We start from the raw sequence: 72089 nt of genomic DNA on the forward strand, positions 1-72089 counted from the left end.
AACATGGCCTATCACTCGAGAAGAGTGACCATGCTATATGTTTCTTTTACGAGTAAGAAAGTGATTTTTCCTTCCAAATATGGAATTGTTGATTGGTGGAGCAAGGCAAAAATGTGATCACTTAAGTGGTAAGTATGACGTTCAAGTATGACGTAAATGGCGTAAATTTCAAGAAACAATTTCCGACCACTTAAAATGTTTTTAAGATCATATGGAGAGATCTCCGATATTTATATCAACGGCGGATCAAGGGGGAGGAGGGGGGGGGGGACCGCCCTCCCCCCTTTTAGAGGCACATTTTAAATTTGTGTTGTAAAAATGCGGTTAAAACAGAAGTGTTCATCCCCTTTCGAAATTGAAGACTTTCGAAAAATCCTGGATCCGCCGCTGGTTTATATGACATAGTGTCTATATACAGGGGGGGGGGGTCAGGACATTTTAGAGGGGCAATATGACGTAATAATTAATAGAGCAAACAAAGGTGTTGCAGCATAAGCCTAAAGCTGGGACCGGTGCAATACTTTTATTTCCGCATTTACGTACAAGCATATGATAGCATATTGCTACAACACAAACAAAATCAAAGGAGAAAAAGGAGTAGTATTTACATAAAAATAGTAAAATTAAGGGAGTGGAAGGTACCCAAATAAATATTAATATTGAATTAAAACATGCCTTTTTAAACCATCTGAACACATTGCTATCAATAATGAATAATGCATCAATCATTTTCATTAATTTGATGCAAGCTAAAATGTCTTGGTCAAGGGTCGTGCCAGGAACTGAACCCCAGAATTATGTCATATTCCCCAGTTTGATCATTGAATATTCATGAACACATGCCAAGAACTGTTTCACCGGAATAATGAAAGTCTTTAAAATTTAATAGCTTTGTTATTTGATATCCGATTTTGATGACAATTTCAGCATTTTACTTTGTGAATTTTACTCTATTTATTGATATATGAATATCTCCAGTCTGGAGTATCCCTTTAATTACAATTTGGAATAATGTCACTATCAACACCGATTTTCGGTAATTTTGTAAAATCTTATTTTCAATACATGTGTCTAAATTACAGGCTGTACCATCATTTTTACAGCAGTACTGATTAAGTTAATGCGTACTTTGTGAAAGAGTTCACAATAAGTACTAAATTGAAGCGAAGATTAAATACCTAAGCCTAGAATTAAGTTAATCATTGTCATGAAAATACTAATAGTAGTGTTCATACTGATAATTCCATCAGAGTTATTGTTCATTCATGATTTATGAATATAATTTATTTTGGAGTTCAGGCAGGAATCACTTGATGATGATAGTGTCCATAGACTGATAAAAGCTCAAGTTAACGCTGTAGATTATATTGCGATCCTCTTTTAAAGGTCAAGGCCACCCCAGAAAAAACGTTGATTTGAATGGAGAAAAAAAACATCATCAAAATCAGATGAAAAATAAGAAAGTTATGGCATTCTAAAGCTTCGCATTTATTTCACAAAACAGTTATATGCACAACTCAGTGATATGCAAATGAAAAAGTCGATGATATCCCTCACTCACCATTTATTTTGTCTTTTGTTTATACAATATTTCAATGTAACAATAAGGACCAACTTGACCGAACCATGAAAATGATTAAACAATGGTAATACTACATGAGGAACAAAACTTTGTTTCACAGGACAATGAGGTGAAAATTAGAATGTTTCATATTTCATAAAATAAAAAAGAAATAGTGAGTGAGTGATGTCATCAATCACTCCATTTGCATACCGACAAGGATGGGCATATAACTATTTTGTGAACTTAAGCAAAATTAAGAATATCATAACTTTCTTATTTTACATCCGATTTTGATGAAGTTTCTCGTTTTATGCTTGGATTGTTCTCTTATTCATATCAACTCTTTTGTTGGGGTAGGCTTGTCTTTGAACTATCGCATGCATTTTACAGTATGTAGCATAATAGTTCAGATTTCGCAATCCTCCGCGAAATCACACATTCCATTAAGCTCATCTCAGTGCTGTGGTTTAACTTTACTAAGAGTATTATAAACATTGTCATTATGAAGGCAAATGTCGGCAGAGTTTCGCGGTGATGTCGTCTTCCGATGAGTAAGAACATCATAGGTATCACCATTACAACGGTTGCCATCTTCACTCCTAGATAAGGATATTTGAGAGTTTGAAAGATATCGTAAACTCGGACATGACCTCGTAAAGTCTAATATATTGTATTCTTCTTCGCGACATAACGAGGCTGCACTATTAGCACTAGATGTAGAGTTCCTAATAGACTGTATAGGAATATTAACATCAAGGTATTGATCATCGTTTTTATAGTCTTCAGGTGATTTAGCTTGTAACGAACCTACTGCTCTGGGTTGATCATATCCATTGTCATTATAATTGCCACGGTAAGAATCATATTTATATTGCATTTGAAGAGTTGATGAGGTTTCTCCACTCTCTGTGTCGTTGGTGGCGTCTGTTATATCTACCAAATGTTTAGAAACGTCACCAGTGTTGTTAACAATACATTCTTCGTACCCATCTTCTGTTACTCGACGTGTTGCTGGATCAGCGTGTAGTTTTATACAGGTGATAGGAGCCTGTGATACATCAGGTAAGTCATCCTCTTCAGCATTACTGATTGATGTACGAACCAAAACTGTCGGTGTATAGACATTAACCTCCAGATATTGCCCATCATCAGTAGGTGTATTGCGCTGTACAGGACTCTGTGCGATAGATCGAATGTTTACTTGATTAAAGCCAGTATCACTGTCAGTATAGAACTCACAGTGTGCTTCACGATCTGGTAGCAATTTTCTTTCTAGCATACCCCTGAAGGCGTCTTCTAAGGGAGAAGAATCAATCTTGTTGTTTTCCACGATGCATTTTTCATATCCATCTTCTGTTAGACGTAGTTTCTCAGGAGCAACTTCTGTTATTAGAGTGGTTACAGAATCCCTTGATTTTACTTCGTCATTTGCTGCATCGTTAGGCAAGGCTCCTTCAGCAAACGCCTCGTAAGTATTTTCTGGTAAATCGACCTTGGGAAGAAGGGATGCTGGTTGATCACTCTCTGGTAGATCAGAAATAGAGCAGTAAGTTGAATAAGCGGTGTCTTCCAACTTATTTCGTTTAGAGTCCAGATTGAAATCATCTTCATCAGCCACACCCGCAATTGAAGTCACACTCTGACTGAGCTCAGAAGGCGATAAGTGTAGTTCAAGACTTCTTGAGCAAGGGATACAGTCCTTGGATTCATTATTCGAACTGTAAACTGGATTCCTATACATGTGGTCTGCAGACTCAGTATCAGGCACATGAGAATCCTCAGTTTTTATCCTGGAAATGCAGAAGATAAATCAATTACACATAAAAATATTTCTATAAAAAATGAGAAGTCCTGTAATTTCTGGGAATCAATGAACTATATTGTAAACACCGTTATGGGTCCTTTTTATGAAATCCTTGAAATATTGCATTGTATAAAATTGTATTCTGCTTAAGTATTATAAGTTCTTGAATAAGGTTGAATGAAACTTTTGATCATTATTATTTTACTAAGCTTCCATTAAAACAGTACTATTTTCCATTAAGAATAAGTCTTATACATCACCACGCTTATTAATTCAGACTAAAGTGAAATCATTATATCATCGCAAATATTCATACCTTGATATATATTTAAGAAGAACATTTTAATTTGATATTATGTTATAAATCTTAAGTAGAAGCATCAAATTTCCAAGTAGAGAAATCAGAGACTTAGATGAAGAACAATGAAGAATATATATATATATATATATATATTAGAAGCAACGTATTAGTGAATTAAATAATATATATCATGATAATAACACAGGAGGTGAGTATACCTCTTACGATGACACATAAATAATGTAAAAGGAACCGATCCAACTAGGAGTAGTATGAAAGAAGACACAACTGATGCTATAACTGTAAGGAGAAAATAAAGAAAGAGAAAAATATCAAAACATAGTATCGAGATTCTCCTTTGGACAAGTTGAATTAAAAATCAGTTTTCAGGCTTACTTTGCATTTCTTGAATTTCTTGAAATTCACAAGAACAAAACAATAATATTCTTTGGAAGCAATAATTTGAAGTTTTCTTTATATTTTAATGTTTACGTTGTAGATATAATGTACACAAAACTAATTTCATTATTGCGCCAACGTTTGAACCTGACGGGGGGGGGGGGGGGGAGGGGGTCGCCAAATTATTTACGATGCTTCATGAAAAGAGCAAACAAAGGATCTAAAACAAAGTAAGAATTTTTATTCTCTAAGCCCCTGATTTGGAAATTATTACATGGAATTTTGCATTAAAATGTCATCAAATTTACTTGTTAACGGGGGTGACGAGTACAAACCTATAATATTGGGTTGTAGGTTTGTTAACGGGAGTGACGAATACATACCAATGATATTGGGTTGTAGGTTTGTTAACGGGAGTGATGAATACATACCAATGATATTGGGTTGTAGGTTTGTTAACGGGAGTGATGAATACATACCAATGATATTGGGTTGTAGGTTTGTTAACGGGAGTGATGAATACATACCAATGATATTGGGTATTATGTTTGTTAACGGGAGTGATGAATACATACCAATGATATTGGGTATTATGTTTGTTAACGGGAGTGACGAATACATACCAATGATATTGGGTTGTAGGTTTGTTTCGGATGTCGTCTTTAGAGTAGGTGCTTCTGCATCAGGTGATGATAATAAGGTCGATTGAATTTCACATCCTTATACAGTTCGGGTGTTCGAAGAGAAAAATAAAAATGCATAATTGCGTTTTTGTTGGAATTACATCTCTTATCTGTTCAACTAAAGACATTGATAATAACCAAGAAAACCCCTCCTGTTTGGTTTGAATTCATAGAAGAGACTGTAGATTGATTTCATTGACCGACCATGGTTTTAAGATGATGCTGGTTTATCAAATAATAAGAATTCACATTACTAGCGAGTTTTCAAAATCGCGACGGGGACGTATTCAGACAACAACATAGAGAATCAATTGAATATACCCGTCAAGTCACAATAAATGTCTGAGATGCTATTGTCGAAAATCGGTGAACCTGGGAAGTTGATTATTGTAAGATTCTGAGAAAATTGAAAATATGACGTTTGATGAGAGTCCGGGACAAAACTCTTGTTTTGATTCACCTATTTTTGACCAAAACTGCTTTGGCTTCAAGGGCTTTCAACAATGAATTTCTTATTTTGTATAATCGTTCTATCCTTAAAAAAAAACCCCGCCTGATTCTGCAAGGGAATTACACATAAGCTACTTTTGAAATAGGCCATAATTTTTTTTCATGGTTTTAAACGTGCCAGAACTGTTCCAAATGTACATCATGTGTGTAATTCTTACAAATGCTTTCAATGATGTGTAAAGTGTAGGGTTCACCTTGAATTGCTTGTAACGTCGCCATGAACCCGCTACATGATACGCAACTGTCTATCTCGCTACCGGTTGTAAACCGAAGCCACACGTAGGATCCTGTCGAGGTAATGTCTGGGGAAGACTCTCCAGACAGTCTGAAACCCTGAACAGCGCCCTCAAAATCACCTGTCAGTCCTTCATAGATGGTTAGGAAATCAGAACCTTGTTTGGTATGGAAATCAATGAAGCTGATCACTACCTTACTTCCCGATGGAGCAATCACTCGCCAAATGATATCAGTGTTAGTGTCGTATAATCCAGGATATTTAGGAGATGACAAGTTTACTGCCTTGATTGACGTCAATTGGATATCTTTCAAGTAAAAGAAACAAAGTTTTTTATCTGCACTATCTCATACCGAATACTCCCTGATAATATATAGCACTATAGGCGTGAATTCGTGGAATTTCTTTGTTTTAACATAATTATGCATCTAAACATCAATTTCCTTTTGAGTTTGATAATGGCAGTTTGTTAGATTATGTTCGTTATAAACACTGTTAATACAGTGACTCGACTCGGGGGTTCGACACGAGAGCCGTGCTCAATACAGCAATTTTTTGTTGTGTAAACGCGATCAGTGGGATCCGCGAGTCGCGTCGAACACATTTTTTGTTGTTGTTGTTGTTGATCTGCCGATATCGTAGACTTCAACCCGCGAGCGAGCCGAGTCAGACTATGGACCTATGGTCAGACTCAACTTTTTTTTTTTCATGTGTAAACACATGGAAAGCCGTGTCGAACCACATGACCTAGGTCAAACGCGGCATATCTCTACCCCTGCCTTTACTCGGTTTTTATGAGTAAAATGCTCCTTTAAGGGATCGCAACAATTTTCTTGTTGCTCTTAAGAATTATATATATCTAATTGTTATTATCCTTGCAAAACTCATCCTTTGTCATTTCTCCAAAGTGGATAATGCGGAGAGATCGAACTGTAAGGTCAGTGATATCGATTACCAGTCATCAACAAAAGTGAGTAAACTTGTATTATCAAATTAGATTATATTAAAGAGACATAGATGTAGCCTGCATTTATTATGTGAATCGATTTGTCATTATTTCATATTTTCGTATTCCATAGGCTACTGAACCCTTGCATTTTTTGTTTTAATATTTTTTTTATAAATATTTTGTTGTTGTTGTAAAGATTCTGCCAGTCGTCAGTCAGCCGGGTAAAACAAACGAGGACCCTGTCATATTTAAGTTTCAGTTGACCGCAACTATACTTGTGATTGATATTGTTAGTATAAGTTATTACTGCCAGATAAAACTTACACTTAAAAATTTGTCTTCAGTCCAGCTCTTAAGTAAAGTTTGTCTGGAACGTATAAAAACTTCACCCCACCAAAATTCCTGACATCTACAGCTAAATTCCATAGGCCTAGATTTGTTAAAGCCTTTGTATTGTATAAAAAAAAATACTTCTTCATAATGCAGTTCATGCTGACAATATTCTACACAATGATCCACGGGCCGTATCGAACTCGCCTTTTTTATTTCAATATAAACGCGATCACATTGCCATGTTGAGCACGGCTCGCGTGTCGACCGCCCCCCCCCCCCGAGCCGAGTCACTGTGTAAATACGACATTATTGGTTCAAAATTTAGTGAATATTAACCGGCAACCAATGAAACATGATCCAAGGGAATAAAACAAGGAATTGACATACATTTCCATTATTTGATATAACAACTTATATCTAAGTTTGTGAAAATTCATGTAGATTTTAGTATGGGGATCATCGTTATCACTGTTAAATACTGGAAGTCGATTCTTGACATGCTGAATAAAATGAAAGTGAAATTCTTATCTTTTCGTTGGGCATGTCTCTATTTTTCGTGTGTGTTTGTTAGTAATGCTGATTCGACAGGTTTTCAGATTTGGAATTTCGTCTCTGTTCAAAATATTAAATCTGGGCTCGACCTTGGGTCGTGCAGCATATTTAAACTGTCAAATGAAAATATGGAAAGCAGCATCCTAATTGGTTATTTCTACTGGTCATTTTTCTAAACAAAAGACAAAAAGGTCATTGACCAATGCCATTATGCTATTGATTGCTAAATATAGTAAACCTGTACTTACCAGGTATTGGGATTGGGTAGACCATCAACCGGAAACCATCAGCTCCATCGATATTGTCATTCCTCTCGCTAATAAATCGTATCCAAAGGTAAGATCCGATCGATGTTATATTATGCTGACTACCATGTCCAGAATTTCTGCTTCGCCATGTAGATTCCTCTATATTCGGTCCACGCCCTTCATAAATGGTGACGTTATCTTGGTCTCCTGTGTTGAAGTCTTTGAAATGGAGAAGAACTCGGTAGTTTTCTGGAGCTGTGATTCTCCATAGGATATCATCGTAGCCGGCGTAACTGTCAGGGTAGTTCGGGGATGTAACGTTGTGTATCGTTTCTGAATCTACTAGCAGCACCTCTGAAACTAAAATAATGCATTATTTATTTTATTTTCCTATTTTGGGCGGGGGGGGGATATAGCATTCCTAGCTCATAATTCGTCATCTTTAAAAGATCAAATTGATAGCATGCTCAATTGTTAAGCTTTTCAAGATTATGTAGCGAGTGGATTCGTATTGGTTACTTTTGATAAATCACAACTGTAAGTTTGTGCCATCTCCCAAATAAATGCATAAAGTTTTACATGAAATAGCTAAAATGGCAATGTTTCTCCACGAACATATTGGTTTTATTAAAATAAGGATCAATATGTGATTGAAATGATAATAGGTAACATGTCTAGTAGCTAGGACTGTGTGCACCCATTTGTGTAAGAATCGAAAACTGGGAAGTTTGGATAAAGGCCTATCATAGTGACTCCCACGAGATGACTAGGGAACTGTCCGAGGTGAAAGCCTTGGTTGTTGTAGGCTTACTGAGAATGGTAATTGCACCAAAGCCTGGTCAATTCAAGGTAATGTGAAGGCGCCCATTGCAATCATTAGATTAGATCTACTCTACCATCGTATGACATAGCTCTATTGAGATGCTCAAACATACCTTGTGCCGTAGTGTAAGAGAGCAGCGCCTGAAAGCCCTTTGATGAACTGCTATGCAAGACAGTATTGTCATCACTGGTAAAGCGAATCCACAAATGGGAACCAATAGACTTATATTTACCCAATCGAGGAGTCCCAGAAAGTGTCTTTCTTAATGAAGATTCGTTGAAGAAGGTAGATCGACCTTCAAACAGAGTCACAAAGTCATGATCATTCTCTGTATTGAATGCTGCGAAGGTCAGTACGACCCTGAAACCAGTTGGAGCTGTTACCTTCCAAAGAAGGTCGGTATTGTCGTTGTATTGTTCTGGATAAAACGGCGATGATAAGTTGGAAGACTCAATCAACGACAAATCTACAACTGGTTAAAATATGAATGAAATACAAATATGACTGGTGTTAGTTTAACCTGATACTCCTGCGAAATGTGTCAGAGGGGAAATTAACAAGAATTCATTAGAGAGCGATTTCTCATGAAAAATAATTTCCTTGATTGATATTTGTTACTCCTAATTGTTTTTTATATCACCTTTAGTCAAAACAAAAGAGACAAAGGGAAGTTACAAACAATGAAAAGGTTACTAGTTTTTTAGGACAATCTACAGGACTAATAAAAACCTAACTAAAAGAAATACAGATACACAATGTATACTAATCAAATTTACATAAAACGATTATACATTGGTGATTGCAGAAAAAGAAATTGAAATGGTAGACGGATCAAGCGCACACCCTTACAACTGAAATGGAGAAAGGATAGAGGGGAGATAGAAAGAATGAACTTGATGACGAGATATAGGAAGAAAAAGTGTGACGAACGAAAAGAAGGCGAAAAACAGGAAGAGAAAGAAGAAGAACGAAAAAGAAGAAAAAAGAGGAATAAAAAAAGAATGAGAAGAAGTAAGGGAGTGCAATACAAAGTTTTGTGATTGAGATATATTGGCATATAATTCACCTCTTTACAAATCAGCTAGACCTACTTATACGTCAAAAAGACTAGATGGGCTGACAGGATAGCGTAGAGTATTCTACAGGGATGAGAAGGGAAAAGATGAAGAGAGAGAAAGAGTAGGGGGTAGACTGAGGAGGGGGGGGGGGGAGAAAGAGAGGATGAGAGAGAAAGAGGATAGATAAAAGGGGGTTAAGAGAAAAAAAAGGGGTGGAATAGTGGATGGTAAGTGAAAGATAGAGAAGAAGCCTACCTTTATAATAATGATAGGAAACGTTGATACCAAAGTAGATAAATGATTTCTGAATAAATGAAATGAAATGCAACAATTTACAAAATATGCCTACTTACCAGGGATAGGGATGCATGACAGAAGTGCCCTGAATCCTTCTCGTGTTAATTCGACATCACTTGTGAATCGAAGCCATAGATATGATCCAACAGAGGTTAGATTGTAGCGAGGCGGGGTAGAACCGGATATGTGAAGTCTTTGAACAGCGCCCTCAAATACAGGTGTCCAACCATCGAAGACTGTGACATAGTCATGATTTACCTCGATGACAAGCACCATAAAACGGAGCACTACTCGGTAACCAAGTGGCGCTGTTACCATCCATGTCATGTTGATATTATTATCATAGTTGTCTGGGTAATTGGGCGAGGTGACATAGGTAACGTCACAATGGTCCAAATTGAGGTCTGATATTAAGATACAATAATTACATTGAAGTTAATGATCATGGAGGGTTTTTTCATGAATGCTACTATATACCCACAAAGAATGATAAAACAACTTTATTGGTAATATCTATTACAGTTATAATCGGGTAGTTTAGTGCTATTTTCGCATTCTAAAAATGTACAAAAAAAATCTCGCGCGGTCATGATCTCTATCCCCTTGGTATTAGATCATTTCCCCCACAACCACAAATTTTAGCTCATAATTTGAATGATTTGACGCCCTCCAATATCGGGCTGATTTTGACGCCGTATGAGCTCTCCGATAGTTTTTAAACCAACCTATAATTTGGTCCAAATTAAACATGAACCTACCACATGTCGGTGAAAACAAAATCGCATAAAAATGAATTGGGATTGGTTTAACAAATAGTTCATCCGTTCATATTTTAACCAAATTTGGGGAATTGGGGTTCTCAGAAAAATGTTAGTTGGTTAACATATGAACATACCAACTGTTAGTTATAATGAATTTGTATGTAAAACGACTGTAAACTTTCTTAAACCAACAGTTTGTAAGTTCATATTGATAATCTATCCGATGGGCTGGTCAAAATTGTATAGTGTTCTGATTTGAAAAAGTTACCATATTGCGCATTTTATGCTGCGAGTAAGTGCAAAAAAAATGTTTATTGGCTTCAATATAACTCAAGTCCAGACTTTAGTCTGCCCGTCTTACTATCGTTGTTACTCTCCCTTCTAGATTCAGTGAATTATTTAGATTAGGATCTGTTTTAAAATGTCAATATTTCCTGGTTATAGTGTTATATTCGCACTGACATTAAATGATATTGTAAGTTTAATGCTTCGTGTTCCTCACAAGACCTGCCTTATAGTGAAACCCGTGTAATCTAAAACTAAAAAAGTTGGGTTTGAAACAAGGTAGATGGATGAAATGTCAACATTCAGGAAATACCTAGTAGAATATGCGGAAAGTAAAACCTGAAAGTGAAAGAAACATGTAGTATGATAACATTTTATTGCTATGTTTTACAGCAAGAGGCAGAAATATAGCAACAGGGAAAAACAATGTTAGAAATGACCATACCAGTCATTTTAATCAGATGTAAAATTTGTGGTAATTACCTTCTTATATTATTACTGTACACAGGCCTAATTTTACACGAATATCATTGTATCTATTTAAGTTGTTTTTGCATGTTACATTTTAAATTGTATGTATATATTTGAAGTGTATCTTTTATGGATATTGTCTGTACTCATTGGATTTTTTTAAAGAAATGAATAAATGAACTGAAACTTGAATAACAAGAACAGGCAGTTTGGATATTTGTTATTGGTGCTATTTTCAATCTCTATATAGGGTGCACATTAAAAGACACCACGCTGTAAAAACGGTGGTGTTAAAACTGCACCAGTTTGTGTTAATAGAGGATCACACCCTGACGTGTTAAAATTACACCCTAGAAATTGAACATAACACCAAAGTGTGTCAATATAAAAACCAAAGGTGTTGTAATGACACCTATAGGTGTAAAACTAACACCACCAATTTAACACCGGTGTAAAACAACTGGTGTGGTCCTCTATGTTCACCGGTTAACACCACAGTTCTTGCAGTGTGGAATAACAAGAACGGGTTATTTGGATACTTGTTATTGGTGCTATTAAAAGACCCCACATTTAACTTTAACACCACAGGATGCATTCCTCTTGGTACAACAAATGGCTAGATCTAAATTACACAGTTCAAAGTACATTATATCATACAAGTCAAATAATGATGGATTTATATAGTGCTTTTTCTAGAGGATACAAAGCGCTGTTAAATTGCATAAGACAAGTTAAGGTTTATGGTTATATAAGTATCTTTTGAGATGTTTTTGAAGAGGTTAAGAGAAGAGAAGTTTCGAAGAGATGGAGAGAGTTTGTTCCAAAGAAGGGGGCAAGAGATTGTAAGGAGTTGAAACCGGCCTGTTTTCTGGACTTTGGAATTAATAAATGTATAGGAAGGAGCAGCAGTAGAACTACACTATGTAGTTCATTTAGAAGAGGGGTAGCATTACACCATCTTGGTTTTTGACAGATTATTCGTGCACATTTGTTCTGAAGGCGTTGAAGTCTTCCAAGATCCAAATACAACCTAGAAAGATACATCGAATTACAAACATCACAAATAATAACGATATATAGAAATTAGTAAGACAAGACGTACAAAGATGATGCTTGAAGGTTTGCATGGTGGTATGAGCGGAAGAGGTTTACGTTGGGCAACATACTGTCTACACAACAATTGGTTATTTCTTTAAATCCAACTCTGGTTTTCAATCAGTACTGCGTAGTTTTCAAGCAAAGCACACATCATTGGTTAAAACTACCCAGAAGTCACTGAGAGCCATGTGATCTTAATCAAATTAATAAACCCAAATTATCAAATGTGAATATTTACTTCTTGAGATAAAGATTTGGAAAAACAGAAACATGATATAACAAAGAGCACATTGCTCTGGGAAGTAGTAGTGCTAGGGGCGCTGAAGGACCCCCTTCCTTCCCAGATCGGTATATGAAGATTATTATCTGGGTTCAATCTCTTTATCCAATTTATAATACTCTGGAAAGTGAAATATCGTAATCCTCGGTGCAGAAAACGCATAATATGTCTTGTATGGAATTAAATGTTTTAAAAGTGATAAGATATAATCGTCTAACCATCAGGCCCCTCTTCCCACCGACGGTCTCACTGCTGGCAGGGTTGGGTTTTCTTTTCCAACGTTACGGTCTGCCAGCTCTCAGAGCCTACTGTCTTAGAGGAAGGGGTCGGCTAGTTTAAAACAACAAGACCACAGCGTGAAATAATTACAAGACAAATAAAGTTTCAGTTAATATATAAATCAATCATTGTTTGGCTCTTTTATTAAATATTAATTAGAAGTTGCCAGGGAATTAAAGTTATACTTTCCCTTTTTTATACTATAAGTTCTCCCCCTTTTTTAAAATAAAATAATCAATTAAAATTTAGAATTAAAGGGGTGTTATTTTTTTAGAAGAAACCTGGTTTTTGCTCCAAAGTCCGGACAAGATGAACAAGGCCTTGTCGTTGCAGTGCTTTCAGTTTACCCAAAATCCCTTCAGCAGTAACAGATCTGTTATTATACAATCAGTGTCCTCGATGTATTTACTTAAATTGGAGATCACTATAAAATTCTCATCCTATCCCTAATTTGTCTCGGCAAGAGGTAACAAGTAACCGGGAGCAGGAAGGCCTTCTGAGTCCACGATGTTACCAGAATGACGTTGAAAATGAAGCAGAAAAGATATTCTGCAGATGATTTCTGACGAGGATAAATTCTGAAAATGAGTCCTGCTAGTAAATTCTGAAAATGAACTCTGCCAGTAAATTCTGAAGGTAAATTCTGACAATAAACTCTGAAGATGAATTTTAACAATAAATTCTGAAGATAGATGTCAGAAATGCTTGCTGGAGGTGAATGAGGTAGATTATGTCTCTTCCAAAAGATGCAACCAGTTTTAAACTCGTTGGTAATCTGTCCGAGTGTAAATTGACCAGCCCCTTTCTCCTCAATTAAATAATTATAATCCAATCGAAGCACACGATTTCGCCTGTGCCACACCATTTTTTTTGCACAGCATCAACTATCCAGGGCTCAGATGACCCTCTCAACTTATCGTCCACTTCTGAGTATTTACTAATTATGTTAGAACAATGGCAACTCATCTCACTGTACTATTAATGTCAAACATTAATGTCTAACATCACTGTACTATTAATGTCTAACATTAATGTCTAACATCACTGTACTATTAATGTTAACATTCATGTCTAACATCACTGTACTATTAATGTCTAACATTCATGTCTAACATCACTGTACTATCAATGTCTAACATTCATGTCTAACATCACTGTACTATTAATGTCTAACATCACTGTACTATTAATGTCTAACATTAACTTATGTTATGTATACCTGATTGGGATGGGATTTGTTTCGGTAAACTTTATTATGCCAATTCAATTTTTCTTATTCTTTCTTGTCTGCCTTCTTTGTCAGGTGACAGAGCCTAGTTCACCTTGCCATACACTTTCTCTGTTATTCCTTTATATCATTTTGTATTACCCTAGGAACACATTTTCCAACCCACTCCACCATCATGATTAAACAAATTAATTGGCTATTATGAAACACCTTTATATATTAGTTAAAAACACTGTGAATAAATTATATATAAAATTGAAGCTTCCTAAACCATGAATCGATTGATGTGAATATAATGCTTTATATCGATAAGATTAGATAACTAATTTGTCTCTAAGATAATTTTTAGGCAAACTAAATTTACTGATTACAGTCCATCCTGAAAGAAACTCTATATTGGAAAAAATAGCAGAAAAATAGCAAAGAATATTGGCGAAGGTTTAAGGAAAATCCATCGATGAATAAAAACAATTTTTTAGAAATAGAATTTTAATCATTTGTTTTGTGACGTCATAAATGAGTACCTTTCCGACATATACAAAATAAATGAAATGTCATTTTCTCAGAAAATTGAAAGTGGTTTATATTGTACCTTTGGTATATCAAAAGCTGAATCATTTTAAGCCCGCTCTAAAAAGAAGAAAAAAAAAAACAAATGACATCTCGAACCATTAAAAAAAGAAATTCACGCTTTGTTTATTACATTAAGCTGTTCGTATATGACGCCCCCAAAACTAAGAATTATGACAAATTTCTTCATTTTATCGGATTTTCCTCGAACCCTCACCAATATCCTTTTCTTATTTTTTCTTCTGTCTTTTACAACAAAGTCCTGAACAGGGGAACCTCCCCTTTCAGCGTAGAATATACTTCTTGAAATATTGATTTTGAAATCTACGCTCCGTTTAGTTTTGTCGTTTACATAAGTCAATGTAGGTCTATAAAAGTCAAGGAAAAAATATGGCCCATATTCTGATAACAGGTTTAACTTAAACTCAGGTTTAAAGTTGTGGTTTAAGTATGGATAGCCTATTGTAACATAAATCACTAATAGTAGAGATATCATACTGAAGCTCATTTGGCTCTCAAATCATTCATAATTGTCTAGGAAGTATATATATATGATTGTCTTCACCATCGATGAATCAGGAAAGAGCACAGTAAACATAGGAAACATACAACTTAATAAAAATTTTGATACTTTTGGCTTCTCATACCTAAACCACAACTTTAAACCTGAGTTTAAGTTAAACTAGACTTCAGAATACGGGCACATTTTTTTCTCAAAGCACTTAGATATTATTCAATATGCACAGCAGATCAGGGATTGGATATATGAATATGAAATAAATATAATATATAATCGGGTTCCCGCATTCATAAAATCCTGGATCTACCTCTAGCAGCTGAACGCACCCAGAAGTTAATATGAACAATTCAGAGTGTGTATAATACTAACAGCGGAAATTCAGATATCCGTACTGTAATACCTTTCCGTCATAAGAAATAATGATAATATTATAAGAAGGATTATTATCAAATGTTACCTTGGTTAAGGGTCAAGCAAGAATAATCTAAAATGAAAAGTGAAATATTTAGATACATCCAGTGAATGTTATAGATCCAATTAACACTGTAAAAACTGTGGTGTTAAAACTGACAAAAATTGGTGTTAATAGAGGACCACACCCTTAGGTCTTTAAATAACACCCTAGAGATTGATAATAACACTAAAGAGTGTAAATGTAACAACCATAGGTGTTGTAATAACAACTATAGGTGTAAAACTAGCACCACCAATTTAACACCGGTGTAAAATAACTGGTGTGGTCATGTATGTACACCGGCTAACACCACAGTTTTTGCTGTGAAGAAAAGTAAGAACATTATATGTAATCTTAGTTTGTTTTGAAAATAAAGAAATGCTAAGGAAAGGATGTCTGTTGTACCAAGGTACATGCTGATAAGAAAAACTTGAATTTTACTGCAATAATATTCGTGATGGCTTTTCACTCTAATGTATTGCAGGGATCACTGAAGTGCTTATATAGAGCTATACAGTGCGTATTTAAAAAAAAAATTGGGACGTATTTGAAAAGTCTATAATTTTTTTGTTCCAAATTATGATCTCTATATTTTGGTGTCAATAGGTGCTCTGATATCTTCTCCTTCAAATGCCATTAAAATAATTAAGTTTCGTTCTTGCTCGAGCGATCACGGAATATTTTTGTCTAGGGTTAAAAAGGAGGCTTGTGCCAAAATGGCATAAATTGATAAATCTGATGGTTGGACTTCTTCATATTCTTGCTAATCAGCAGACTTTCTCTTAACCTTTTCACTATCTTTGCCATAATTTTCGAATTATCCGGTCGAAATGCATTTCCATATCTACTTATTTGCTTGAATATTTCTGTTGTTGTTCCTTTTTGGTATGTTCTCTTTTAGCTTGGAATATTCCTTCTTTAGACAAGAACATTTTATTAACCGAAGTAAGGGAGAGCGTATTTTTTTTCAAACCCTTACATTGTGTGCTACAAAGGTTATGGTGCCTTCGAACAGTGGCATACTGAGGGTGGGGGTGGGGGTGATCCCCCACCAAATAAAAAAACACGACTAAGAAAAAAAGTGGAAAGAAAAAAAAACCCAGAAAACATAGAAAGCGAAATATGATATCATTTTCTGAATGTGTCAAAATCACAAAATTTGATACTTCTTGGTTGCTCGCTTCACAACTTTTTAATTCATTTTACCCAATCTGCCATATCTTGCTCCTTCAAAATGGAATCAATACACCATTGAGAGACATGAATTCTTTCCTGTTTGTCCTATCACAGAGCGAATAGTCTGCCATGGGCCGCACGGCGAAGGGGGCTCGATATAAATGACCGCGTGATTCAAGTCATTTTCGGGTAAATTTTATGGGCAGCCGTAAGGACCAAAATTAAATTGCTGGGTTAGTGGAATTTAAGCAAAAATGGGAGGGGATCATTTTGCTTTCAAGTAAGAAGGGGCATTGATAGCGTAGGAATGAAGAAGAACGAATATTTCTAGATTTTAGGTCAAAACCGAGACCTGGAATTCAGTCCGGGGACATCCCGATAGTCCGCGGTATCTAAGGTAAATGATATGACCTTCTAGAATAAATAGCCCTGGGCAATCGCCCCTGAAAACTACCCCAAATGAACGCATGTTATAGTTAGCGGGGCCGATAGATGCATTGTCAGTTGACACACAACAGTACTTCAGGTGCGCATCCAGCCTTCGCCAAAATGGGGGGACAACGGGTTCAGCCACATTTTCCCCGCGAAGTTGATTTTTGTTTGTTTCTTTGAAGGGGTAGTCCTTAATAGTCACTTCTAAGCTTTTTTCTTATATATTATAATCTCAAGCCTTGTTAAAAGGACAAGTCCACCCCAATAAAAACTTGATTTCAATAAAAAAAAAGAAAAATTCAACAAGCATAACACTGAAAATGTCATCAAAATCGGTGGTAAAATGAGAAAGTTATGGCATTTTAAAGTTTCGCGAAGCGCGAACGTAAAAAATCGTAAATCGTGATTTACACTTAAAAAATGGGACACTCTATTCATGTTTTGTAAATCATGATAACGATGAGTACTTTGAAATCTTCCTACATTGATAATGCGAGCTGAAAGTGCGAGCAGAATTCTTTTTGATATTGTGATCTGAAACTGGATAATGATTTGAATAAAAAAAAGCTGTATATTTGAATAAACATGCGCGAGCGTGTTTCAGATTTCGACCCAGAATCTGGGCATTTTAGATACCTTTTTTTATCATGAATATCAATAAAGCGAGCGCGCGAACTCAAAATATTTGATATTCCGATCTGAAAAGGTATAAGCTCTTTATTTTAAGCACTTTTTAGGAAAATTGTGAGGTGGATATGGATCACAGTTAAAAGAGAACTGATATGTTTCATTATCATTACTTAGAGTTTTGAAATAGGACCGGATTATTCTGAGAACATTAGTCACCATATGAAAATGAAAAATGTCTTCCTATTTCTCTTCCTATAAGCGCGAGATGAAACTTGTCGATATTCATTTCTAGAAAAGGGACAATTTAATTATCAAACTGATATCTTCTTGATTAATCTGATAAGCCTAATGAGAGCGCGAAATCTGATCATATTATGGCCTGAAAAGTGGACATTTAAAGCACTTTTGTAATTATGAATAACATGCATGAGTTAATATAATTTTCAACAATCAACGCGAGTGCAAATCGCGAGCCGATATTTTTTTAATGGTTATGAAATGGGAATTTTTAGTAGTCTGTTTTATAATTATTATTGAGATATACATAACTCACTAATCAAAATACTAGCGTTTAGCGATAGCTGATATGTTTTAACAATCTGACCTGAATTGCTACATTTTGAGAACTTAATGAATACAGGAAAATAATTGGTACCTGACTTATCAAATTTGGGGAGCACAAAGTGCGAATAGAAAATGTTCTAATTCAGACCATTTTTTAAAGAGCACTTTAAAAATCAATTTGTAAATCAAACAAAATAATGAAAGTTCGATTTCGGGGCTGAAATATGTTTTGCATGTCGAAGTCTAAATTTGATATTTCAAGCTCCATATTGAGCAAGCTGATTATGTAATTCACCTATAAGGCAATGCGAGCGCAAGGCGCGAGCAAAAATTTTGTATAGTGACATTGAAGGCTTTTTTTCCAAGTCTTCCCCTCACCTTATTTTGTTCACTCGTCTTCTTCCCCCTTTTTCCCCTTTCCCCCTGTCTTTTCCTTTTTTTTTCTTTCTTTCCTTTTTTCTTTTTCTTTTTGCTCCACCAATAGGGGGCCCTGGCATTCGGGCCCTCCTGGATTCGCCTACTGTACTTCATGCACATATTCAGTCCCCGGCCCCCCTCCATTTATACACCTATGCTTGTTTCTCATTTCTCCGGAAAAGGGTAAAATTAAGGGCAAATGTGGGTATTTAAGTATTTTCCCCCGACTGTTTTAATTTTTATTGGGGGATAGTTTTCACGTTTTTGCGGGCCAGATTGATATTCGTCGGGGGGGGGGGGGGTTTACGTGTTAAGAGGGGTGCCAAATCGAAACTGATTCAAGGATATCCTGCTCATGAATCCAAGTAATGCTTAAAATGTCCCCTTTTTAATTCATTAGATAAAAAATCAGTTGGCGCTTCGCGCTCGCTTTATTGGTGAATGTTTTTCTCTTATTTTAGTAAATTACAAAATCAATATCAAATGCATGGTTACAAAACGATGTAAATATTTGAAGCAAAAGTCTTACGCTACCTTTTATAATTGTCAACAAAAAAATGCACTGATGACTTAAGCAGTAAATAATATAGAATGGTAGAATTTTGTTATGTGATAGATTATCACATGTTAATAAACAATGGTATTCATATTTTGTCACATTTTGCGACTTTTTTAAAGAGAGATTCACGATAATAGACTTCGAGATTTTACGTTCAAATTACTCCAAAAGTTACTTCTCAAACCGGAAAAAACTTTACAAGTGGAAAATGGTCAATAGTAATTTATGTTTAAATTGTGATATTGAAGAAGACATTAATCATGCATTCTTTGACTGAGAGTTGAACAAATTACTTTCGTTTAATATTTTATTGAAAAAGTCTTCCATACTGAAATACAAAATCAATATGATTTCCTTAACATTGGTAAATTGCATTATGGAGTATTTATAAATTTATTTTGAAGACAAAATAATCTAAAAGAGAGATTGAAAAAGGGATAAAATCAAGTAACATAAGAGAAAGAGAAGATAAAAATTTAACCGAACTGTCCTTCCGTAAGAAACTCATCCTCATTGTGCAGCACTCAACCCTGAGGTGAATGGGTACCCGGTAGGAAAAATTCCTTGAATGCTTGAGCGCCAGTTTTATTTGATATAATAAGTAAATTTTCATTGTCAAAAGTTCATGATTACAATTGTTTTTGTAATTTGCGTGTTTAAAGCTATGAATTATGTAAATTGCGTAAAATTTATAAAATATTTGGTATCTTTATACCCAACCGACATACATGTTCCCATTTAACCTAATATTGGGTAAACATTATTTAGAGTCTACATACGTTTTACTGATACACATTAATGTTTTGAGAACGTCCTTCCTTGACATCGGAAATTCGTGGAAAGTCTTACCCAGTGTGCTTAAACTCATTTAATTTTCTTGTTTTTTTTGTTAGGATTGATTTACTCTTTAAAATACTTAAAAAAAATATGCACCTTCCTACTGTTCATTTTAAAAGAAAATACAAATATGATGATCTGTCTGGATTCAGTACTTACATTCGATAGTGGCGCTGTTAGTAGTGATAATACTCGGCAATATACCAAAGATGATGATCATACACTTCCTCAATCTTCTCATCATGTTGCTGGTGGTGAATTCAAACTTCAGAATTATTCAAATTGAAAATAAGATTGAAGAAATCTTTGACTATGCAGCTCAAATTAGGCCTATTTCAGTCAAATTGTGAGGACTCGGACAGAATGAAGGACTTTTGTTTTCCTTCTTCCTTACAAACAAGCCTTACATCCGTATAGCGGATACTGGCATGCTGGTGTTTTTAATACAGCACGCATGAGTCTAGAAAATCCACCCATATAAATTTCATTAACATAATGTTGTAATACATAATTAACAATCCTCGGGAATTTCCCTTAACCTTTAAATCCAGAGACTTCTTGAAGTTTGACCTGTTTAAATGAAGGTTTGGATTTCTTAAGGCCTCGAATTTTAGTGTACTTGTATACTTGTAGGTAGATCCCATTTGATGAGTTTAAACTTTATAAAATACATAAGGGTCAATGGACGTTTCATGATTCATATTATGAAGTATTTCATGCTTGTAGAATTATCATAATGTGACCATTGGTTGAAATCATAATTTTGATAAACCATTCCCATTTAGCAGCTTACCTAGTTATATATCATCTAAATCTATCTATCTATGGAGCGTTGTGGCCCAGTGATAAGTCTTCTGACTTTGAAACAGAGGGTCGTGGGTTCGAATCCCAGCCATGTTGTAATTTCCTTCAGCAAGAAATTTATCCACATTGTGCTGCACTCGACCCAGGTGAGGTGAATGAATACCCGGCAGGATTAATTCCTTGAATGCCTGAGCGCTGAAAGGCAGCTCGAGCTAAAGTCGGGGTAATAATAATAACAACGGGCCTCGGAATAGAATAGTTCTAGATAGATGGCGCTATATAAATGCCTATTTTTATTATTATCTATCTACGATCTATCCAACCATCCATCCTTCCATCCATCTAAATTTATTTATCTATCTATCTATCTTCCATTCAACCCCACATGCCGGTTGAATAGACCATGCGTAGCTAATATCATTAAAATCTGGACCAAAGTAGAACTGGTTTATCATAGGCCTATACCTTGTCTTAACCTAGAATTTATTTCTCATCCATCAAGTTATGGTTAGTATTGTGACATTAATGTATGAAACCTACTCCAGTAGGAAAACATGATAACATATTTCTTTGTAGAATGATTATAGTAAAAAATTAATAATTTTTCTCAGTTTCTAACTACATTATTATTATTGTATTTGTCGGGGGTATTCCGGGGGTTCATAAATCAATACAGGGTAAAGGGCTTGCCATAAGGCGATACGGGGATGGGAAATTATACTCACTTTAAACAACTGGGAATTGTGTCAGTAATCCCCCCGGCGAAAAATTATTGCTGATTATAACGGGAGGGGGCATTACGACCAAGCACAAAAAATCACATTGCTTTAGAATGCATTCAGAACCATTTCAAGTACAAGGATAACCCCTATCGGGACATGGCACTTCAAGTCATTATTTTTCTGCTTTTATTTGTATATTAAAATATACAAAACAAATCGTTAAAAAAATGCTCCTGGCAGTAGCTACTGTATAAACACACTGGAATAGGTTTCATTCTATGAAGGGGACTGTGGTGGTACCATCTTTTGGCGTTCAATCATCTATACGCAAGAGGTTTTTTTTTAATTATCAAAAGATATTTACTTCTTTTACAGACCCTATAAGATACAGCAGGCTATTTCAAGGAACATAATAATAATTTACAGTTCTTGTATAGCGCATATCACATTAATAATGTCTCTATGCGCTTCCAAAGGACTTGGATATTATTACCCCAGCTGTAGCTTGGCAGCTGTAATTACTCAGATTACAGCGCACACGCGTTTCAAGGAATAAATTCCTGCCAGGTACCCATTCACCTCACCTGGGTTGAGTGCAGCACAATGTGGATGAATTTCTTGCTGAAGGAAACTACGCCATGGTGTAGTGGGAACATGTGGGAATATGGGGTTTAAACAATTAACAAGATTTATAAGAGGGGTGAGTTGTATGCTTGAGGGGAAAAAATCTAAAGAGAAACGTAATGTATTGAGCACATATGAACCTCCAATAAAACGGATACCTACAACTTCATATTCCTGGCTTGGATATTCATCATAGTAAAAAAATCACCCCGATATTGTCGCTTTGCATTACGCAATAGTCGAAATAAATGAAATAACGAAATCCATAATAATATTTGTGTTATAGCAGCATGTTTTATTTCAATGTATTTTCCAGCCAAGCCAAATGCGACTGTGGCATAAGACTACATTTCAGATATATCTCAATTGAATATGAATGTATTTAATGTTACACTTTTATGCAAATAATAAAAATGTATACATAGAAATAGGAAAATAACATAGCGTTTCAAAATCAAGTATTTATTATAACGCTCAAAGCCTAAATAAAAGGCATAGCTTGTAGTAAATTAGGCTCCCATTTGGAGAAACATAAGTGTATACTGTACGTGATATAATGTGAAATAGAGAGACGTTAATTCCATATTATACATAAAACACCTTACTACGAGAAAAAGGTAAGGGGTATAAAAATGAAAACACTAAAATGAAATGCAAATCAGAACAAAGGAAAATAGGGAAAATACATGTATATCCCGAGGATGAAATAAAAGTGTATAAGAATAATAAAAAAAAATATTTTTTTTTCTCTTTCAATGATTTTTTATTATCCATAACTTCATATGCATATAAAAAACATAATCATTATACATTATACATATTATATACAAAATGAAATAAAATACAAAACAAATTAAAATGAAAAAAAAAAACAAAAACAAAAAAGAAAACATTTCAGGAATGAATGGTTATAATGACACATTTGATTTCGTTTTCCATCAAGCTGCCCAAACTATTACATGAAAGAGGGCTGTAGGGTTTTCCATTTCTTTTCAAACTTTGATAATTGTTTATTCTGAATGCCAATTTGTTTTTCTATTTTGTATATTCGTTTAAGCTTTAAATTCTATGTTATGCATTCATCAGCACGATCTAGCTCTTATACAAAAATAAGAAAAATAAGAGTAAAGGGAAAATGAAGGGAAAATTCTACATAAAAATAACAACCTCCATTTTTTTGCGCTTCACGCAGCCATTGCTTGTTAAAATTATTTAGAGATAGCCATAAACTCCCATTATCATAGCGACATTTTTGCCCTGCAATACGAACGACGACCATTTATGCTATGATTGGTGACCCTATTCTCCGACTATGACTAGCGACCCTTTTCTATTTTGACTGCAGAGCCTATTATAGATATCTTAACCCTTTTCCCTGCTATGAGTCGATCGACTAGCGACCCCTTGCATGATTATGACTATGACAAGCCCTCTTCGTTCATCATGACTATAGCGAACATTGAACTTTATGAAGAGCGACCCTTATACTACGATGACTAGCGGTCCTTAATTGTGACTGGCGGGTGGACCCCGATAGGAATACAGTAATGACAGATTATCATAACTTAAACAAATGACTTATCACTTCTTAATGATTGTGTTATCATTATACAAAGTTGAGAAAACAAATCAATAATACAATACATGTAATCGTAATATAAATAATGAAAAAAGATATATGATCTATTAAACAGAATGACAATTGACAGATTGAAAGGAACGCAGAGACAGCCATCGTGACCGATAGCATGACAATGATGGCGGTCTCGTGAAAAGGTAAAGAATATGTCTGTTTCCGTTGTTCAAGTGGATACAAGTCAGGTGAAAGTATTTTCAAATGGTAAGAATACTACATTATGTTAGCGATGCTTCTAATGATTATAAGCCAGTTCGTAGTTCCACTCTGCGCATGATCAGCGAGGAAGGTCATAAGTACTGAACTGACATAGTGGCTTAAAATTTAGTGAGATAAGCACCAAATTTGATGTCTATTCATATATTCTTTTGAATTGTGTTTTTCATTTACACCCACAAAAAAAAACAATGCGTCCACGAACGACCGACTGGTATTCCACAGTTTGCCAGTACATTGTACAACATGTTATCATATGTATTCAAAGTACAAATGCAACAAATAAGTGGTGTGCTATTCTAGTCACTTGGTCTATTCAATGTCTCCATCCTGATATGTAAGGCATGCTTAAGTAATATCTTGCTTTGAAATCTGCCTATCATAATGAAAGAAATGAAAGGTCATTTGACAAAAATTGTCACTGAAGTAACTACGAAACTGGTCTATTATGATAACAGGCTACTAAGCAGAATATTACCGAATTACTCGACAGCCATTGAAATCAAAGCACAAGTATTTCCGATTATACTTGATGAAAGTCAAAGTTCACAATACTTCAATTGTTCAATAAATGGTATACATATTCGAGTCACATTGTCTTGACACAAACTGACATATTAAACGGAACATGCATAACCCACACATTTACAAGAATACAAATACAACCCATATGGATTAATTTACTATCACAATGCTGAATACAGAATGTAGACATAACAGTAAACACAAAGTAACCCTGTATCGTTCCACATGCTGGCTGATACATTTCTACATATTATTTTTCCTTAAAAGCAATGTTCATTGACCCTTTTGTTTTCGGTCAAGTGGTGGTGAGAACTTAATAGAATAGTGGATATTTCTAGCACATAATCAGAAAGAATTATTTTGAAAGAACACAATGCATAACAAAATATCATGTTCTGTTATCTCTATATAATTTAGATCGATTTTTACCACATGGTATGTAAACCCATCCCCGGCCCTACCCCAGGATTTTGACAGGGTAGTAGTGTGCGGCCCCATCTTCCCTTAAGAACTGAAGTTACTATGAAATAAGAAGCCCTCTACTTGGGAATTTGAATTCAACATGAACTGCCAGGGGTCTCCGAGAACTAACGCCTAAAACAAAACGAAGGGAACGGGACAGAACGTGTTTGTCAATGAAAAGTTTCAAGTTCATCTTAATGATTTCAAATAAAAACATAAGGAATACAGTAAAACATATATATGTACAAATTATCAAACAAAAGTTACGTTAATGAATGAACATTTTTTATAATAAACATAGTCACAAATTAAACGAAAATAAAAAACTAAAAGAAAATAAACTCATACAAAACTGCTTTATGATGTCAGACACTGTTTGACTCTTCATTTTCTGTCAATGTACAGGGCATTCATGAAATAGTAATAATAATCATCATTAAAATATTATGCGTGTGAACTGCTGACGACAAGGTGTATGTGAACCCCATACCCTCATGTATTTTGTTGCTTCACTGTATATGTCCTTCCATCAGCCCAAAACATAACATTTTCACCGTTTCGACAAACAGCGGTCAGTCTCTCGATTTCATGCCATAAGACCTATGAACCCCTCGTTTAAGGCGTCATTTTACATTAAATTCCAGTTCCCAATCACCCCCATATATATTAGGCAGCAGGTCATCTAGTTTTTTTTAGCAATTCATTTCATAGCGAATTTAATTGTTAAGTGCTTGGCTTCAAAATTTGGGGCCACGCATTGGCGGCGGAAGCCAGAAAATTTAGGGGGTGTCCACCTAAAATTTTGGGATGGACACAGGTAAAAAATTTGACAAGCGCCCCCAAAAAAGATTTTGAACCTAAATTTTATTAGTTGCTTACCAAAAAATTTTTGACAAGCAAAAAAAAAAAAAAAGGGTTATCAAAAAAAATTTAGGGGGGGACCGTACCCCCACCTAAACTTTAGGGGCCCCGTCCCCCCCCCCGCTTCAGCCGCCTATGGGGCCACGTCACACCGACCCTTACCATATCCGAATGCATCCGGTCCCTAAGATCCTATACTAGGGTGACAAGCTGAGACGATTATTTTTTTAACCTCTGATTTGCAACGATTATCACAAAAATAGACATGATAGATGAAAGTATTACTGATTGATCTTTCAAAATGATTTTCATTAATCGCCTTTAGCAAAAATGTTTGGTTGCTGAAAGTACGTGAGAGAGATCAAAATTTCATCCATACAACTCATTTTCTACCATTTCGGTTGTATCATCATCATCATGTAATTGACCAAACCTTGGTTTATCTGGCATAGCATACATCATTTCAATATCATCTGACCTGGAGGAAGTTAAAGCATTCTTGCTCCTTCGATTCTTATCCGGCATTGCATACAAATCACCAGCGTCATCTGCTTTCTCAACCGGAAGGGACTTGCCTAAAGCATCACGGGAAGGTTGACTTTTTCGCCCTTTATCTGGTACCGCATACATATCCGCTTCTTCCTTGACAACTTCTCGACCGTCTGGTCCCAGACGATGTTTGGTCGACATCGCGTACAACTCATCCGAACCACCCACATCCTTCGATGTCATGGCGTCATTGCTCGTCGTATCAGCTGCCATGTTTTCATAGCTATGATCTGGTTCCGCCACGGCAGGAGTGTTGCCAGCTTCCCCTTTCACGTTGACGTAATCTACTATCATGGTACCTCTCTTCATTTGGGCTGAAAAGGCATCCTTCTCGACCACCCCGTACAGATCATCCTTCAAGTAAAATAAACGGTAATATTTGGTTTAAAAAATGATATCACTCAATCAAATAAACTTTGTAATGTCAGTTGGCCCCCGGGGGGCACTCAGTATATAATGCATAGTGGGTATGTGCCGCCGCGGAGGGGACCCCCATTTTTACACTCAAATTTCTGTTCCAAGGCATAGCATTTTTGTCTTATTGAGAAAAAGAACAAAGAAAGTCGCTCCAAGGCATAGCATTTTCCTCTTATCGAGAAAAAAAGAAGAAAGAAATCCGCTCCAAAGCATCGCTTATTTTTCGTTACGCCGTTGATCGCATTGATCTGCTACAGTGAGCTGCAATTTTGGTGATAAGCGGCCGCAGAGCACTGTCCAACCATCACCTCTGCGCGAGCGCACCCTTCGGCCGTGCAGCCGGGCTAGCTGTATCATACACGCATACCCGTTCCATAGGGATGCATACGCAATCACACGCTGGCGATCCGTTCCCAGGACCCCAGTTTTCACAAACATTTGTAGTTCCGAAGCCCGTTCCAAGGACCCTCCTTTTTACAATAAGACCGCTCCAAGGCCCCCGTTTTTTGTCTCGCCCGCGGCACACCCCCCACCACTTTTTTCGTCGAGTGCCCCCCCCCCCCCGGGAGTTGGCCCCAATGCTTCCGTCAAGCTCCACTCTCTATACTAGCTGAAACTATAAACAAGTGATGAGAATAATACTATCAAATTTCGACACTTCAGCACTCTTGTCAGAATATAAGGCTCCCTTATGAGAGCAAAACGTTGAGACGTCCAAAATACCGGATAGTTAAAATATGAAATGCAAACAGGCGCTTCAAGTAACACTGAAAATCCACATATTTTGGGGTAGCGATATATTATAAGAGTATACATAATTCGATGCGAAAGGTTAAGAATAACTCAGTCAAGTTTTGGCCACACGAGAATGAAAGCCTTAAATGGAACTATATAACTTGTGTGAAAATAGAAATATCATAGTATAATAAGAATTAAAGTTTGACAACAATCGGACCAAGATATGAACATTTGAATTTTCATCATTAATGCTGAAGAGATTCTCGAATTAGTAATGCGACCAAGGTTTGTGATGTCACAGAAGTACAACTCTCCCCTTTTATTTTTGCCCATTCTATGATGATAATGCAAAGATGTTGTCCATGACATGTTTTCTGAGACCTCTATGACGTGTCCTCCCATGAGGATACAAGTATGAAATTAAAGGAAAATTAAATACTTGAAACAAGATAGCTTGTGTGAAAAAAAAAACGTTGAGTAAAATGGCAACGTAGAGAAATATAGAATAAATAATAGAGAGATTTCGATTGTCTGCGACTGCAACGTATTCCTAGTTCACCGCAAGTGGTGACACCGCTCGTTCAGTATCACGTTCGTACATTGATGAAAACAGTTTCGATTTAAGTCGACGTACCCGTACCACGCCACAGCATATACCAGCGTGAGCGAGCGGGCCGTGGGCCGATGCTTGGCCGGAGAATCAGGCGTAGCATCACGCTACGAACCAGTGGGGCGACTGTGGGTGCAACATTTGCACTCTTGCGCAAAAAGCCGAAAAACACGGTTGTTTGGCGGGTTGTTTGGAAATAAACCATCAATTACCTATCGGATATGTAGTGTCTGAAAACAGGACACACTAAATGTAATGGAAAAGCTGGTAACAAGCAGTAATTTGCAGTTTACCAGCCCTGCTGAATCAACAAAACTCGAGTGTTGATGCGGCTTCATTCATTTTTGCCAAGCTGGGATGACGTCATCATGTACGAACTAGCGCTCGTTCGAGCACTATGACACCGAACGTCAAAACCCTCAAATACGAGTCACAGATTTGGTCAGTGAACGAGAAGGCTCGTCACAGATTACTTCGCGCATGCGCAGTGCTCCCAAAATTCCTTAATCTCGTACGTCCACATGGCACGTCATAGAAAACGAAAGGTCTCAATTAAGAAAGTTATGCGAATTTGAAGCTGAGATAATTCCTGTAATGTATATCCTCTCATTGGCAATGCGTGAATTATGTGTGATGTCACATGTGAACAACTTTCCCATTACTTTTTTTTAAAATATATATTTCACTTAAACTGCCTTTTTTATCAGTAGATCATGTATTCTGTCTATATTCCGGAGGGGCCACTTCCATTCACGAGTGGATACCATGCGCGACCATGGGGTCTCGAAAAGCACCCTAAACACGTAATTTCCATATTCTGAAAATGCACCCCTTAACAAGTATTGGCGTGTAAAACCCTTCCCTTAACAAGAATTGGAAACAATACGATACTGTTGGCAAGTATTCCCTGAATTGAAGCCCTAAACAAATACAGCGATATTTCAATTGTTTATGTCATGGACGTTGGTCGTCGGTTACAGCCCCACCTCCCACAAATCTTACTCTAAACACGTAGTATTGACTGTTAGGGTAATAAGTACATCCTTTATAACACAGTTTAGTCTTAATTTTTATACCCTCGCAAATTTGACCCTTAACACGTAGCCTTCCTAGCGAAAATAGATACCCTTTTTTCATTATTTTAGTGTTTTTGACATCCTTATTACGTTACGTACGTAACGTGCCCATCTTAAAAAAGACATCCTCTTACGTGTTTTCTTTGTCGCGCATGGTATCCACTGGTACTGGCGGCGGAAACCAAAAAAATTAGGGGAGGTCCACGTGAATTTAGGGGGGAAAAATGAAAGGGGACCGTCCCCCCTCCTCAAATTAAGGGGGGTCACGTCCGCCCCGCCCCCACCCCTGCTTCCGCCGCCTATGTCCACTCGTCAGTGTATGGCCCCCGGGGTCTGTATGCATGATTTGAGGGCATGTAATAAAGATTTTCAAAAGAATACATTATGGATGAATAGTTTGTATCTCCATAAGGGCAAAAAGAGACATTTTGCGTGTATTTTATAGTCCCTCACAGGAAAAGTTGTTCACATGTGACATCACACATCTTTGTCGCATTGCCAATAGGAGGATCTCCATAGCATTAGTTTATGTTTAATAGTAATGGCATCACACATCTTGTTAGCATTTCCAATGAGAGGACTGCTGTAGCTTGTGGCCTCAATATTCAAATGTCTATAACTTTCTTATCATTTATTCATTTTTTTTCAAACATTTATTGATTCATTTATTTTATTTATTTTTTTTGCATTTAGACCTGCCGATTTGTTTAAAGGGTTTCATCCTCCTTTAAGAACTGTTCTTGAATGTTTCTATCTGTTTACCGTTGTATCCCCATCAGTGGCTTCATGGAAACCTACGATAGAATTCTCATACCCAGGAGACCCGGGTGTGTTTCCAGTCATCTCACAAACTCCATATTTTTGGTCCTCTTTTTCCTTGGACCTTTGAAAAAAGAATCAATAACACACAAAGAAAAAAACAGTTACATGAAACTCATTATTCTTTTTATTAGTGCATTTTATTATTTTAATTTCTTCTTCTTGCTATTCTCTTTGCAATATTAAAAATATATATATAGATGATGATGATACTAACAATATTGATAATACGAATGGAGCAATCATTAAAAAAAAGATGTGAACGTGCAGATTGTTGACCCTTTTAATTCCAAAATCTATTTTTGATAAGCTCTGACATAAGTATTTGGACAATAGTATAATAACCCATTCTTTCGCTTTCATTTTATTTTTTTTCTACTTTTTTGGTCGTTGAAGTTTTTTTTAATTTATATTTATTTATTTATATATCTATTCACTTATTCATTTATTTGATCTATTTTTAGGGGACATGACCCTATCCCCATCTAGTGTAATAGCATAATATACTTGGTCGGTCTGGGCTTGGTTCTGTCAGTGTCTACTTACTTGCGTTTCAAGGTAATGAAGACAATGATGACGACTATAACACCTACTGCAACAGCCACTCCACCCCCGATTGCACCATACGGAGTTGTACGTTGGTCTATAGAAAAGGATAATGGAATACCGTGATCAGATCATAACCTAAATGTCATAGTTTGTTTTCGGGGGTCAAGAAATTAGGCATCCAGATTAGGATCTAAAAGCTCAAACTTTAACTTGCAGGTTGACTTTAACAAAGTCTTAAAATGTCGAAAGTCTCTGTTTATATAATACATTTATTGACAAACCTGAATGGATGATAACTGAAGTCATAGAGCTGTATAGATGATATCCCTTTCTTTACCTCCATTGTTAAATTTCCGACCAGCAATATTTTGTTTAGCATCTAAGCAAGATGGAAAGTGAGATATATGAATCTCATGTTTTATCATTAGCTTAATGATATCAAAATACTCCAAAAAGTACAAGAGCATTTCAAAGGCATTTAGTCAATTGATCAGTCCAAATGGGTCCCAAATTATTGGGCAATTCCCTTTAATGTACACAGTATCCAGTCTTAAATGCAAGTCGGCACTGCGATATTGCCAGTTCTTAAGTTTGAAGAAGTGCTTATTGCGTTACCTCCTGGAGAACGAGATGACATTAAAGTCAATCCTTCGGATGAATGAGTTATTCCGTCGTCAGAGGTACCCATTTCAGTCGACAGGCCTACAATGATTGAAAATGTGATAAGCAGTCATGTTGACTGAGGTTCATTGTTGTATCATTTTGCAATTACATCTCCTGTATACTTCAACCCTGCTGGCCCTGCAAGCATCACTTTCCCAGTGCGTTGGCAGAACAATGAATGTTTGGTTTCTATTATCACCCAACAATACCAATAGTCTTCGTTAATACAAGACTTCAGGGGCATCGATCCATTTTTCAGATGGGGGGGGGGGGGCAAAATCATGACAAGGTTTCAAAGGCGCTCGATCACACAAAACAAACAAACTCACACACACACTATATATATATATATATATATATATATATATATATATTCGTTCAAAGCTGGGGGCCCGGGTTCGATTCCCGGCAGAGACATTTTTTCGGCATCACCAATTTTTCCAAAGGGTAGATAGCTCTGGGGAACCTTGATTTAAGCTACGCCTACCATTGTTCTCTTCATCCATTTCTTTACAATATTTAAATAAAAAAGAGTTGCCAAAAGCTGTTGTACATGTAAAGCTTTACACATTTGTATTTCTTCTCCCATACGTGTACTGTATCAAAGCAATAGCTTCGATCCAGCTGAGGCATGGCGGCTTGTCATTGTTCAAAACTCACCTTCACCCAACAAAGGAAAATATAATTGGTATAGTGTCGAAAATCTGTCTATCTGACGGTCAATCGGATCTGGCTCGCCCTAACCATTAACCCGTCTCTGTGGTCTAGTGGTTAAGGCACCGGCGTTCAAAGCTGGGGGCCCGGGTTCGATTCCCGGCAGAGACATTTTTTCGGCATCACCAATTTTTCCAAAGGGTAGATAGCTCTGGGGAACCTTGATTTAAGCTACGCCTACCATTGTTCTCTTCATCCATTTCTTTACAATATTTAAATAAAAAAAGAGTTGCCAAAAGCTGTTGTACACAGTGGCGTAACTACGGGGGGGGCATGGGGGGGCACGTGCCCTCCCAATCCGCTGGCAAAAAAAAAAAAAAAAAACGGGGAAAGGGAGAAAAAGAGGGAAAAGGGAGGAGAAACGTAGTGGGGAAAGAAGAAATTATTGTTCATTATAATTGTTCATTATATTATATTGTACATGTATGTTATATTACATAAGAAGCATTTTTTCATTACTTTATGAAACATTATTTGTTTCATTGGTGCTCGCATAGACTGTTTTACGAGATATATAATCCTGTTGTACTAAAACCTCCCGTTTTCAAATCAATATACACAAATATATTTCCTCGCAATTCGAGTTATTATTGCTTTATGTAGTGACATATTCTTATTTTTCATGACTACTTAAAGTGATTGCCCTATTTTAAGGTCTTAATATAAAACATTTCCTGTCCGTGCTAACGTTCGCATAAGTGAATTGGTGAGATTTCTGCTCTTCATGAACTCCTTAAATCAGTCCTTAAAATGTCAATTTTTCTGATCTGAATATCAAAAATTTTCAGCTCGCGTTTCGCGCTCGCACCATTCGGCTAGTGAAATACGTAGGGTCTTAGTGAATTCCTACAAACAAGCCTTAAAATGCCCCTCTTCAGGTCGGAATATCCTAAATTTTCAGCTCGCGCTTCGCACTCGCAGTATTTGATTAGTGAGATGCGTATGATACTCATGATAACAATGATGTCTTCAAAAAGTACTTCATGTGGTTAGATGTAATTGTAACAAAATCGGCAAGCGCTTGGCACTGGCAATAGATGACTATAGTGAGATAGGTATACTCTTAATGGATTCACAAAAAGCATAGTCCTTAAAATATCCATGTTTGGGGTCAATAAATAAAAAAATTCAGCTCGCGCTTCGCGCTCGCATCATTTGGTTAGTGAAATACATTCGGTCTTAGGGAATACATACAAACAAGCCTTAGAATGCCCCTCTTCAGGTCTAAATTTCCTAAATTTTTATCCCGCGCTTCGCGCTTGCAGTATTTGATTAGTTAAATGCGTATGATAATCATGATTACAGTGACTACAAAAGGTGTTTCATGACTGTGTTTAGATGTAATTCTAACAAAATCAGCAAAGGATGGCACTAGCATTAGATGACTGTGGTGAGATATTTATACTCTTTATGGATTTTGAAATAGTCCTAAAAATTTCTCTAATTAGGTTCAATATATAAAAAAAAAATTAGCTCGCAATTCGCGCTCGCATTGTTTGTTTAGCGACACAGTTACATATCATGATTACAAAAAATTGCTTATAATGTCCCTTTTTTAGCTCTGAATATCAAATATTTTCAGCTCGCGCTTCGCGCTCGCATTATTTAATCAGTGAGATACATATCCTGCATGTCCTTAAAATATCTCTGTTAGGTCAGAATACCTGACAACTGAGCGCGCTTCGCGCGCTCCCTAAGCGACTCGAAATTTTGCTGGTGCCCCCCAATGCTGTGACCCACGGTACGCCACTGGTTGTACATGTAAAGCTTTACACACACACACACACACACATATATATATATATATATATATATATATACATGTATATACATATATATATATATACATGTATATACATATATATATATACATGTATATATAAATAAATATTCAATTCAATTTCAATTTATTTCATTCATAAAAACACATAAATATACATAGTAATAAACAAAAATATCAATATAAGAATGTGGAGACAGCTTAGAACCAAGTCTTATACAGTGCTGCCACCAAAATGTAAGCAGAAACATTTTAAAATGAACATTTTAACATAACTAGAAAATAAAGATGATAAATACAAATACAAATTATTAATATCCCAAGACAAACCCTACACGATACTTGAACAAACAATGTTATAAGTGATATTTTTTTAAAATAATCGTTTGAAAGAATTGAGTGATACACTTATTTTAATGTCATCAGGTAATATAGAATTGATACCAATATTGGTTCTCTCAAATGGCAAGTGAAAAAAAATATATATATGACTCATAAAAAAGAGACACATATCTCACCAACAAAATTTTTTAGTATATTGAACTGAAAACAGGAAAAAGGTACGTGTTTAAGACTGTTTGCAGTAACTCATGAGGATGATACATATCTCACTGCACAGATAATGCGAGTGCCGAGAGTGAGCTGAAATTCCCCCGGGAAATTCCTTTATATTCTGATATAAAAGCTTGATATTATAAGCATTTTCGGTACAAATGATTAAGATGGCTGTCTAAAATAACAATAGATGTGAGCGCGAAGCGCGAGCTGAAAATTTTTATATTTCGATCTGAATCAAATTGACAGTTTAATGGACGTGTTCAATAAAGAACAAGATATATATCAAACAAAATATTATTGCAAATCTTTTGAGGTTTAGAACTGAAAACGGGACATTCTGTTTACTTATTTAAACATGAAAAGTATGGGTTTTTGCATCAGAAATGATGCGAGCGCGAAGGGCGAGCTGAAAATTGTTATATTCCAATCTGAAAAGCGGACATTTTGAGCACGATTTTAAATAAAGAACGAGTTGTGTATATCAATCTCGCTTGCTGATTTTTGTGTAACATTACAATCTTATTTTATTTTTGCACACATTTGGAATTATTGGTGGGGCAAAACGATATGTTTGCCCCCCCCCATATTTTCATTGGTGGGGCGATCGCCCCCCTGCCCCCCCCTTGAGGATCGACGCCTTTGCAAGACTTTGACGGCTGATAGGCCTGATTATAGTCAGTCATTAAGGTAATATTCTGAGAGTTATCTGACTTCAAGGTGTAGCCGACTTGTGTTTTCTTTAATTATTTCAAATACTAGTCAACAAGTATATTAACAATGCGAAGGTATATCGACTCTTAATCAGTCCCAAGCTATTGGGCATTTCCTAGTGATGTTTCAGTCTAAGTACATGTATATGGGCACTATATGGCACACCTCTCATTAGCAGTCATATGTCAAATTGGCAATAAAGAAGTGCTTACTTGTGTTACCTTCTGGAGGAGATGATAGAAAAGTCAATCTTTCGGATGAATGAGTTATTCCCTCGTGAGAGGTTCCTATTTCTGTCGATAAGCCTACATTTGAAACTGTGATGAGCAACAACAAAAATAAGCCAAATTTGATACTATCATATTTCTGCAAACTTACATTATTAAAAAAAATATAGGATTTAGCAAGGAAAAAAGGTGTCACGTTATTCATCCGACGAGCGCCCTATAGTAAAAGCTGCCGATTTTAAAAATACCCATTAAGTATTTACCAGTCATTCTACCTATTCTTATAAAACAAATAAAAATCGATTTGTGGCCGGTAGAATATTGTGCACATCACGAGCTCGCATTATTTGATTGTTCCTAAAGGAGAATGAAACCTTTGGAACAAGATAGTTTGTGTGAAAACAAAAAAATTCAAATAAACAGACCAACGAAAGTTTGAGAAAAATCGGACAAATAATGAAAAAGACAAATAATGAAAGAGTATTTTGATATTGCGATCACTAGTGTTATGGAGGTCCTCATTGGCAATGCGACAAAGATGTGTGATATCACTTGTGAACAACTCTCCCTCTACTTTAGTACTTACTTCACCTAGACTGCCTCTTTTTATCACATCTATCAGTCGATCATGTATTCTTTCCATAGGAGGGCATGTAATACAGATTTTCAAAGAATAAAACCATGGATAAAGAGTTTGTATCACCATAAGCATGATAAGAAAAAGCAAAAGAGACATTTTGGGGGCATTTTATAGTCCATCAAAGGGAAAGTTGTTCACATGTGACACAACATCCTTGTCGCATTGCCAATGGCAGGATCTCCATAGCATTAGTGACTGCAATATTCAATTGCTCATAATTTTCTCATTACTTGTCCCATTTTTATCAAACTTTCGTTGTTTTGTTTCTTTGATTTTTCTGTTCTGACACAAGCCTACTTGTTCCAAATGTTTCATTCCCCATTAAGGGCTTTTTTCATCAGGCCAGAACGTATAGCAAAGATTTCTGCTCACGATTCGTGCTTGCGGTAATTATTTGGTTACATACATATCTTGTTCACGATCACAATCATTGTTCATATTAAATTTTCTGGAAAAAACACATGAAATTTCCTTTAAAAAATGACTCGCGCTTCACGTTCGTACTACTCAATTAGGGCTATATGAGATTATTATTTATTTATGTTTTTTGAGAATATAAAGCTAAGAAGTGGCTCTTAGGACTAGCCCCTCAAAGAAATAAATAAAAATCAACTTTGAGCGTCCGATCGGGAAAATATGGAAGGAATTCTACCTCCCCCCCTTATTGGCGAAAGCTTGATCCGCCCCTATATGTTTATCAATCTTCACTTTGTTTACATTATCAGGGCCGTCGCCAGGGGGGGTGCGGAGGGTGCGAACGCACCCCCCTTCAGAACCAAAAAAAAAAAAATTACAAAAAAAAAAAAAAAAAAAAAAAACCCGGAGGGGGGGGGGTAGGGATACAGCGAAACTGCATTGAGGACCAATAGGCATGTTGACCAGTATGTACTTTCTATATCCATTCTGGCCGGCGGGCTATATAACTGCATAAAATTGAGTTAATACGTTGTTTTTTGTGTTTTTGTGTTGTTTTTTCATAAAAAGCACCCCCCTAGAAAAAAGCTGGTGACGGCCCTGATTATGCACGGAACTTCATGTCATTTTCATGGAATTGAAGAGGAATCGAGCTCGCTGTGCAAAAATGAATGGCAATGTATAATTAAAAAAGATACGCAGCGATGAATGCGCGAAATTAAAGTGACCGTTTTGAAGGTGCAAGGTGATTTGTCTCTAACATACAAGGTTGCAGGGGGTGTGTTGCACCCACAAATAACGCCCACAAATGTAATAACACTTTACCCACAAATGTAATAACGCCCACAAATTTAATAACACTTTACCCACAAATGTAATAATTTCACCCACAAATGTAATCATTTTTTAATCATTTTTGATCGCCCAGAAATGTTATAATGACTTTACCCACAAATGTTATAAATTTGAAGGGATTTTTGGCAAATCCGTTCTAAACTAAAATCCTATAGTAATGCGTTCATATAGCACAATAGTGCAAAGTCTCTTTTCCTGACCCGGTTAATTAACAAATTATAATATAAGTGCAAAGTCTCTTTTCCAGACCCGGTTGTTTAAAAAATTATAATATAAGTCCGAAGTCTTTTTTCCAGACCCGGTTGTTTCAAAAATTATAATATCAATCCAAAGTCTTTATTCCAGACCCGATTGTATAAAAAATAATAATATAAGCCCAAAGTCTTTATTCCAGACCAAGTTGTTTAAAGGATTAAAATATAAATCCAAAATCTTTATTCCAGACCCGGTTGTTTCAAAAATTATAATGTAAATCTGAAGTCTTTATTCCAGACTGGGTTGTTTCAAAAATAATAATATAAGTCCAAAGACTTTTCTCCAGACCCGGTTGTTTAAAAAAATTATAATATAAGTCCACAGTCTTTTTTCCAGACACGGTTATTTCAAATACATGTATTATGATATAAGTCCAAACTAAGATACGATAATGATGTTCCAGTGGAATAAAAATGAGAATTGAGCCTAGTCTTCTCTCCAGACCCAGTTAATCAAAACTGGTGGAATCAATGTCTTTGTTGTTTTAAATTATGCGGAACGTATTGTGAATATATGCGCTATGAGTAAATTGAAAATCAAGCATAGTCTTTTCTCCAGACCCGGTTATTTAAAACTAAAAACTAAAACCCTATAGTAATGCCTTCATATAGCACAAAAGTCCAAAGCCCAGACCCGGTAGTTTCAAAAAATTATAATATACGTCCAAAGTCTTTTTTTCCAGACCCGGTTATTTCAAAAATTATAATATAAGTCCAAACTAAGATACCATAACAATATTCTAGTGGAAAAAAGAAAATCGAGCTTAGCCTTTTCTCCAAACCCTGTTATTCAAAAATTGTAAATAACAATACAACAACAAAAACCGTAATAAGACCCCATAATCTTATTAATGCTGGATAACTGTGTGTGTGTGTGTGTGTGTGTGTATTTGAGTTTTGTCAGACGTGTATCAATCAGATATGATTATTTACGTCTGGGACCGACCTCTAACGTCACCATCCGAAAGACGTGACCGGGGCTCGAACCTCTGCATCAATTTGAAACTTTCCCACAGCTTGGATTACAGGCGCACGCCACAACGCCAAGTGGATATATAGCATAGCCTTTCAGCCAGACCCAGTCATTTGTTTTTCAAAATAACGCTAATAGTAAAATAGAAATAACTCAAAATCTAGGACCAAGCAATCATTGAACCTATGAACCTGTTTTTAAAAAGGGGTTTAGAACGTTGTCTTTATTCCAGACCTAATCATTACAAAAATTACGCAAAAAAATATTCTACCATAAAACCCTATCATATTCTTTTGGAATAACACGAGTTTTAAAACGTACTCTTTCCTCCAGACCAGGTTATCTAAACGGTTACACTTCGTATTTCCGAAGCTTCGTAATTCCGAAGGTTCTTTATTCCGAAGGTTCGTAATTCCGAAACACGTAAATTGCCTATACCTCGATGTTCGTTAATCCGAAAACGAAAAAGGGTTCGTTAATCCGAACATTTGTGGCGTAATTCCGACGATTCGTTATTCCGAAGGTTCGATAATCCGAAAACGAAATAAGGTTCGTTGTTCCGAAGGTTCGTTAATCCGAAAACGAAATAAGGTTCGTTGTTCCGAAGGTTCGTTAATCCGAAAACGAAAAAAGGTTCGTTATTCCGAAGGTTCGTTGATCCGAAAACGAAATAAGGTTCGTTTTTCCGAAGGTTCGTTAATCCGAAAACGAAATAAGGTTCGTTAATCCGAAAACAAAATAAGGTTCGTTTTTCCGAAGGTTCGTTAATCCGAAAACGAAATAAGGTTCGTAAATCCGAAAACAAAATAAGGTTCGTTAATCCGAAAACAAAATAAGGTTCGTTAATCCGAAAAATGAAAACCGGGAAAGCAGAGGCAAGGGGAGGGGGGCGGGGGACACTGTTGCCGTTCAATTATCATATGAGGATGGGAAGGCAAGGGCGGCCGAACGAATTTTCGTTGGGGGTAAAGCCAAAAAATGAAACTCATACGTCAAAATTGGGACTGTGGTGATATTTTCACCTTAAGATTATCATCTGCTTGAAGTCATTGTCTGTTTGATAGTGATTAAGTAGAGAATAACTTTTTTGAAGTGACTTCTTATTATGGCAAAATGTATATTTAGGCTTTATTTTTCGGGAGAGAGTATAATGAGCGAGCGGCTTGGTAAAACAAATTCAAAGGTGAAGTTGTATAACGTTTTTTGTGGTCAGTTATTCTTAAAATGGCATTATTGCGAGGTGTTGCGAGCGTGAATCACAATCTAAACTTTAGGTTATTTCAATGAAAAATGAAAATTAGTTTTTAAAAATCCGAGCAGATTTCTGCTGTCATTAAAAAGATGTGCATCTAACTAAAGAATTAACACGAGCGCAAAACGCGAGCTTAAACATACTGACCAGAAAAGGAACCTGTTTAGTGACCTCTTTAGGATGCATATTTCACCAATCGAATGAGAGTGCGAAGCGCAAGCTGAAATTTTTCAATATTCCAGCCTGAAAACTTTACTTAACTTGTATACTTTAAAAAGAGTATTTTATTTCGAAAAAACATGAAAAACGGCATATTTGTTTTGAAAAAGGAACTTTCCCATTTTGGAAAATATTAATTCCCCTGTTTTTTATTCCATTTTTGATGCCCCCTGCCTCCCTCCCGGCGGATCCAACTTTCGTCAAATAGAGGGGGGGGGGGGAATTTTTTTTAGTCATATTTTCCTTGATCGGCAGTTTAAAGTTGATTTTTGTTTGTTTCTTTGAAAGGGTAGTCCTAACAGTCAATAATTAGCTTTATCCTTATAAAATAAAGTAAATATGTAATAACATGATAAACCCTTTTTAAATAATGCGAGCGCGAGCTATATTTTTGTTAATATGATGGGCAATATGTTTGTGATCTTCAAAGCGAGATGCCTATGTAACTAAATTTAGATAATAACTGCTAGCAAGAAGCGCGAACAGAATTTTTAAATATATAAGCTCTGATCTGATCTAAAGGGGACATTTTAAGAACTTTTTGCAGTTAGCCATGAAGACGATCGTGTTTTAGCCAATGGCGGCGGAACGTATTTTTTTTTTTTTGGGGGGGCAAAGTAAAAAAAAAGGGGCCAATAGGGGCAATTTGGTGCAAACGGATATTTTCACCATTAGATTATCATCTGTGTAAAGAGGTTGTGTGTTTTTGTAGTAACTAAATTGAGCACAATTTTTTAAGTGATCACTAAACATGCTAAAGTTATATATTTACGTATCATTTCTGCGAGCGTAGAGAGCAAGCGGTTTGGGGGAAAAAGTCAAATCTGAAGATGTAAAATTCACCTTTTTGGTCAATACTGTGAAAAGGGCATCCTTGTGAGATGTTGCGAGCGAATCACGTGCTCAAACTTTTGGAAATTTCATGTGGGCCTAGAATGATGATATTGATAAAGATATCATTTACCCAGGGAAGCCACTTCAGTTCTGAAAACTATTCTCCCAGCTATTATTATTTTTTTTACAAGAATGCTATAGAATGTCCAGTTTTCAGGTTGGAAAATCGGAAAAATTTGGCTCACGTTTCTCGCTCGCATCAAGTATTGTTTATTGAGGAACTCATTCTATTCCTGGTTACAAAAAAAGAAGTATGAAATGTCCAGTTTTCAGGTTGGAATATCACAAATTTTAAGCTTGCGGTTCGCGCTCTCATTATTTAGTTCGTGAGATATATATTCTATTCATGAGTCACTAAATGCAGTCCTTAAAAGATTACTTTCTGAAGCCTGTTGCATAAAACTTTTTACCTGAGAAAACTCCGGTAAAAACTGAAAACTAAGGTTAGTCTGATTTCCGCCAATTACTTTAGCACAGGGCAAAAACTCCTGTAAAAACAACCTGAGTTTTCTCAGGTAAAAAGTTTCATGCAACGGGCCCCAGGTCAGTATATAAACAAATTACAACTCGCCCTCGCATTAATTCTTTAGAAAGATACACATCTTTCTCACGATTACAAAAAATGCTCCGAATGCTCACTTCACGTCTTGTTACATGAAATGTTTACTAGTTTCAGCTTGCGATTCGCGCTTTCAACATCTCACAAGGATCATTATTAGTATTATTTTTATTTTTATTACCAGCAGAAGCTGCTATTAAAAATGACATCCCCTCCAATACAAATCCTATTATCTAGAGGTTGCTCGCATGCTTCCAACACACTTGATCCCCTGCATCTTTAATTAAACCATTTGCTTATAGGCAGCAATTGCTCAGATAAAATCGAAATTAGCCTATGCTTGATCAGGGCGCCATTCTTAATGAAATACATGCTTTGGCCCCAACACACATCATCGATCGTTATTACTATCATTGCATAATATCGTGTAATCTTGTAATGACAACATCGTTTTCGTTACCAAAATGAATTATTTTCATTTTCGGAAATACGAACCTTATTTAATTTTCGGATTAACGAACCTTATTTCGTTTTCGGATTAACGAACCTTATTTCGTTTTCGGATTAACGAACCTTATTTCGTTTTCGGATTAACGAACCTTCGGAATTACGAACCTTATTTTGTTTTCGGATTAACGAACCTTCGGAATTACGAACCTTATTTTGTTTTCGGATTAACGAACCTTCGGAATTACGAACCTTATTTCGTTTTCGGATTAACGAACCTTCGGAATTACGAACCTTATTTCGTTTTCGGATTGACGAACCTTCGGAATTACGAACCTTCGGAATTACGAACCTTCGGAAATACGAACCTTCGGAATAACCGAACCTTCGGAATTACGAAGCTTCGGAATTACGAATGTATGCGATCTAAACAATGAATTGAAAAAGAAAATCAAATCTAAAAAACCAATTTTCAAAAGTTACACCCATTAAAAAAATATGTCTTTACCCTACACCCAGATTTTGATAATAATACTAAGACCCCTACAAAGCATTGTAATTATGCATGGGTAACGCAAACGTCCTTTCTCCAGACTTGGTTATTATTTAAAAAAAATACTTTTTACAAATATTCTAAAACGAATACCCAATAATCTAACTACTGTGGAATAACATGGAAATCGATTGTAGACTTTCTTCCAGACACAATTATTTCAAGAATAAAAAAACAATAACACCCAACCCCCAACATCGAATCTAAGAACCAACAATCCTTCAAATTAAGACCAAGTAGAAAAACACATGTTTATAGTTTTGTCTCTATTCCAGACCCAGTCATTTAGAAATTAATTTAAATAATCTTAAAAACATAAGACTTTGTCCTTTTCTTATTCCTGTTGAATAACATGAGTATTATGGTTATACCTTCGTCTAGACCCAGTTATTTATAAGATAAACAAATATTGGGGAAAAAGTCAAAGCTAAGAATAATCTTTAAAATTAAACCCAATTAAAGTGCTTGGGTTTAGAGAGTTGTCTTTACCCCACATCCAGTTCTCTTAAAAATACAAATTAAGCAAAAGGTTAATCTTAAACCTTAGACATCAGCATCTCCCAAACTATAAAACCCTGTGATAACACATACCACAAAAACGACAAATTAATAAAAGGCATAAATATTCAGATCTGAATGGTACGCGCCTTAAAAACCCAAAATAACAACAACAACAAAGTTATTCTACATAAATGATATTTTGGCGTCTTTTTTATCATTGTTTGTCTGTTTTTATCTTTTCTAATAATTTCCTATTTTGAAATAACTGGGTCTAGAGCAAAGACTACACCATATTTAAAGACCGTATTTAAAAACTGGGCGTTGTGGCGTGCGCCTGTAATCCAAGCAGGGGGTGGAAACTCCGCTTCTGCATCCGGTCAGACATGGGGAAATTTTGGAAGGTCAAAAGTGCACACTGCTCCCATTTTTCGCGTACAAGGCTATGGACACCGCAACTTCATGGCACACCAGCGAAACAGAGGCGTGGTCATAAATTGGCCTGCGCGCACAGCGTAAAAATATGCAAATAAGCAAATTGTCACTAATTAGCATAATACGCGACGTGATTGAATATGAAATGTATAAATAGAGCTGCGTCTTTGGTAAATTCATGTCATTGATCATTCCCCCGTTCACCCCCCCCCCTCAAGGTATTCAGTTGTTTATTCATCTTTTCTTGTTTACATAATTTTAATTCTTTCGCGATTATTACTACATCAATTAATTCAATTATTTATTTGCTAGATATTTCCCTCGAAGACATTTTGGAAGCTTACAAGAGATCCATTAGTAGGATTAAACTTAGGGATCTGCTTGCTCTATTCATCACTGCCCATTATTTTCATTACACATCATGAATAGCCACAAATGTTTATTATTTTTTTTTTGGGGGGGGGTGGGGTAAATACTTAAAATGATCTGAGCAAGAGAGCAATCAGGTCATTTTGTCTTTATTTTGAAATTGAAATGAACAATCTGGTGCAAATCTTATGAAGATTTTTTTTTAAGTCTGAGTTTGGGATGGGAGCAAAAGAGAGCCCAGTACCCCCCATGTATTTGCTCTCATCAAGGCTATCTTAAAGGTCACTTCCAAATAAAATAAAAAATTTGTACCTGCCCACCCCCCCCCCCCTCTCTCTCTCTCTTCCAACACACACACATTCAACATAATCATGCGAGCAAACAATATTATTCTCATTTCATTTTTATTTCTATCCCACTTTTAAATCAAAGTCATTCATGTCTTTAATTCGGCTGCACCAGAATGTCACAGTATGCCCTGCTGCAATGGCTTTTATGGGCTATCTTGCCACACATGTTACTTTGATACTAAACACCTGTTGTATTAGTATTGTACCCATGGATACACGACATACAGAATCAATCAATCAATCAATCAGTAGCACCATCATATTCCAATCATAAAGAAGTAATCTTTAGTGCCATTTCATCACAACACAGTTTGGTAGCAATAACATCATCATCACATATCTTTCACGCAATATAAATTGGTGGATTAAGTAAATCACGAATATCAAGATTAGAAAGTAATATTTCAAATTAAAATCTTTATTAAATAATAAATTTTTGAATACATGATAAAAATATTTTTTCTCTTTTTTCTCACCAAAGCATCATATTACATCAGCAAAATGCCTATAATGAGTGCAACAGAAATTGCAAGGATATTACAAGAGAGGGGATGTATTTTTTTGGTAAAATCTAGAGAAAAAAAAGAAAAAAAAACGTATATTCAATTACATAGTTATTGATAAGCTTTACATAGTCAATATAAGGGGGGGGGGGGGGCAACTGAAGGATGCCATTAATAAAAAGATTATCGATATACCTCTCTCTCAAAGTCAGTTACTCAAATATCAAATCATTTTTTCAGCATTTGCTGACAAGAAATAGCATGCTAATCTAATCGGGGACACTTCATAAAAAAGGGGAGCACATTGCCACATTTCTCTAAAGAGTGCCTTCCCAAATCTGCACATTAGTAAATCAGTAACAAAGTTGCTTATTGTCTATTGTTGTGAAGTGCTGCTAGAGCTGTGTTCTATTTTCAACAAATTATTTTATTTGCAGAGCTAATCTAGTTCATTATACGGGACATCGACAATACAGTGTTACAAAAACAAAGAGATTATAAAAAAAAGTGCAACTTTTCACTTCCCCCAGAAAATGAATTCAACAGCTTAATGTCCAGCAATACATACAGTTTCTTGTTTCAAAAGGACTTCAATTATGGTAAATTGGCCCCAAATGTAACTAGCATGGGAACCCCAGTTTTTATCTGTTGCTTTAATGTTTCCATAGTAATTACCAGAATTTCAAAGTTAGAATAGTGGTTAGTCTTAATGAATTGGGGTCCAGGACTGAGAGTGATTTCTTCGCCCTTTGTTCTGTCACATTGTTTTTATTACGCACATTTTTTTCAATGAAAATCCATTATTTTTTATCACCTTTTATATGTCTGTAGGCATGTATGTTACATAGCCCAGACCTCAGTAAAGGCCCATACTGCATTGTTTAGATTACAAGAATACAACCTATCCCTTTCAAACTACTAATATTATTCAAAGTGCTTTCACTACTATAAGTACTACATGTAGATGATTAGAACATTAATAAAGGGGGGGGGGATAAGTGTGCCCTTTGGAAAAATATTTTAATCTTGTGTGAAACCTATGGACCTAAATATCTATACTCCATCTAATCCTTTTTTTTCAACAGATGTGTAGTTTAAGCAACATACAATACGTATTGACACATTTATTTGAATTCATTCATTGTTTTAAAATCTGTAATTGCAATGAAGTAACTGCTTGTTATGAACCTGGCCTTCATATTTCTTCTTGATGTGCCCTGGTGATACTCAAACTGCCTGTGAAACCTGCATAGTAAACAAAAAGAGAAAGGAACAAAATGAGCTGTTGATATGAATTATTCTTACTCACCTAGTCCAGTTTATTTAGAAGTTTTAAACTTTTTATGAGCCCCTACTCTTCCATGCAATATTATTTAGAAAATGCACATGTAGTAACTTATGTTGCCAGATAAAAATCATAGATCACTATTATAGATCATTATTCATACAACTTTTTTTTATTAAGTATGGAAACCCATTCAAATATATATATCGAAAGATTAATCTCAATATTTTGTCCTTTTTTATTTCTGTCTTCGGAGTAACTGAGTTTTAAAGTGATTTTATATATGATTAATATAGCTAAGAGACATGGACAATAAGTATGCATTGATGATAATGGAAATACTGGTGAATCTGAATCCAAAAGAATATTATCTCATCATGGAGCTTTATTTTATGGGATAACATGATTCAGAAAAATAGTTTTTATGAAAACAAGCATACCTGGCAAGCTTTTAGATATCCTGTTACTCATCAGATTGTACCTCTTGGTGATGTGCAAATGGTATTTGACTTTGTACTTCTGACTAGGCTGGGACTGCTAAGAACTGGATCCCATTGGATCTGCAATTCAATATACATACAATACTTTACAGTTAAAAATTTCAAAAGTGATAAACAAAATTCCTCTCTTAAAACAATTTTTTCAGAGTTTCCAGCTTTCACACTTCCCAAGTAGAAAAAAAGCAGGTCTTGACCAAAAACTAAATGGTTCAAGCATACGTGGCCTACTATAGTGAGGTCTTTTGTCAATCTTCAATATAAATATACACCAAGCCAACTTGGACAGATGTAGGATAATTATCATTTGTGTGATAATATGGCTCTTGCTCATTCATCAGTGCGAGACAATCATTAAATTTTTTGCACTCATCTATAAACATGTCTGATTTGAATCTCTATGTCAAGTGAGTTCCTCTTTATAAGTTTGATTTTTATCTTAAAAAGGGTTAGCTCACTTGCTGGCAGGTTTAAATGACCCTTTCCCTTTCACATCAAGTGAGGACAATAAAGATAAATCAATTGGATCAGCCACTCTCTCTGCTTAGCCTTATACTTAAAGAATTCAAAATAGGGCACTATAAATTTTCTCAACCCTTCCAAAAACAATTGAGAAGTTTGAACCCTGACAAATAAATGTTGCCCCCCCCCCCAAAAAAAAAGAATCATTAAACTCCGTTGCTAGGCTAATTATATTTTAGTCCAATGGTCCAGCCAGGAACTAAAATAAAGTGAACTTAAATCTTTGTAGAAAAAAAGTCAAACCAGACAGATCTAGAATTTTATTTTTTTTAAATCTATATCTAAGTTAGACCTATCCTAGGGCCTTACTTTTATTTAAAAAAGGAAAAACGTTAACATCTGTGACTGTCTCAAATCATTCCGTGACCATGGCATGGCATGCCAAAAATCTACCAATATCATTCCAAACAGATTCAGTTCATTTAGATTTAATTTCGTTTCATTTTAAATAAAGATAATTATATTGAAATAGCGATGTCGAAAAATCAGTACGAGGCCCATGGCCTATAACTTGAAATTTCAACTCAAGCTTGTTTGACAATTAATTTCCAACACCTAATGACCTAACCTACATCGGTAATTTCGCAGCCGGCTGGCACCGGCGATATCAAAGTCCGCATCCCGCTCTGGCTATATATTTGGCTTAATTTTGATGCAGCTTTGGCTTTGCCGTTAAACAAGTCCACATCTACCCCTGATATTTGACAATAAGAACTGAAATACAGATTTAATAAGGGCGGACATGAAGCATCCCAATTAACCAACTTAGTTCTACGAAAAACTATATTATTTTCTGAGAAAATATGTCAGTCAGATTTCAGACTTATTTTGGGATCAGGACAGGAAAAAGAAATGGAAATATGGAAATTGTGGTTTGCATTGTAAACTGCACATAAAGCCATGCATGCGACGCCGAACCCCAGCAAACACATTACAATTTCAACTAAGATCAAAGTAAAAAATTGAACTTAACTTACTTTTATTCCTATGGAATGTCATTAGATTGATATTAATGTTTCCTCCAAGATTTTCTGCTCCATTGAAGTTCACTCAGAAATCATGATTTCGAACATCAATTCTAAAAACAGATAATTAGACTTGCTATTGTATTTCAAAAAGTTGAAATTCGCAGAATCAAAAAGAACGACACTTCGCACAGATATCGTAGGGAATTGTGGGGCGGAAAAAAATGTTTAATGCATGAGGACATGAATAAAACATTAGCGTTTTATCCAATCATACAAGTGCATTGTGCGTATTTTGACGTCATTACTCATGAATTAAACATTGACCTTCCAAAATCAACCTTCAAATTGGACAAATGGCAGCCATGTTTGTTATGTACAAAACCTATGGAAAATCAAAAACGCGCAAAAAGAGTTGCCTCTCTAGCTCCCTTCGGGAGCTTACGTATACGTAAGATCGTATCTCTGTGAATCCAAGCTGTGGGAAGTTAAAAATTGATGCAGAGGGTCGAGGTTCGAGCCCTGGTCACGTCTTTCGGATGGTGACGTTAAAGGTCGGTCCCAGACGTAAATAATCATATCTGATTGATACACGTCTGACAAAACTCAAATACACACACACACACACCGGGACAGCCTAACCTCGTAACTCTGGTACGGGTGTGGGAGGGGGCTCTTCTTTCTTTGCCTGTCTCTCTTTCAGTCATTTCAAATCAGTTTTTTCCTATCTTATCACTTCTTGATCACATTAATCCTCTCTCTCTCCCTCTCTTTACTTTTACGGGTCAATATAACCCAACGAACTTTTGTGACCACTCTAAAATATAAGGGGGACTTTTCGGAATTTTGTCGGGTTGATTTTTTTCATTTGTTAATTTTAAATATTTTTAATGAACAATTATTAGGTCGGTTATTCTAAGTAGAAATATTAAAAATATTACTTTTATTTTTAAAGAAATTATTTAGCTTAAATAATCATGATTTTGACATTTTTCTCATTTTTGAATATTAAGTCTATGACGAGGATACCTCTTATCTCTTATTTTCCTCTGCTGAATTTAGCTGCACCACTAATAAATGCATAGACAACCACCGTAATAATCGAGGTCATTTTTCTGGCCTGGGTGCGCCGAGTCTGGGCCGGTCGCGTAGCTACTAGTAACGTTGATGATGCGCTGGGGCTTCAGTCGACTCGTCATAGATCTTCTAGCAACATACACAATGACGTCTAATTTGCCTGGTCTGATTTGAAGTGCAATTGCTTCAGGGCTGATGTTTATCAACGATGATTGTTCAAGGTCAGATTTCAAATTTTAAATTGCATTTGACTTTTAAGTTTATAAATCTTAATACAAGTCGCCGAATCCCCGAAATCCGGGTCTAAATTTCAACTTCGAGTCCGAGACTATGGACGGCGAAAAAAAAACCCATGCATCGGATGCATTGCATTGGCTGCGCGCTGCGCTGCAGCTGAGCTGCACAGCCAGGCGCTGCGTCGCGTCGAAGGTCGATAATCATTGAGCAACCAAACTTCCAAAGCCAAATTAAAGCTTGAATAAACGGCCACCTATTCACATTTTCCCTGGTTTTCTTCAATAATTTCTAAGAAAAATCAGCCAATTCTGGGAAATTGATTGCAATGTTACATCGTTTGCAGAGTGCCATCATCGTTTTGCGTTAGACTTAACCTTACTTAGATCTAGGCCTAGACTAGAAGAAATGGGAGCTAGATAGATTTTACACCATCTTAATTTATGATTTTGGGCAGAAAGTAGATTTGATAGACACAATCCATATCTTAATTTGACCATTGATTCTGTGAAATCAAAGACTTTTACATAATTTCTTTGCCATAATGCAAGAATTGGTAAATTTTCCTCGGCCTGCATGGCCTTGGCTTGGCTGGCAGAACGCGTATTTTTTTGGAGAAATTTCGAAAGTGAAAGAGCAAAGTGACTGAGCTCGTCGTGATTTTATTTTTATGCATTAATTTTCTAACTGAATTTTAAAGATTTCATGCCTAACGGTAAGGCCTAACGGTAACTTGTCATCCATTAAATCTTCTAGTTCTAGATCTAGACTTTACCCTGTAGGCAAAAACGGACTAAAAAAATCATAACCTCCTAGCAGCTAGCCCATGCAGGCTGGCCTTAATTGAACCAAACTTAGCTTGCATGGACCAACCCTCAAATGGTCTAGATTTAGGCGTCCTATACTATAAAGACAATGTGGAATTCATCTGTTTTGAGTTTATTATTATTTTAGTATTTTTTTATTGTTGCATAGACTATCTCATACCAACAAGTCGTGCTAGATCTATATATATTCTAGATCTACTTAGATATCCAGTGTGGAACAACATCTTCAACAAACAGATCGAGACTGGTCAGAGCATTTGTCTAGTTAGACAAATAAAGTTAGATCTTTAGACTTGGGTCTATCGATCAACTAGACAGGAATAACCGTCGTTTCTGGGGATTTATTCAACAATTTCTGACATTTTACTATAATCTCCATCGGTGAGTGAGCCATGGCAGTTCAGCAGAGCAAAATACAGAGATTGAAGCTTTTGGTCTATCGATCAACATGATCAAGATCTAGGTTAGATGTAGACTTCACTTATTACTGATTGGAATGTATTTCTAAATTTATAAGTTTTGGGGAAAATGGTGAAAAGAAATGATAACATACTACTGATAGATACGTGAATTATTTTTTTAATACCCATTGGCATTGCTGCCTGCTCTAATAAATAAATAAATAAATGAGTCACGGCCTATATGGACTGCAGATAAAAGCTGATCGACGCCTAGCTAGCAGAACAAGTACCAGTGCTAGACTAGGGGGTTGAAATCTAAGCAGACGACGGAGCATAATGTAGCTTAAGCATAGAATGATGATGGGTTCAGCGAAGAGCCCAGAGAAAATAAGGGGGACATATTCAATCCCGAAATGCTTTGCGAGTGGTCACAAAATCGTCTCGGCGCAAATCACCTAATTCAGCCGTCTGGTGAAATCGCTGATAACAACAATCACCGATTTGGTAATGATTTTAGTTTCCTATAACTTGCATTTGTAAAGTTTAAATATCAAAGTATGTTTTAATATTTATGTATATCCCTCAACATATTTTTTAATGTTATCTTTGATATCGTTGTAGTCATATTCTTTCATATTCGTTTCTTGATCACTACTAATTTGTTGTTGTATTTGATCGGCATTTGATTTCGTTGTCATGAACAATAAAATATGCGCGCAGCTCAGTTGCATGCGCGTATCGAGTTGACCTTCCTTAGAGCAACACGCTTGTCAAGGCCCTATATAAACAAGGTTGCGACAACAGGGGTCAAAGGTCAAATTTGAAGGATCTCGAATAGTTCCAACCGGGCCTTTTTGTCGACTGCTACCATTGGAAATGCGTGCAAAATTTTGAATCATTTTTTATAATTATATCGGAAATTGACGTTAGAAATTTATTTTAACGCTGCACATTCATATCAAAATATTAGCGACCACCTAAATTTATCAAATTTGTACGATTTTATAACAAAATACGTGAAATATCGTTGATTTGAAAAATGGCAACCGAGTTCGTCGCACGCCGTAAATGCTCACTGCTCCTGTAGCGAGCGGGACGCTGCACTAATTTTCCCCGGAACTGTCGGGCTGGATGTAAGGCTCTGCTGGTCCCCCACGGGTCGTTTGGAGAGCGAGAGGTGAGATGTACCGGTATGTCATGTGGTGCCATAAATACTAGTTTCATATCCTAAATTCTTATTGTAGATTTTGTGCCGTTGTTAATTTAGCTGAATTTGATTTTTTTTTACCAGAGCACTCAAAAACATGAATGATTTGAGCATATCTTTGTGCTTGAGACTAAAGACTTTAGTTTGAGTTTTACTGAGTACGTGGGACCTTAACCTTAATTATTTATTTTTTATTTCTGAAATTTAAATAGGCCACAGGGCGGCCCATATCATCAAATTGGTGGTTTCAATGTGGCCCTATTAACAAAAAAGAACAGCAAAAAATGTTACTAGATCTATTAATAATACCAAAAAGGTCTAACAGATCTACTTGGTATGCAGTGAGTAGTGAGTTAAAATAAACATAACAAAATGTAGACCAAAAGCTTCAGTCTCTGTATTTTGGTTGTTCCGCTGAACTGCGTTGGCTAAATCCCCAGAAACGACGGTTATTCCTGTCTAGACAAAATGTAGACCTCTACAGGCAAAAAATGTATGCAAACATGTTATGAGAAAGATCATTGGTATCCTTAATTGGGAATTATGTTCATTTAATATTAAAATCAACTTTGACAATTTGAATCAAACTTGTGAATTTAGATTTTGAAGATGAAACATATATTGCCTATTAATGGATGGAAAGTGAGATAAGTGCTGTGCAGAATGCAGATATTCAATTCCACTAACCTTATTTTTAATAAGAACAAAATTAATTTCAAGAATTCAATTTATTTTGGGGCCAATGCATAAAATGAATTTGCAACCAGGACTGTACCAAATAATGAAGTGCTTTATCCAGTTTAGATCAAAAGAACATATTAAAAGTAAATAAATACTTATTCATTTCAATCACCACACAGCACAACTCCCAAGGTTTACTAAATGAGGATAACGTTAGGTCACTTATATCATGAAATTTTACATTGGATAAGTGGTCTTGTCAAATGTCACCAGAATAAGACTAGTGCTAGTTTCCCTTATATTCCTATTGCTACAGAATTTTTCATAGCACTCTTAATATTTCTACCCGTTATGCCCTGTAAAAACTACCATGGTGTTCTTTGGATTTCATACCACTTCAATGCCTTACATACATGTACCTCGCTGCTCTCGAGATCAACATGCTTTATTTTATTTTCATATATGATACAGGCCAGGGTTATCCTTATAGTTGCCACCGTGATGTAAAACTATTCCAAAGGAAAGTGAAATACCCAAGTAGGCCTAGTACAGTACTAGACCAAAAGCATTAGTATCTGTATTTGGTTGTTTTGCTGAACTGCGTTGGCTTCTCTCACTTAGTAAAATGTCAGAAATTGTTAAATAATTCCCCAGAAATGGTTATTCCTGTCTAGCCTAGTACCAATTTGGCTATAAACTCTTTGTTGTGTACTGGGTGAGTTCAATTCTCACGAGGCATATTCGAACATCACTGACCAGTGATAACCCTAAATGCTTTCATGGTGTCAGTACATGGACAAATGAGTTTAGTAATCCAGTTGGTTAGCATGTAGCTTCCTTTTTTTTAAATATTACTTTCATTTCTGCACTGCCAATACTTTGCACATCTTCTAGACGAAAAATCTTCAATCTCTTCACCATCTCAGATGTTGTAATTTCTGGAAGTTTCCATGGTGAAGAAGAATAGTGTAGCAAAAAACATCTGAGATAGTGTAGTAGGTTTCACGGTCATCATATATTTTTCTTGGGCAAATGTTGGTCCTGAAAAGGACCACCCAATCTTGACGTTTCGACAAGTGTGTTCTTGTCGTCCTACTCATGCCTTGTGTACTGAAAGCCCTCGCTCAGACAGCAAGTTTTGTATGTGCTAGTCTTTACGTGGAGCCACACTTAGAACAAGTTTCATTCGGTCTGTGCCTGCAGACTAATGCGGCCATGACACTTCCTCACCCATCCAATGCCATATAAAGTTCATATTGGCATTAAAATGTATTTGCTTAGTTGAACAACTCTTTACAACTATCTAAATTAACGCATGATCCAACTATATTATCGTTACATGTACACTAAATGAAATAAAAGAAAGAGGTAGAGAGTGAGAGATTGACCCTCATTTTATGCTGTTGCCACCAATGAAAGTTCTGAATTTAAATTTGGAACTTCATGAGAGTCGAACTCATCCAACATTGCACAAAATGCGGTCAGAAGACAGGCGGAATGATACATGATGCAATATTTAAAGAAGATTTCAAGGAAATAAGAAAGATCGATTGCACAATGTATGTAGCCCTACATGTATGTAATATAATCACATCTTTATCATGATGGAAATCAAACAATCATACTTAAACAGCTTACAGGCTTATCAACTAGTTCATCTCTGAGTCTCATCTAAAACAGATCAATCGGCAGCAATTATGGCCTATTTTATTGTCCATAATCAAATTGAAAAAAATCTACATTTAGATCTAACTTAGATAAGTTTGGTGCATCAATGATTACCATATCTTGTCAACTAAGCATGTATTATCATTGGCTTTTGTAATTACTTATCACACCATACATATCAACAGAGTAGAGGTCTACATGTAAATGTATGCTAAATTAGGCCTTTAAAGTTTCTTTGAAAAACTACAAAGAATTGATTGTAATTCCAAACCATTTCAAATTACTTGGCCTAGTCGAAGAAATTTTTGGTCTAGATACCCAACCTGTCCGGACATGCAACTAGTGGTATGATGGGGGCACTTGTCCAATACTACAAGGTTGTGATATAAAAACATCCATGTGGTCTAACACCACTTTTAAAAAATGCAGTGCTAAGCTAACACCACTTTTATCACAAGGTTGTGATAACCTTGTCTGCAGTTAGTAACCTGTGTCAATTTTCTCTTGATCTAGACTGGATGAATACTTGATATTTTGGAACAGTCAATTTTGACTACATATACAGTGAATTCATCATCATAAAAAAATGCCTTGGCACAAAACTAAATTGAATTCTTGAAATTTATAATTTTTTTCTAATTAAAAACAGATTAAAAAGAGAGTCTGTGGAGATGAAGATCTGCATCAGTCACAGAGGGCCTCACAAAAATATGCTCAAAATTAAGTTTTTGAGCACTCCTGTGAATGAAACAGAATAACTGAATGGATCTGAATTTTTTAGTGTGTATTGTACATGAATGTTGCATAGACTCAAGACAGAAAGAGTGGTTGGAGGGTGCAAGTGGATGGGGTGCTTCCACTCTTCCCGAAATTCAAGAAATTTTTACTTTTTCCAGGAAAAGTTCCAGACTGAAAAAAAATCCAGGAAATTCAGGAAAATCCAAAAATTACAAGGGGGGGGGGGCCCTTGAGAAGCAAAATTAAAAATTGTAATGTAGAAACACAGAAGTGTGCCCCTATCCCCCCCCCCTTTGAAAGTAAACTGACAGTGAAGTCCTGCATGTCAATTTTTTCCTCACGAAAATGTGCCTCCCCTTTTGGAAAATCCTGGATCCGCCCATGATTACAATTAAATGACAATTTACAGTAGCAACTTAATATTCATGTAATATTTTACAAAGATTTAGATCTTCCTCCGGATCCAGACATAGGCTCCGTCGTCGAAGCTCAAAATTTTCTGCGCTCGTCATTTCGTAATCTTTTTCCTATTTTTCAAGAGGACATGATGAACAAAAAATGTTTAATTTCTTGATTTGGTCACTTCTTGGACCAAATTTAGGCTCACTGTATTAATTATTATTGCCAGATTTTCATTAAAAATCAAAATGGAAAATTCCAGGAATTGTCTATGAATTTCAGAAAATTTGGGATTCATTTTCAGGAAAATTTGTTTTGGATCTGTGGAACATCAATGAGGGGTTTGGTGTCCGGACACTGAAAAATGAAGCCTTGTATTTGTAGAAGTCTAGGCTTGCTGTTGAGTGTTGTTGTTTATGACTTTATCTCACTTGTTTTTTTTTTTTTTTATCTCACTTCTCAGGAAAATAAAGCAAAAAATATAGCTTGAATAATGCTTATCATCATCATTATTTGTTCTTTATAATATTTTCTTACATTCTGTGCTAAAAAAAAATCAAAGACATTGCTTGTAAACTTTTCAAAATTGAAAGATGTCAGGAGTCCGGACACCCAACCCGTCAGGAAACACAACCACAGCGTATATCGGGCTACTGAGCCAGCCGCACTGCCGGCTACGGTTGCCAGTCCCATACCGTATCTTTACTGTCATGTTTACGCCTTGGAACTATTAAAAATTAGTAAAAAAGCATGTTAAAAGTCAAAATTATTGCAAACCAATCATATCAAAATGAAGCGCATAAAATTCTCTTTAAAAACTATCATTTTCTTTTTCTTAAGAACAATTGCAATTACCTGAAATTTGCTGTCGAAAAATCTCCCTCATAGACTTTGTACACAAACTTCGGTGAGTTTGGAACTATTGAAAAGCTCCATGAGCAAATGACGGCAACTTCCGGTGTCGCAACCTTGTTTATATAGGGCCTTGACGCTTGTGTGTTGCTGCCCTCTACGTTCGTTGATATAACCCCAGAAAATATATCTTAGGCCACTGCGATTATTGGAATTGACACTAATAAAAAAAAATGCTGAATATATGACAAATGGTGCTTGGTACACTGAAAATTTAAAGTACCAAAGAACTTGTTAAAACGTTTTCCCCTCTTGTTAGAATGATTTTCTTTCATATATCTCATAGATCGTTGACCAACAACCTTATCGTTTTTGGGAAGTAACCCCCCTATTTCTTACTGATATCTTATTTCTCAGTTCTTTTCATATGTATTTAAATGTTTTGTTATTTGTGTTTTTTTTTCATAGAAAAAAGGAAGGAATATACAAGAATTTTTTTTAATGGTTGCAGGGTCTTTGTTTTGTTGTTGTTGTTGTGTTTTTAATGATTTTTATAACTGGGTCTGACAGAAAGACTACGCTATATTTCCATGTTATTCAACATAAATAGGATCGTAGGGTCTTTGTTTTTTACAATTATTATAATTTTTGAAATAACCGGGCCTGGAAAAAAGACTTTGCATTAACATTATGATTTTTTTAAACAACTGGGTCTGGAATAAAGACTTTGGACTTATATTATAATTTTTGAATTATCCGGGCCTGGAAAAAAAGATTTCGCAGTTTTATGCTATATAAACGCATTACTATAAGGTTTCAGCTTTTATTCACCGGGTCTGGAGCCAAGACTATGCTTGATTTTCAATTTACTTTTAGCGTCTGGAGAAAATACTAAGCTCAATTCTCATTTTTATTCCACTGGAATAGCATTATTGTATCTTAGTTCGGACTAAAATTACAATTTTTGAAACAACCGGGTCTGGAAAAATGACTTTAGATTTATGTTATAATTTTTGAAACAACCGGGTCTGGAAAAAATACTTTGGACTTATATTATAATTTTTGAAACAACCGGTCTGGAAAAAAGACTTTGGGCTTATATCATTATTTTTTAAAGAACCGGGTCTGGAAAAAAGACTTTGGATTTATATCATGATTTTTTTAAACAACCGGGTCTGGAAAAAAGACTTTGGATATATATTATAATTTTTGAAGCAACCGGGTTTGGAATAAAGACTTTGGACTTATATCATAATTTGTTAATTAACCGGGTCAGGAAAAGAGACTTTGCACCCTTTGTTCTATATGAACGCATCACTATAGGATTTTAGTTTAGAACGGATTTGCCAAAAATCCCTTCAAATTTGTAATATTTGTGGGTAAAGTCATTATTACATTTGTGGGCGATCAAAAATGATTACATTTGTGGGTAAAGTGCATTATCACATTTGTGGGTGAAATTATTACATTTTTGGGTAAAGTGTTATTACATTTGTGGGCGTTATTACATTTGTGGGTAAAGTGTTATTACATTTATGGGCGTTATTACATTTGTGGGCGATTATTACATTTGTGGGTGTAACAGGGTGCAGCTAAATCTAGTAAAGCTTAGACATCTGGGGCCCGTTTCATAAAGAGCTACAATTGTTGTAACTATGCCATATGACAACTACCATGGTAACCTTGACTTTGATTGGTCGCTGAGCCCTAGCTGTTGCCATAGTATTTGCCATAGTGGCAGAGTTATAACAGTTTATGAACGGGTCCCCAGATAAAATAGAATTTAGACGGAAATCACGGAAACCTAAATGTTTGATATAATATAGATGTGAAAAACGTGAATAATCAGCTTATTTCGTGGAATAATCATCCTATAGACCACGTGAAAGGTGTATTTTATCCACTTTTAACCCATACCCAAGAAAAAGGAATATTTTGTGTATGCAATTTCAGATTCATACGTAAAAACCTTCAGTGAAAATACTTTTTCAACTTGGTCATCATAATTTATCCGCGAAAACTCGCGAAATGTCACAATTTGCTAGTTGAATGAGGAAATTGACAATCTTAATGCACACTCCGGAATAAAATATTTTACAGAATTATGCTTCAAAATGCTGTCTTTCAACTGGGCATATGAAACGAATTGAAATTCTCAAATTGACCAAAATGACTTTTAGCGAACTTTTGTTTCGCCACGGCCCACTGTGCGCTGGCACTATAGTTGAACAATCAAAGGGGTGATGAATCCCTGCCCCTGTTTCTGTGCAAAGTGCCGCCCCTGTTCAGATATCTGACGGGAAAAATCACACTACTTACCTGGTGTTTCGTGTGTCGAGGATTGAACAGTAATTTCCGCTGTAGTCGAATTCATGGTAGATGTGGTCATATCTGGAATGATATCACATGGTGCCTCTAGCGGTTCTGCAGAGGGGTCTGCTGTCACTTTATTGCCAGGGTTACAAAAAAAAACAAGATTCAAAGTCACATTTAATATTTCCAATACTTTAAGAAATTTGGTATGCAGAATATTGTCTCTTACTTTGTATTAAATATGAAATCCATATAGTTTTCTCCTTCTGAGATGCTAGTCATCGGTGACGATGTTCATTCAGAATTTGTCTACATTAGGTACAAACTGGGAATCTTTAGAAAATGTAATTATAATGCCTTATTACTTTACATCAGGGGTGCAAAAATAAGCTCTTCATGTGTATGTATAACTCCATTAATGAATTAATAGACCAGCGCCCGTTCCATATCGATGTGCATGGGCGGAAATCTGTCCTGGAAAATTTGACGAGCAAAAAAAATTATAATAAAATAATGATAAAAGGTTATCACGGAAAATGTAAGGTCATTTATTCCAAAATACATTTATTATTTCGATTGTGAAGTGATGTATTTTTCTCCATCATAAAAGACCCAAAATAGTAGGGGGCATTTTATATTTTGGTAATCTGGGATTTCCGTCCATGTTGTTATGGATGGATATACGACCGACATCGGAACATGATGTTCAGATCAGTTATGAAGACTATTATCAGATTCTCAACCAGAATTTATTTTCATGAACTAAAGTGAAAATCAGGGTTGTCTTTAACAACTTGTTATTGACAAATATTATGATGAAAATATGATTTTGGTTGTAAGAAATTCAGTCCCATTTTCAAAATGGCTTCAATATTTTTGGATATCTCGAGACAACACCAACTTCCAGTTTATTCATTAAATCATTCAACAAAGAGCTTCATGACCACCCCCATAAAAACCACTGGTGAATTGTAAAAAAAAAAATCATCGTTCAACGATAATAATATCAAGGAGTGCTTACGATTAAATATTGCGATCTTGCCAAGTCCACCACAATTCTCTGTTTTGGATCCATTGCACACAAAATTACATGGATAATCTGAGACACGTCCGTGTCGACAGAGGTTGGCTGCTGTATCATTGCTGCAATAACACTCCACTGCATTTTCTACCCCTGCAAGCACACTCCCATTGTTGCGTTGGCAGAACTTCAAACATTTAGCGATTGTTAGCCCAATGAAGGTTTGGTTTTTATCACCAGATAACACACGGTCATTATTGTTGTTCTTATAGCAGCCCAAATAATTTCTTTCTAGACAGGAAAAACATGGGAAATCAATAAATTTTTCAATTGTTTTTTTTTCATTGTACCTTATATCAGACAAACCAATTCACACCAGCTCCTGAAAAAACTTTCCAAATATCTGATTATTTTTACCCAGGGTGTCAAAAGGGCATGCACAGAAATGAATGAATTACACACACACACACGCATACACACACTTTTTTTTTGTTTTGAATAATGTTTTTATTCTGATTTCATGAACATAACATTTCAATTTAACATTTCAAATCATATATAATACTTTACACTTCATATTTTCACTTTTTTCCACTACTTAACAAAATCATGAGTCATATATATCTTTAAAAAAAAATCAATGAAATCAGTTATTATAAAAATGCTTAAAGACCAAACTTCCCCCTCACCCCCACCACACACAAAACACACCCAAACACACACACACCCAACACACCACTGCCCAGAAGATCTGCTCACACTCATTATAAATAAATCATGTTTAAAAGTACAAAACAATTCGATGAAAATTTTTGAATATAACAAGCTCACGGGAGAAGCATTACATATATTGAAAGTAAATAAAGACTTACAACTTAACCTTGTCACAATTTTACTGTTTCCCATTTTTGCAAGTGCCGCCCTAATTTCCCCATTTTAATAGCTATTTTCTTTTCTTGATCCTTATATTCTAAAATAAGTTTATGTATATCGTCAATGGTTGGTAAAACCCCCTCCTTTCTAAATATAAATAATATATATTTTACCATAAAGATAATAGTATTACAAATTTTTATTCTATTTGTATTGCCTGACAAACCAACAAATATATCCCGCCAATTCAAGTCCTTTATTTCATCTAATTCAAATCGCTGTATCAAAGTTTCCCATATCAGTTTGACCTTTAAGCAAGACAAAAATATATGTGAATATGTTTCCGTTTCCAGTACGAACAGAGATTATCTTCAACAAATCCAAATCTAAACAAATTAACTTTAGTGTAAATTGCCCCATGCAGAAGCTTAAATTGAAATTCCCTCTGTCTTCCAATTAATAATGTTATTCTTGGTCTAAAAAAACATTCACTAATTTCTTTCTCTGTATAATTATAATTATTTTGTCCATCTCTTATCTGTAAATCATATGACTTTTGCAATTCTTTGATAAAATATTCATATATTTTTCTTGATAATACCTCCTTAAAGCTAATTTCCCTCCCCAACAGAAGCAAGTTTATATTATAATTAATTAAGTCTATCTCACAAAATTGTATCGAACCTAAATCATTTCTCCAATCACTTGGAATTGCATGATATATTTCACCTATTATAAACAAAAGATCACTTCCCATACCAAGGTTAAAAAAATATGCGACTGGTTTAACATGTCCATTGTCAATGATATGTTCAACCTTAATTAACCCTCGTTCTAATAAATCTTTATCAAATATCATTTTATTTTCTATACAAATATTCTTATTATTGAAAATGATTGGATTTTTAGAACCATTGAAATGTCTTAAATTATCAATATTTTGCCAAGCATCTAGCATTTCCAAATAATAAGATGGAATATTCAACTTACTTTTTATCTGTTTCATTTCATAATCATATAGAAAAATTAACCTTCTTCCAACTGAACTTAGGGAATAATAAAAAAATAACTTCCACCCCAGATTTCTTTCTCCATACAAAAGTCTTTTTACCCACATTATACGCTGCGTTCTAACAAATATTTCAAAATTTATCATTTTAACCCCACCACAATTATAATTCTGATACATAATTTTTCTTTTAATACGATCTTTCCCTCCCCATATAAAATCAAATGATAATTTCTCGATTTCTATATACACCCATGAGGGGACAACAAGGATGGATGAAACATAATTTAACTTTGTCAATGCATATGTTTTCAATAAATGTATTTTTCCCATAATAGTCAAGTCCCGTTGTTTCCACCAACCTAAAAGCTTTTTTATTTTACTTAATATTTCTTTATAGTTCAGATCATCTTTTAATCTAAAGTCAACTGAAAATATTACTCCTAAAATTTTAACTTCCCTAACATATTTGCCAAATACATATACAGGGTCATTTGTTTTTCCATTTTCCTTACCCATGTACATAAAATGTGTCTTGTCCATATTTACCTTTAAGCCACTGACTTTTTCAAATTCTTCAAAAATATAATGCAACCTTTTTATTGAATCCATGTCTTTCAAAAAAATTGTCATATCATCGGCATACAAGACCTGTCTTATTTCATACTCCCCCAAACTTATCCCTTTAATAATTCTGTCCCTTCTTATTTCATGTGCCAGTAATTCTATTGCAATCAAAAACAAATAGGGCGAAAGTGGGTCACCTTGTCTGACCCCCCTTTCTACATTAAAGTAACCGGTGGAATACCCACCATTCATAACACAACTACTTATATCCTTATATAGTATTTTCACCCAAGAACAGAATGACTCCCCAAAACCAAAAAAATGAGTGCTTTCAAATAGTATTGATGAGAAACAGAGTCAAACGCTTTTTCAAAATCTACCGCAATCAAAAATCATTGTCCTTGCTCCAAGTAATGTCTATAGTAAAATAATATATCTTATATTAGTCGAACTGCTTCCCAATATTTCTATCTTTTATGTATCCCACCTGATCATAATGAATTATTTCGTTTAAAACCTGTTTGATCCTTGCTGCCAAAACCTTGGATAATATTTTGTAGTCTACATTTGATAACGTAATGGGTCTGTAATTTTTAATATATAAAGCATCTTTTCCTTCCTTCTCTATCAATGTGATAGTCCCTTGTTTTTGAGAAATTGTTAATTCCCCTCTTATATATGTTTCGTTTAATACTTCTACCAACAAATCCCCTAACACTGGCCAAAGTGTATCATAAAATTCTACGGTAAAACCGTCATTTCCAGGTGACTTATTCCATTTCATTTCTTTTAACACCTTAAAACATTCTTCTTTTGTTATTTTACCTTCACATAATTCTCTGTTCTGTTCACTTAACTTTAAGACTTCGTTAAAAAATAAACTGTTATCATAATAACTTTCATTTTTCAAAGAATATAATTTTTCATAGAAAATCTTTATTTCTTTTAAAATATTATTTTTGTCCCTAATAATTTCTCCATTTTCAATGACTAATTCTTTAATAACACTTTTCCTCTTATTTATTTTTAACAGTTGTTCGAAGTACTTCATATTATTTTCCCCCTCCTCAAACCAATCTGCGAACTTTAATTCCTTGCCGAGAAAAATTATATAATTCATTTAACTTATCTTTTTTCAATTTAATTGTATCAATCACAGATCTCGATGACCCTTCGAGTATCTGCTTTTCTAAAGTCTTGATTTCAGCCTCTACTGTTTCTATTTCGCGTTTTCGTAATTTTGCTTTTTCCCGAGAGTATTTCATAGCGAATTCCCTCATTTTCATTTTTAAGAAATCCCAAAAGACTAATTTATTCGAAAACCTAGGTGCCCATTCATTTTTCAATTCAGATATAATATCATACATCTCTTTAATAAAATCTTTATCCATACAAAGACTATTATTAAATTTCCAGTACGAATTTCCATAAACATAATTTTCTTTCAAATTCTGAAATTGTAGAATAATGCCCGAATGATCCGGTGTTACTGATACTAAGATTTCACACTTATTCACTAATAATATTTGTCTAAACTGCATGATATAAACCAATAATCTAAACGACTTTGGACTAAAGGCGACCTTTGTCTAAAAGTAAATTGTCGAGCATTAGGATTCCTTTTCTCCATATATCTTCTAAATCATACTTATTCAAAAATTCTTTCAAAACTGCGCTAAACCTAGAGTTTGATATGTTTGGCCCTTTATAATCCATACTCCCGTCCATTACAGTGTTAAAATCTCCTCCTAATATTATCGAATAATCCGAATCAAAAACTTTATGAATACTTTTATCTAGATCATTTAAAAAATCACATTGCAATGCTACTTTGTCTCTTGTAGGAAAATACACATTTCCCAACAAAAATTTAACCCCTTGGATTTCTGCTTTAAGTATAATGTATCTTCCTTCTTTACCTGTAACAACAACATCCCTTTTAAAATTTAAGTTAGGGGAGAGCAATATAAGAACACCCCTACTGTGGTTTGACCCATGACAAAAGAACATTGGCCACCCCATTCTTTTTTCCACTGTTCTTCTACTTCTATAGTACTATATGTTTCCTGTAAAAACGTCACATCACTCCCTTTTCCTTTACACCACTCCCAAATGCGTGTTCTTTTAACCTTATCCGTTAACCCTCTAACATTTAAAGTAATCCAGGAAGAATTTGGCATTATAAACCCCTGTATATGTAACTAAACGTCTTATTGTACTAAACAAATGAAACCAAGTAATACATTCGTGTCTCCCGTGAGCTCGTATACCATATATCCATTTTATCACCAAACAAAGATAAGACGAACTGAAATAAATATTTCTTCCAGACTGCGAGCAGACCCCATACCCAAAACACCCCACACTACATCCAAATAACATTGTATACCCCGTTTCAAATAAAAGAAAAAGTGTGTGAGGGATACAAACGCACACAAAAGTACCATAAACCATCTTTATAAAATATGTACAACAGGACCACACGTGAAAGGCCCTCCCGTAACCAATTAATATATATATATATATATATATTTCTTTTTAAAGTAATAACAGAATTGTTTTCGATCTTTTTCAAAAACACTTTTTTTTCCTTTTCTTCCTTTTTTTTTAAAGAGGAAAGAAAAAAGATTTATAGATGTTTCAAGATAAAAAGATTGACGTTTGTATAACCTATATAAACATTTTCAGATAGATAACAGACCGATTTAAACAGATTCGCCAAGCCGAGTCAGTCTCATACCACCTACACGAAAACTGTGCAACTTCAAGAGTTTGAATATAGTGCACCGAATCAGTACGATATAGCTAATCTCGTGTAAGCATGCATATTTCATTCTGCATAGCAAAAAGTCCTTATCCTATTTAAGTCATGACGAATGACGCATAATAATAGTAATAATAAAAAAAAACAACAAACAATCCCATAATGGAAGATATTGTGAAATCTCAACCTTGACTGATCATAAGCTACTCATGCATATAAATTCTGTATTATCTGGTCAAGCACCCATGATGATAGAATAACACAATGCTATTTTCCCCATGGCTGTATAAGAAACGAAATGCAAGGACCACATGTGTCGCATCACGTAGTTAATTCATGACTCTTAACCTGTTAACTCCCGTTTAAATTATAACAGAATAGCCCCATACACTGCCTTAATACCAGGAGTAATGTCAAAATTCGTTCAGCGAACCACTTAAACAAATCAGCAACTCCCTATTGATACAACACCTATCGTTCAGTTTATAAAACGATAAAAAGGATTCCAGACCATACATTGAACAATTTAACCTGGATGACACCTGATCCACCTTAAAAAAAAATATTCTCACTCTTGACTGTAATTGTACGAAACTAAAATACATAAATACATGCAGTCAGTTCATGATTCCTTACTCCATTTAACCACAACATAATAGCCCACATGGCGCCAAATTAAAATTCCACTTATTTGTGCTTTTGAAAAGCAAAACGAACATATTCGTACAAAGGTTAAAAGGGGTACCCCGGGCTGAAAACATCTATATCTATACAAAAAGATCAATCTGTTCAAACCATATTATTTCCAACCCGGTGCACCCCCTCAAAACCTTAAACTCCCTAAAGATACAACACCTCTGTTCAGTTTATAAAAACCTTAAAAAGGATTCCAGACCGTACATTGAACTATCAACGTGGACGACACCTAATCAATTTCAACAGTTCGATAAAGAGACCTCCGCAATTTGCTTAAGTATCCAAAACACTGTTCAAGAAAGCGACAAAAGTGCTATTCTCATTCTTGACTGTATATACGAACTATATATATATATATAAAAAACATGGATGGCGTGTATCATTGTTATGCAGTCAATTCATGATTCTTAGCTCCATTTTTGTCTCACCTGCGAAGCAAAGTGAGACTATAGGCGCCGCTTTTCCGACGGCGGCGGCGGCGTCAACATCAAATCTTAACCTGAGGTTAAGTTTTTGAAATGACGTCATAACTTAGAAAGTATATGGACCGAGTTAATAAAACTTGGCCATAAAGTTAATCAAGTATTACTGAACATCCTATTAGAGTTTCATGTCACATGACCAAGGTGAAAGGTCATTTAGGGTCAATGAACTTAGACCATGTTGGAGGAATCAACATCGAAATCTTAACCTGAGGTTAAGTTTTTGAAATGTCATCATAACTTAGAAAATATATGGACCTAGTTCATGAAACTTGGACATAAGGTTAATAAAGTATCACTGAACATCCTGCATGAGTTTCACGTCACATGACCAAGGTCAAAGGTCATTTAGGGTCAATGAACTTTGGCCGAATTGGGGATATCTGTTGAATTCCCATCATAACTTTGAAAGTTTATGGATCTGATTCATGAAACTTGGAAATAATAGTAATCAAGCATCGCTGAACATTTTGTGCAAGTTTCAGGTCTCATGATTAAGGTCAAAGGTCATTTAGGGTCAATGAACTTTGGCCGAATCGGGGGTATCTGTTGAATTACCATCATAACTTTGAAAGTTTATTGGTCTAGTTCATTAAACTTGGACATTAGAGTAATTAAGTATCACTAACATCCTGTGCGCGTTTCAGGTCACATGACCAAGGTCAAAGGTCAATGAACTTTGGCCGAATTGGGTGTATCTGTTGAATTACCATCATAACTTTGAAAGTTTATGGATCTGATTCATGAAACTTGTACATAAGAGTAATCAAGTATCACTGAACATCCTGTGCGAGTTTCAGGTCACATGATCAAGGTCAAAGGTCATGTAAGGTCAATGAACTTTGGCCATGTTGGGTTTTTTGTTGAATAACCATCATATCTCTGTAAGTTTATTGGTCTAGTTCATAAAAAGTGGACATAAGAGTAACCATGTATCACTGAACATCTTGTGCGAGTTAGAGTAGTATTCAAAGTCAGCACTGCTGCTATATTGAACCGCGTGATGCAGGTGAGACGGCCAGAGGCATTCCACTTGTAATTATAATATCCCTATATACAGGCGGAATATCAGGAATGGCGTAAAAATTCCACTTAATTGTGCTTTTGAAACGCAAACGAATAAATTCGTACGAACCAGCCGCGCCGGAGCACCCCTTTTAATTACACAGAAAACAAACCACATATCAGCAGTTCGATAAGCAGACCTCAGCATTTTGCATAAGTATCAAAACACTGTTCAAGAAAGCGAACAAAAATGCTATTCTCTTTCTTAACTGTATATACGAAAAAAATAAATGAATGGTGTACATTCGCTGAACGAATTCGATAAAGGTTAAAAGGGGCGCCCGGGGCTGGAAACATCTATAGCTAAACAAAAAAGATCAATCTGTTCATAAGTTCGATAGTTCGATAAGCAGACCTCAGCAATTTGCATAAGTATCAAAACACTGTTCAAGAAAGCGAACAAAAATGCTATTCTCATTCTTAACTGTATATACGAAAAAAAATAATGAATGCTGTACATTCGCTGAACGAATTCGATAAGGGTTAAAAGGGCGCTCGGGGCTGGAAACATCTATAGCTAAACAAAAAGATCAATCTGTTCAAACCATATTATTTCCAGCCCGGAGCACCCCCTCAAAACCTTAAACTCCCTACAGATACAACACCTCTGTTCAGTTTATAAAACCTTAAAAAGGATTCCAGACCGTACATTGAACAATCAACTTGGATGACACCTTATCCAATTCAACAGTTCGATAAGCAGACCTCAGCAATTTGCATAAGTATCAAAACACTGTTCAAGAAAGCGAACAAAAATGCTATTCTCATTCTTAACTGTATATACGAAAAAAATAATGAATGCTGTACATTCGCTGAACGAATTCGATAAAGGTTAAAAGGGGCGCTCGGGGCTGGAAACATCTATAGCTAAACAAAAAGATCAATCTGTTCAAACCATATTATTTCCAGCCCGGAGCACCCCCTCAAAACCTTAAACTCCCTACAGATACAACACCTCTGTTCAGTTTATAAAACCTTAAAAAGGATTCCAGACCGTACATTGAACTATCAACGTGGATGACACCTGATCCAATTCAACAGTTCGATAAAGAGACCTCAGCAATTTGCATAAGTATCAAAACACTGTTCAAGAAAGCAAACAAAAATGCTATTCTCATTCTTGACTGTATATACAAAGAAAAAGAAAAAAAAATCGCTGAACGAATTCAATAAAGGTTAAAAGGGGCGCTCGGGGCTAGAAACATCTATAGCTAAACAAAAAGATCAATCTGTTCAAACCATATTATTTCCAGCCCGGAGCACCCCCTCAAAACCTTAAACTCCCTATAACACCTATGTTTAGTTTATAAAACCTTAAAAAAGGATTCCAGACCGTACATTGAACTACCAACGTGGATGACACCTGATCGAATTCAACAGTTCGATAAAGAGAACTCAGCAATTTGCATAAGTATCCGAAACACTGTTCAAGAAAGCGACAAAAAATGCTTTTCTTATTCTTGACTGTATATACGAACTAAAATAAATGAATGGCGTATATTCGCTGAACGAATTCGATAAAGAGTCCTCAGCAATTTGCATAAGTATATATAAATAAAAAAAAAACGGTTCAAGAGAAGTGACACTATAGCTATTCTCACTCTTGATTGGTTGTACGAAACTAAAATACATGGACGGCATGTATTATCCAGTCAGTTCAGGATTCCTAACTCAATTTAACCACAACATAATAGCCCCACATACCGCCTGTATATTAGGAATGGCGCCAAATTAAAATTCCACTTATTTGTGCTTTGAAAAGTGAACAACATATTCATACAAAGGTTAAAAGGGTACTCGGGGCTGAAAACATCAATAGCTAAACAAAAAGATCCATCTGTTCAAACCATATAATTTCCAGCCCGGAGCACCCCCTCAAACTTTAAACTCCCTACAGATACAACACCTCTGTTGAGTTTATAAAACCTTAAAAAGGATTCCAGACCGTACATTGAACAATTAACCTGGATGACACCTGATCAATTAAACAGTTCGATAAAGAGACCATATTAATTATAACGTAATAGCCCTATACAGGTAGTATATTAGGAGTGGCGTCAAAATTCCACTGATTTGTGCTTTTGAAACGCAAACAAAAAGATTCGTCCAAACCAGCCTGGAGCATCCCTTTTAATTACACAGAAAACAAACCACATATCAACAGTTCGATAAATAGACCTCAGCAATTTGCATAAGTATCAAAACACTGTTCAAGAAAGCGAACAAAAATGCTATTCTCATTCTTGACTGTATATACAAAAAAAAATAATAATAATGAATGGTGTACATTCGCTGAACGAATTCGTTAAATGTTAAAAGGGGCACTCGGGGCTGGAAACATCTATAGCTAAACAAAACGATCAATCTGTTTAAACCATATTATCTCCAGCCGGAGCACCCCCTCAAAACATTAAACACTCTATAGATACAACACCTATGTTTTATTTAGTTTATAGAACCTTAAAAAAGGATTCCAGACCGTATATTGAACTATATCAACGTGAACGACACCTGATCCAATTCAACAGTTCGATAAAGAGACCTCAGCAATTTGCATAAGTATCTAAAACACTGTTCAAGAAAGCGACAAAAAATGCTATTCTCATTCTTGACTGTATATACGAACTATATATATAAAAAAAACATGGATGGCGTACCACTATTATGCAGTCAATTTATGATTCTTAGCTCCATTTTAATTAAAATATCCCTATATACAGGCGGTATATCAGGAGTGGCATCAAGATTCGTACAAAAATTAAAGTTAAAGGGGTACTCGGGGCCGAAAACATCTATAGCTAAACAAATAGATCAACATTCACTACTCCATCTGTTCAAACCATATTTCCAGCCTGGAGCACCCCCTAGTTACATCTAAAACAAATTACATATCTACCCTTTACACGAGTTATACTCATTTAGCAGATTATAAGAAAATAGTAAGCAAATACTCAAAACAGTTCAAAATGAATGAAATAATATCATCTCAATTTTATTACTATTGTGTTTTTACCTCTTTCTTTTTTTTCTCTTTTCCTGCATTTAGAATGAAACATAAAATAATGTATCGCCTAAACTAGGCCAATTCCATAAAATTCTTTGACTTAAATCTTATAATCCGAAAGAAAAAAAAATTTCTTCAGTCTTCTTCCTTCTATAGCTCTAGACACACACACACGCACACGCACACACACACATATATATATATAAAGATAAAGATCTCTTCTTAATAAGGACCGTTTGGTCAATGAGAAGAAACGACTCCCTCTAGTGACCACTTTCCATCCCGATACCAAGAAATTCGTAAAACAGGTCAGGCAGGAATGGCCAACATTGGCTCTAGATCCCAAGCTAGGGAAAATAGTCGGAGAAAACCCTCTTCATGCTCAACGTCAACCTCCCAATCTGAGGAAATTGCTTGTGAGCACCAGACTCCCGACACCTGAGCGTCCAAGAGGTAACATACCTTGTGACAAACCCAGATGTCAAATCTGTAAACATATCGTTACTGACACCACAATTAGAATTGCTAAGAATGTTACTCTGCACCCGCAGAGACATGACTGCGATGCCAGTAACGTGCTTTACTGTTTACTCTGCGCACGCTGCCCCCAAGCAATCTATATTGGTGAAACCAGCACGAAATTCCGAATGCGCTTCAATAACCACAAATCATCTATTCAGAAGAAACGTACCGACCTTCCTGTTGCCAGACATTTCTGCCTTCCTGGACATTCGTTAGCGGATGTGAAAGTGTGCATATTTGGGGGAGGATACAAATCAGCGGACGAGAGAAGAACCGCTGAACTACGAATAATTGTTAAATGTAGGAGCTTTGAGGGTGATGGTATGAACCGAGATCTGGGATTCCTAAGCGGATATTCATTCTTTCGTTAGTTCCTAAAAAGAAAAAAATACTTTGACAAGCGCCACGATGTTTGGTATCGTATCACACAGGAATTTCTCTTATTGCTCAATAATACCTATCCGTACTTAATACTTTCGAGAGAACCATTTTCTCTTAACCAATTTGATCTTCGTTCTATCATCTCATCTCTTAAATTTCTTATTGTTGCGTAACAAGAAATGTTATTGCGCAATATTAATTGTTACGTAACAATTAGATAATTACAAACAAGCGTTACTATGTATGTTTCTGTGAAGGGCGCGCATCCTCAGCCAGTCATCATAACAACATCTGTCTGAGGATGCGCTCTCTGATTGATACCACACATATTGTATATACTCCTGAAGAAGACGGAGGTCCGTCGAAAATTCGAGTAAATAAAAACTATATTGGCATTGAACGCATTACCTTTTATCTTCAGCATATTTTGTTACTTATATATATATATATATATATATATATATATATATATATATTGTCACGAAATGGGTTTTATTTCGTGTTAGGAAATTATTTTTGGTTGATTTATAATGATTCTGTCGTAGCTGGCGAGATTACATGCATGTTTCTACACTAATAATGACGTAGACAAGACATTGAAAGTTATGCATATTTTGAACCGTTTTTGTGGAATAACAATTTCCTGGAGATGTTTAACTGGTTATTATGGTTATCACTAGCTTGATCTAAATAAATGCTTTAATTTGATATGTCATTCTTGCATATCCGGTTTTGGAGACCAAAGTTATAGCTGTTTTAAGATTGTAACAGAGGTTAACTATAACAGATATTGTATAATTAATGCATAATTACAGTAAGTTGATGTACAACTGGGCGTTGTGGCGTGCGCCTGTAATCCAAGCTGTGGGGAAGTTACAAATTGATGCAGAGGTTCGAGGTTCGAGCCCTGGTCACGTCTTTCGGATGGTGACGTTAAAGGTCGGTCCCAGACGTAAATAATCATATCTGATTGATACACGTCTGACAAAACTCAACTACACACAGACACTCGTGAGGCTTTGCCGATTATCTGTTGAAATACGGTGCCCACGGGGTGTATTGCCCGTAAAGTATGCAGATCGATTTGGAATTGCTATCCAATAAATAAAGTTGGTGGATGCGATCGAAATGATTTATATGATCGTTCGCATGTCTTTCCACGGGGAAACCTAGAATTCTAGGCGACGACTGTGGTTAGATTTCCTTGTATGTTGGGTCTTTTGCACGCCAGCAAGAGACTATACCA

At 35.6% G+C, this 72089-nt stretch overlaps 2 protein-coding genes and 1 long non-coding RNA gene across 3 annotated transcripts; all 3 read right to left on the minus strand.

The window, feature by feature from the left end:
• Positions 1-1821: 1821 nt before the first annotated feature.
• On the minus strand, positions 1822-20741 carry LOC121430448. Its single transcript, XM_041627715.1, has 8 exons — positions 20477-20741; positions 9813-10160; positions 8514-8873; positions 7579-7938; positions 5456-5803; positions 4692-4787; positions 3888-3969; positions 1822-3354 (listed from the first exon to the last, which is right to left on the minus strand). The coding sequence occupies exons 1-8, from the start codon at positions 20559-20561 to the stop codon at positions 2019-2021; spliced, it is 3015 nt and encodes a 1004-aa protein (XP_041483649.1). The 5' UTR covers positions 20562-20741; the 3' UTR covers positions 1822-2018.
• A 5765-nt stretch (positions 20742-26506) lies between these two features.
• On the minus strand, positions 26507-30420 carry LOC121431365. Its single transcript, XM_041628904.1, has 2 exons — positions 30320-30420; positions 26507-27070 (listed from the first exon to the last, which is right to left on the minus strand). The coding sequence occupies exons 1-2, from the start codon at positions 30398-30400 to the stop codon at positions 26537-26539; spliced, it is 615 nt and encodes a 204-aa protein (XP_041484838.1). The 5' UTR covers positions 30401-30420; the 3' UTR covers positions 26507-26536.
• A 15388-nt stretch (positions 30421-45808) lies between these two features.
• Positions 45809-48113, minus strand: LOC121430486. Its single transcript, XR_005972041.1, has 3 exons — positions 48075-48113; positions 46519-46638; positions 45809-46038 (listed from the first exon to the last, which is right to left on the minus strand). It is a non-coding gene; the product is annotated as an uncharacterized LOC121430486 (long non-coding RNA).
• Between the last annotated feature and the right edge of the window lie 23976 nt (positions 48114-72089).

Source organism: Lytechinus variegatus, chromosome 17, assembly GCF_018143015.1.
Source record: "Lytechinus variegatus isolate NC3 chromosome 17, Lvar_3.0, whole genome shotgun sequence".
Classification (NCBI taxonomy): Eukaryota; Metazoa; Echinodermata; class Echinoidea; order Temnopleuroida; family Toxopneustidae; genus Lytechinus; species Lytechinus variegatus.

What these genes read in the sequence shown, in the direction of transcription:
- LOC121430448 (XM_041627715.1), bottom strand. Translation starts at nt 20,561, where the DNA reads ATGATGAGAAGATTGAGGAAGTGTATGATCATCATCTTTGGTATATTG. An exon ending in TAACAGCGCCACTATCGAAT is followed by an intron (nt 10,161 to 20,476) that starts GTAAGTACTGAA and finishes TCTTAATATCAG; the next exon opens with ACCTCAATTTGGACCATTGT. An exon ending in GACGTTACAAGCAATTCAAG is followed by an intron (nt 4,788 to 5,455) that starts GTGAACCCTACA and finishes GAACTGTATAAG; the next exon opens with GATGTGAAATTCAATCGACC.
- LOC121431365 (XM_041628904.1), bottom strand. Translation starts at nt 30,400, where the DNA reads ATGACTGGAAACACACCCGGGTCTCCTGGGTATGAGAATTCTATCGTA. An exon ending in CCACTGATGGGGATACAACG is followed by an intron (nt 27,071 to 30,319) that starts GTAAACAGATAG and finishes TTTTACTTGAAG; the next exon opens with GATGATCTGTACGGGGTGGT.